Source organism: Danio aesculapii, chromosome 6 (assembly GCF_903798145.1).
Source record: "Danio aesculapii chromosome 6, fDanAes4.1, whole genome shotgun sequence".
NCBI classification, from domain to species: domain Eukaryota; kingdom Metazoa; phylum Chordata; class Actinopteri; order Cypriniformes; family Danionidae; genus Danio; species Danio aesculapii.
The window spans coordinates 43,369,104-43,441,110 of NC_079440.1; the positions used below are offsets into that span (position 1 = coordinate 43,369,104).

Sequence of the window (72,007 nt, forward strand, 5' to 3'; positions counted from 1 at the left end):
GTATAGCCAGGGTGTTTCAAATGTGCAGAAATGTCCAAGAGTGTTCAAAGTGTATGTTTGTGCAGATGTGCAATTTTCATAAACATGTGCAAAAACAGTATTTCAGTCCTGTGTGTCACTGATTGAGAGACCGTATCGCTTGCGGGAAGCTTGTGTTGGTCTTTAGTGAACAATGTTTGCAATGTTCGTTTACTGACATTTTAAAGACTGATTACAATTTAAACAGTTTAAGGTTTTCTGTTGTTGAAGCTGAAGAAAGCATCTTTGCACATAACATTTGTGTGTAGTTTTAATGCCTATTTTCTCTCCAGATCTCCATGTGGCTTCCTCAGGAGGCCCCCAGAGCCACGGTCCCCATCGGACAAACCAGCGGAGAGGTGCAAGTCCCCCTCTGGGCCTGGCCAAGTGGTTTGGTTCAGACATGCTGCAGCAGCCTCTCCCTTCCATGCCTTCCACTAAAGTGATCAGTGTTGACGAGCTCGAGTTCCGCCAGTGATGACAATCCTCTGACCAATCAGCAGGAGTGAAGCAACACAAACCTTCCCTTCCCCATGATCCTCTAGTCAGAGATATGTGAACTTTTTGATTTCTACCATTATGTACAGATGTCAGAGCCCCGTCTATTTTTTTTTTCTTTTTCTGTGCTCTGTCGGAATCCCTTGCAGTTTTGTTTATTCTTTAAGAAGGCCTGAAGTTGAGAGGGAAAATGTATTTTTCCTGCCGCTGTCACGAAGTAATGTAGTGATGTTTTGTTCTTTTGGAGATTTCAGATTTTGCAGTAAAGTAAATAATGTATAGGCCTGAATTGTACAGATTATGGGAATTGATTTTCTTCCATCTTGTACATAGAAGTAACTTCCTTTTTGATTTTCCTTCTGTGCTTGTGGGGAAGGTTCTCCTGCTGTTGGGGAACAGAAAACCTGCTCTTTGTCCAGTCACACAATGTCTGCACAATGTTTTCCATGTAAGGTTGATTATGAATGGGAGGCACTGCTGGTTTGTTGGTAAGATGTTCTCATTGGTAGCAGTTTAATACATCCCGGATCCAGAGATGCAGGCCCTTAACTTTTGCTGGAATATTGAAGCCAGAATGTTCTCAGAGGGGACACTCTTCCACCCCAAGAAGCAAATGCTAGTTGTGCCTTTGTTTCCTTTATTTTTTTTTTATTATTATTAAAGAGATAAAACCCTCCCATCCTCCTCTAGCCAGTCTTCTTAGTCACTGTATGAGAAGCACTGCTCTGAATCACATTTGTTTTAGGGTGGCAGGGGTTCGCAATTAAGTAATGTGCTATTAATTTAAGAAGCACAAATAGTTAATAAATATAAAAAAAAGAAATAAAAAATCATTCACATAATTGCATTTCTGACTCGTTAATTTCAAGGTTTTAATTTGTCTGAATGGAGTAAAAGCACTTCAGATTGCAGAGGAAGAAATTAATGGTTTATTGCAACCTTCATCTTCAGTTTCAACAAAATGCTCAGGATCCTCTGTTCTTGCTTTGGCCATTTTTTTTCCTAAATGTTCAATGTCATGATTTTTATGCTGCAATTTTGTTTCAGGGTGTCCTTGGTGCTTTAACTTGAGCGCATATGTGTGTTATCCATGCATGTCCAAGCTATATATGCTCTCTCCCTTTGCCATTTTTCTGTACCCAGTCTCATGGCCGCTTGGCATGGGTGTTGTTTTCCTATTCAGTGTAATATTGCTTTGTATTGTATAGGGCTTTTCACAAACCCAAGGATGACAGATATTGCATTAACCAAGAAAAAGACTACAAATTTTGAAAAGAATAGTCAAAAATATACAAAGCAAAAACGCTGACACAATGCTTTCTTTTATAATTAGGATAAAGGCTGAACAATATATCGTTTGAGCATCAATATTGCAGTGTGCATGCGCACAATATCCACATCACAGGATTGAGTAATTAAAGTGTAAAGGATAAAGATATTATTAGTTTCTAAATTACTTGTACAATGATGAACCTGTTATTTTACATTTGATTGTTCAATCAAGTCCCCGTCAGATCACACACATTTTATTGTCGGTTATGAAAGTCACTCACAATATTCTTCTCTCCCCCCCCCCCCCCCCCCCCCCACACCTCCCCTCCCTTTTCCTTCTGCTGTAGGTAACAAATGTGCCAGACTGCATGTTCCTTCATGATCAATCATCCTGTGTCGTCTACGATGAGCATTATTTCCCAAAGCAGTCACAAGTGTTGCTATAACCATATTTCTTATCTCAATTATTAAATTATTCTTATTTCAATCTCACACTGATCCTTGCAGACAACTAATAACTACATTTTAAGGGAATTCATTACGACATAGGTTTGTGATTCCTTTTTAATATTAGGATATTCTTTCATTGAAATGTAAATGTATATTTTTCTGCCAGGGTTGCTTAAACACTGCCTCGTCTGAACTTGCTGCGAGTGAAACAGAGAAAATGAAAGCAAATCAGCAGCAAGGAAAAATCAGATGCTCAAGACTTTAAAAATCTTTAAAACAATGACATATTTAAAAATGTGCAAATATGACAGAGGTTTGTGATGCAACAATTACAGTAAAGCATTCATTAAATCCTTATTTTCCTCAGAGCGAAACAAATCATCCACTCGCACAGTTGAGTAGTGGAGGGGCACAAACAAAAATATCATTTGTATATTTTTCTTGAAAAAAACTCTTTGAAACGAATTTTTGCTAATTTTTTCTTTCATTTTAATGTATTTTTTTTGTTTGTCAGTTATCTATAAACAAGGATGACGAATAACATTTGAGGTGAAGCACTTCAAAACAAGTCCGCTATATGCGGCATAACACAAATTGCCATGAGCTTGTGTTGATTTGTTAAATAAAACAATAATCTAGCCTAAATTAAAGTGAAATATTCATTATCAGAGAAGCCTATATTAAACTGTATTAATGGCACATTTGAATAAGCAGGAAATGCTTTTGCAATGTATTCACAGCACTGAACGTGTTCCCAGATTACCTCGGGAAAACTGCTGGAAGGATGAGAGAGCTCAAACTCGTGAGAATGGAGATGTCTGCATATTTGTGTCAGTCTGTCAGATAAAATTCCTTAAAGCACTTTAATATTTTATAAAAGGTAGTTAAAGTTTGCATAACCAATGATTGATGTTATCTACCTGTGGCCCACCCATAAGTAAATATGCAGCCTATATTTTGATTACCTGACCAGCGCATTAACGGCAGCACAGCGCTGATATAATCTTGAAATGATGTGCTCCTATTGCAGTGTCACCCACAAGATGGAACTCGTCGTGAAGAAAATTTTCTCTACCAACTGAAAAAGTTTGAAAACTAACTGATTAAAACTAAAGGGTTAAAGAGTTAGTTTAATTTTGTAAATTGAATTTTTTTCATAATTTAAATTGAACTTGCTTTAAATTCCCCATAAACTGGAAGCTGTGACTGATAATTTTGTTCGTATTGTGACATATTTCCTAGAAATACAATATTAAATGAGTAAAAAAGTGGGCGTGGCTTATTTTTGTTTGCTGCGAGCTGATTAGATGTAGCAAAGTAGGCGTTTCATTCAGAAAGATGAGAAAAAAAGTGTTTGGGGAGAGTTATTACAACCTAACAGACCATGCCTCCTCACCAGTCCTGTTTGTTGTCAAAACTGATAGTTGGAGTGGCATGAGTAAATATGTTAGCCATGGCCATTTGCTAAGATATATGTAATCTGACAATTTAACTGAAAACAAACAGGAAGTGCATTTTCAGATTTCAATTAAAGATTAGAACATTTAGTTTTTTCTTAATGACATGCACAGATGAATTGTTCACCACAAAACTAGCAATGCCAGTTAACAAAATCATATGGTTGGTGTTGATTTCTTGGGGACTTTAAAATGAAGCCATGTGTCCAAACTAGGGTTGCACGGTTTACCGGTACTATGGTAGTATCGTGATACTATAGCTCCTAAATACTGGCGGTGCCACTGTAGTTTGTAAACGGTAGTATCGTCTTTAACGGTCTATCTACAATAGATAAAAAAAAACAGATGGAAAAACCCAAAATAACAACAGGAAAGGAACAGGAAAAATAGTTTTTCTGACAATTTTCTTTATAATTTGAGTTATAAATTACAGTATCGCTATACTATTTGGTATCACGATACTTCAGCTGGTATCTTATCATAAGATGAATTAATGGTATCGCAACAACCCTAGTCCAAACAGGAAATTGATTAACTACAAGCTCTCTGAATCTAGGATTAAATTAAATGCATTCTTAAATTTCACATACAAAAATGTACACCATATTTAAATGTAATGTCTCTCTTAAAGGGATAGTTAACACATGAAATTTTTGTCATTTAGTCACCCTTGTTGTTTTTTTTGTTTTTTTTTAAATGTTTGGAAAGCGGTAGCCATTGATTTCCATAGTATTTATTTTTCCAATTGTGGGTGTCAAACGGTTTCCAAGGGCATATTTAGTGATTTGGGGGCCATAAGTAACTCCAGCTACGGGACCCAAGTCCTGAAAAGCACTCTTTCTACTTTTATTTAATTTTTATTTATTGCTGTTTTTTTATGTCACCCAGTCTTCTTTTCTACATGTTATCTTAATGCAAGCTCAAAATTTTTAATTATTAGTTTATTAAAATGAATTTACAACTAAAAATAATAGATATATATTGTTTATAAATTTGACTGCTGGACTGCTCCACGATCGGGGGTGGTGGATATTTTATAATAAAGTAACATTACATTATTATAATAATAATATTATTTTATTGTATATTAAATAATATTTAATGATGTAAAAATGTATTTGTTTTACTTTCACTATACAAAATATAATAGAAAATGATGTTATATATAATTTATAGGTATAATTTACACTTCTAGATATTTTTGCGGTGAGATGTCCTCAGATGTCCTGGGGTCCTAAGCAGCCGATTACCTTGCTTATTGGTTAAATCCACCCCTGTTGGTTTCTAACATTCTTCAAATCATTTTATTTCGTGTTCAACAAGAACGAATGTTCAAATGTTTTAAACCACTTTAGGGTAAATAAATTGAGTAAAAATGTATTTTTGGTGTTAACTGTCCTCATAAGTATTTGTGCATCTGACTGTCAAAGCAGCTAGACACACACACACACACACACACAGAGCCAGCTTACAATATCACCAATTACCTTCCTCTATTGTGTGTCTTTGTGCTTGATCTGTTCCCTAGCAGTTCAAGAGAGCAGCTGCCTGCCTGACTGACCATCCAGGCTACAGGGACCTACGAGAAGAGTTCTTTCCTTAGATTTTATTCACGTTTATCGTACATTATCCAAGTGCTTACAGTGTCAGAAAGACAAAAAGAGACGGTCTGCTGTCATGCATTGAGTGTCTGGCGTACATTTGGGGGAGGGGGCTCGCTGAAAAACAAGGATGTGAATTCACAGCGGCGCCGCAAACCAGGAAGACGAACAGCATGCGAGCAGAAAACTTCAATATCGCTGCGTGAATAGCATCTCCGCGTCCTTTATAAACTCAGAAACCTGATTAAACTGCGTAAAAAAACCTGAAGAAATTAAACGCGGACGACACCCCCCTCCCTTTAAGCAAAGGTCAAAGTTCACAGGAAGCTGGGGGGCTGCCATTTTCCCCCCTGCTAACATGTTAGATGCTAAAAAGGCAAGGAGTGGTGGTCGCTGCTGAGCGCTTGTGTTTATTAGGTGTTTGTCATCGGTTTGCGCTCGTCTGCCTCTTCTGTCGTATGCGTTAGGCTCGGTTGTTGAATGAAGGCGGCATGGAGAGGACAGAGCAGCCGTGGAATTCGTCCTACACGTACCAGGTGAGCAAACACAGCGCCGAGATGCTACACAACCTCAACGGCCAGAGAAAAGATGGAGGCAGGTTTTGTGATGTTATCTTGCGCGTCGGAGAGGAGAGCTTCCCCGCGCACAAGGCGGTGCTGGCGGCGTGCAGCGAGTATTTCGAGTCGGTGTTCAGCTGTCAGACGGAAGACGACGGCCAGGGCAAGGAGCTGGAGATGCACACGATCAGTCCTAAAGTTTTCCGAGACATCCTGGACTTCGCGTACACCTCCAAGATCGTGGTGCGCCTGGAGTGCTTCCCGGAGCTGATGACCGCGGCGAAGTTTCTGCTCATGCGGTCCGTCATCGAGATCTGCCAGGAGGTCATCAAACAGTCCAACGTGCAGATCCTCGTGCCCCCTTCCCGCGGAGGCGAGCACAGCCTGTTTAGGGCCGCGGAGCAGCTGTCATACCCCCTGCCCGTGGACATGTCAAACGGGAGCGTGTCCAACGGCGCTGTGTTTACCGACAACAATGACAGCGACGGTGCTGATCCGAGCAACATCTCTCAGCCGGCCGCTCCCGGGGCTCCAACGGCCGATCGCTTAGCGGTTTCCCCATTGGAGTTTTCCAGCGGCCATCTAAACATCGACGGCTTTAAACGAGGCAAACCCAGACCCAAAAAAGAGCCCATAGCGGAGCCGATCACTTACAACAATAGCACTGGTCAGAACGCAGAAGGGGGCCTTTTCTCCTGTGGGATGTGCGGGAAGATGTTTCCAGACGACGTCCAGTTGAGAAACCACGAGGCGCAGCACGGGACGTTCACCGGTGGCATGAGCACCGGAGTAGAGCTGGTCGCTGTTGACGGCCCGACGATGATCTCTCATCCTGGCCAACCGAGATTTCAGGGAAACGGACTACCTACGGACACCCGTAAACGCGAGAGGACGAGACGACACGTCGCGTGCGACTTGTGCGGGAAGGTCTTCCGAGACGTCTACCACCTCAACCGGCACAAGCTGTCGCACTCCGGCGAGAAACCCTACGCGTGTCCGGTGTGCGGGCTGCGGTTTAAACGCAAAGATAGGATGTCTTACCATGTGAGGTCTCACGACGGCTCCGTGGGTAAGCCCTATGTCTGTCAAAGCTGCGGGAAAGGGTTCTCCAGGTGAGGTTCAGTCTACTATGGTCAAAACAATGGTCAAAGTCACAGCATTCATTTATGTTTTTGGTGTTCTAACTAATGGTTTTCGTTGTTTTTGTAGGCCAGACCATCTGAATGGACATATAAAACAGGTGCACACCACAGAGAGACCTCACAAGTGTCAGGTGAGAGAGGTTGGCATTTATTTACACATTCTGAGTTTCATTCATTGAACACAAAAGGTGAATCATATTCCACACTCCTTTTCCAGGGACACAAGCTACCATACATCAAAATGACAAAAAACAACAATAAAAACTAAAACATAAGCAACACAAAATCATAAACATAAGCAAAACAAAAGCGATGGTTTGGTAAGTGCCTCGATTCTGGCACAACACCGTATTTGTTAAGAACACATGCATACCTAACCAAAAGACCCGTATCAAAAATTTACCTGTCTGAATATGCTTAAACGGTTATTGTATAATAAACCTAAAGTTTTCCCAGTCTTATTTTGCCACATAACACTTTTCAGTAAATCTAATCTTTATAATCACTTCATCCATTTTGCTTAATGTTGTTTTGATGCATTCCAGTTTGCTTAAGATCCATCTTATAGCATATATATCATGCTAGTTAATAATAGTTTATGGTTTATAGTTTGTGTGTGTGTAAATAAATATGCAATATTATGCAGTTAAGGGTGTACTCACACTCACAAGCATGGGACGATAACCGTTTTCATGGTATACCGTGGTTTGAAAAAAGTCAAGGTTTTAAAACAGACAAAATTTTCTGCTATACCATACCTAAGGTGTGTGTAAGATTTTTTATTTACTTTTTTTTTTGGACAACAGTATCTCCAGCAGAAAAGATCTCCAAAGATACCGTTTTAAATAGTAAAGAAATCTTTGTTTTTAAAACTAATGAAAACAGCAGAAGTCAATGATTTATTTGAATTATTTAGCCTGACATGTTTACTTCTTCAAAGTATTTTGAATGTTTCTCAAAACAACATATATTGTGTTCAAAGGGGAAAACAGTTTTTGTTTTTTACTCAGACATTTAAAAGAATATATTTTAGAGAAGTAATCTCAATACTGTAAAACCGTGATATTTTTATCCAAGGTTATCATACCGTCAGGCTCATGCCTACTCACACTAGGCACGGTTGCCTTGAACCATGCCCGGGCGCCTGATTTAAGGCCACTTTTGCAATGAAATGGTTTTGGAGCTTTAGATTTTTCTTATGTGAGCAAGTGTTGCCATGGTTTGCTTAAAAAATACCAATTTGTATTCAATGATATTCACAAATTTACATTTTTAAGTGTACTCTTCTAAATATACCTTCTGTTTGCAAAGACGTTCTCATTCAAATGATCTCTCAGAAAAGGCTTATAACCCATATCATGAAACTTCTCAGATTTGCAACGCATCCTTCGCAACACGAGATCGCCTGAGGTCGCACCTGGCATGCCATGAAGATAAGATACCCTGTCAAGTGTGTGGGAAATACCTCCGGGCTGCCTACATGACTGACCACTTGAAAAAACACAGTGAAGGACCTCATAACTACTGTGGAATATGCAACAAAGGTATTGGTTACATATGCATGGAAAGTAATTTATAATGCACACAGCAGAACTTGGTACAGCCAGTGATCCATCTTTTATTGACACAACATCATTCTTAGTAAGTAAGTTCAGACTGGACCTGGGTGGGGCCAAGTAGAAGCACTCACTCTGGTCCCCCGGGCTCTGCGATTGGTTGGGGAAATTCCAAATTTAACCTAAACAAACGATTACAATTGGCTTAAGATTGACAATCAAAATTCGGGACATTGCAACCTGCAGAACCAGGGAACAACAACAAAAAAGTAAGTGCAGGCTATGTGAAACGTATTGGCTTGTATATAAAAGGAGAAAAATGGACAAAAGGCTCAGGTTAGTCAAATCTGTACTGAAAAGGTTTTGTGGCTTGTACTTCAGACTTTTAAGCTATTGCATTTTTTGTTATTATTAAGGCTGAGTGTTGTTCTGTTTTATTTGTGTTCCCTACCTGTTGTTCCGATGGTCTCAGGTTTTTCTACTGCGTCCTACTTAAAGGTGCACGTAAAAACGCACCACAGCTCGTCCATGCTCCCTTCCTCTGCAGCACATCAGTTCCCTGAACCACGCACCAACAGACCACAGACTCACAACGGCGCCCCCTACCACTCAGGACGCCAGTGCGCAGTGGAAGGCAAGCAAGCCTCTCCCCACAGCGTCAAACTGTTGCTCGCTCACTTGCTGTCTTTTTCACTGCTGCTTATCAGATGCTGCATCTGCTTGCAAAAAAACTCACCCGCAAACCCAGATTGTAGTGCTGCGCATCAATCATTTATTGCAACGTTAGTTTGCAGGGAATCAGCGATATGTGTCTTGCTTAATTTGGCCTTTCTGATCTATATTGCACCATCTTTCAGGACTTCTCTTTCGGTGGATGAGAAAGGAATGAATTCTTGCTGAAAGTATGGGGGGTTATTCATGTTAGAGATTACACTACACTAGATTGTGCAAGTGTAGTGATACCCTTTATATGATTGGTAGTGTGTTGCATATGTAGAGAGTCCTTTATTGTTTTGCAAGCTTAGTTTTTTAGACTATTATGGCAGCTCCTAGATTTAATTCAAATTATTGAAGTTTCTTCTTAAAGGCTAAATTTAAATGTATTCAAAGTATAAAAAAGAAACTTAAAAACGATTTAAATGAACTGCATTTCCAGAAGTAGTTGCAGCCCTATCAATCAGCTTTGTCTGCCAGTCACTTACATTTCTGCTGACCAATTTAGCATGGCCACGAGTCCCATTCTGTGTGTTGCTTACTATCATCTCCATTAAGTTCTGGCATAATGACTGTTATCTGATCCTTCATTCATGCATGTCCACATATAAGTGCACATGAACATGCTGTGCATAGTTTTTGTGGATTTAATGGACCTTTTTCAAACAATTATTGCCATAAAATCCAGCAGCTTGTGATTGGGAATGTCCCCATTGCACATGATGGGGAACAATATGGTGTCAGCATTTTTTAAAGAGGACTAATGTCCTAGAATCTATCGATGATTCTTTAGTGAAGGATTAGTGATTGCTAGAATTGAGAATTTTTTTTCCTTCTATTTTATCAAGCACTTCATTGATTTTAACTGCTATGTGGATTCAGTAGGAGAGAGAGGAAGTCAATTTATTTTGATCGTATAATGCAATCCTTGGCAGTTAATATGCAAAACAATCAATGCAGAAATACTTCAGTAAGGCGTCATTAACTTTACATCAGTACAGAATTGTTATTACAGTATCATTGAGCTTCAACTGTATCATTGAGCTGCTGGCTTGGCATGTAATGAAAGAAAAAGATTCATTCATTTAAAATGTACTTGTCATTTTGGCTTTAAACAAGCAGTCTTCAATTTCTGATGGTTTCTGAACTGATGTGAAGCTAATGGTCCTCTGACTGTATTGACTGCGAATTATCCCCCTTGGCCTCTCTGTCTTTTGCTTTATCCACATCCCTTCTTGGGGCGGTTACTGGCGGTGTAGACCTTTGCACCAGTCGCCGACTCCTGGTTACCTTTCCTGAGACAGAGGGGTCTTTTCGGGGGCTATCTGGGCCAGTTCTACCCCAGCCTGTCCCTCCAGGCATGGGCCTTCAGCCTGAGCTGCTCATGGGCAAGCCAGGTCCGACTCCCTATTTCTGGGAGTGCCGCTCTTCTGGAGCACCAGGGTTTCCACTTCATGGACCTCTTCCAGGTCAGTACGGCTGTTTGGAGTGTGAGCCAAAGAATCAAGGATGTCTCAATGCTTGAGTTTAAGTGATAAGTGAGCTTAAGTGATAAGCCTGGTACAAGTATCTCCAAAGTTGATACAACATTTTTATTGACCTTATTCTACAATGTGGAAGTGCGTTTGATTGCTTTTGCGATTTGTTTTAAAATTTCCGATTTAGTTACCAATGGGAGAAATGACTAGGAATAATAAACGCCAGACAATGGTCAAACTTGCTCTGCAAACAAGCGTGTTCATGACTATACATAAAAAAAACTAGAATAATATAAAATGAAAATGTCCAGTTTGCAATATCAAAGAGCATAACAAGGAAATTTAACGTCTAAAAATGAAATAAAGGAGACCGGAAAAACAAAAAACAAGGAGCCAAAAAGATTCCATTGGTTGCATCTACTCGTGCATGAAGAATAAGGTCAATAAGATTTGTAAGTAAAATATTGATCTGATTGCAGTTGGTACTCCTTCTTATTAGTGGCCTCAACTGTGTTTTGCTTCTGCTGGTTGTCTGGTGGGTCTTCGGGCAGCTTGTTTTTCATCTATTTGCCAGCACCTACTTCTGAACCACTTTATCTAATAGTTCACACTTTGGAAGAACTGGACTGTTTAATATTTAAGGTCTGAAAGGTCTGTCTTTTAAACAATGGCAGTTTCAGTTGAATTAATTTTTTTCAAAATAGTTATAGTTAGTCTGTATTCTCATTTTACCACAAATAGGTTTTTCTCAGCCAATCAGAAGTTCTTAAGCCCTAAGGTTTGGCATGCTCTTCATTTACAGCTAATAAAAGTTGGAAATACCTGAATTACATGTAAATATGTATTATACATTTTTTTTTTCTTTTAATAACAAAGTAAATGTATAACTAATATAACAGCAGTAAAAAGCAGCAGTTAAGAAAGTGTTTTGTAATACAATGTAACCTGCTCACCTAATGTTTACGTTCCTAATATTTATATTATTTGTTAATTAATAACCACCTCATGTGAAACTCTGAATATGCGTCTCATTTCAGAGGCTGCTACTGCGGTCACAAATGCACACTTTCTGACTGAATGAATGAAATACGCAGTTTAACGCCAAGGCAACCCAGGGTGCTGAAATATAATTGGATAAAGTGGCAGTGGGCGTGTTAAAAGAACCAAAACAAAGACAGCCGTTCCGTCACGTAACACACATTTTCAAAGCAGAATAACTGACTAGCATAGTTATCATACTGATAAATAGCAGTTTTTCAGACCAAAAAATTTTCACTTAGCATGTTTCTTAAATATCTGCAAACATATGGTGTTTTTATGCTTTAGAACAGTGGAAAAACTTACAAACAGCACCTTAAAAAACTGATGATCTCATTGTTGCTTTCAATTGAAATTACATTTAATTGTATTCTATAAAACAGCTTTTCAGTGTTTATTTTACAGACCTTGACGGACTGAACAAAGATTTATGAGGCTTCCATGTCAAAGAAAGCCTCTGAGCCACACCTGACTATTACATAATCACACACAAACCAAATGTAGTTCGTTTACCAGACGTTTTTAGAAAATTTGCTTTGGCAAGTGGTTTGGAACTTCTGAAAAATGTATTTGGCCTAATTTTGTTCGAAATTGTCACCCCAGTTTATTCCTTAATTTTGTTGGACGTGTATCAGGGCCTTTATGCCACATTTTCTGACGCTCACTGTGTAGGTTGTATCATGGAGAGCTACTTTTCTAGTTCTGGGTAAATTGCATTAACATGCATGTGGAAAAAGGTGTACACAGATAATCGAAACCAAAGTCGGTACATTTCATGGTCGCTTATTGGTATGAAGAAAGTGTGTATGCTTTGGTGATGAAGTCACACAGCTTATAAATGAATAGTTCACCCAAAAATGAAAAATGAAATTATCACATCATCATCATGTTTTTTTTTTTTTGAGAAGCATTTTGTCCAAACAGTGGATATCGTACGAGTCCAGTGATCGTTTGAGTTTTTCAAATACTCTTTGTATACAAGTTTGAAAAGTCATGAGAGTGAGTAAATGATGACTGGTATTTTTGCATGAACGATCCCCAAGTTAATATTAACTATGCAGTTTGAAATTGTGTATGTTGTCTTCAAATGTTGTTTTTAAAATTTAAATCTTAAAAACAAAAGCAATTTGGCCTTTGGTGAAGTGATATTGCACTTGGTGGCCCGAATGACGTGATTCTTATGAATGAAAGGTTTGATTCGCTTAATGCGGCAATCGCTCAAGTTGGATTATCTGAACTTTAGCGGACATTCGCGCTGCGTTAACCAATCATGAGCATTTTTTTATTATTATGCAAGAAAGAACATTTACAAAGAAACAATATGAACAAAGAGGCATAAAGGGTTACATAAAATTCCAGCAAATTAAACTAGTTTAAATGATTTACACCAAGAAAGAGTTTTTCACTGCAATATAATTGTTGGAGTCTTTTAGGAAGTTCACATATAAATCAAAGTCCTTTCTGAAAATAAAAAAGTAAGGTGTTTTTTTTTTTTGTTGAAAATTTACATTTATTTATGTAAAACCTAGCCAGAAAAAGCAACAAATTAATAATAAACTTACAATGGGAAGGACCTAAGTTTAGCCAAAAGAATACAAGCAAACTTTGGAGTAACCAAAGAATACGATTTTTGGGGAAATACAAAAGTTTGGAAATAAGAATTTTTCAATGAAGTTAGAAAAGTCAACCTAAAACACTTTACAGAAAGTACAAAATATTGAGTACAAAATGAACATTTGAGGAAATATTGTTTTTAAATTTAGCTAGTTTGGTATTTATTGGGTAGCAATTATGAATGAGCTTTATTAGATAAAAATATTTTTTTTCTAAGAAGCCCAAACTGTTCCCAATCTATGTCACCAAATATATTATTCCAAAAACCTATGCAAGCTGGTAAAGAGATCTGAGAACTATTAATAACGAAGCAAATATCTTTGTTTGACATCGAACTGAGAAGAGTTTGGTCAACAAAAACGTTTGTGTTGTCAAAAATAAAAGAATCTAAAGAACCTTTATGGCCAGATTTGACTAAAGGTATAATCCCAATCATGAGCTTGCACTTCTAGGGGAGTGATTATGACGTAGTGCCTGTTGTTGGTGTCCCAAGGGGAAATCCTCTTGCGGAGACTGACAACAGCTCATCAAACTGGGCTCGGCAGAGCCTGAAGCACCACTGAAAGCCTCCATCATCCAGGTATAGTTACGGAGGAGTTGATGAACTCACAGAGCTGTGTGCGCCTCTGAAAGGATCTAGTGCACTAAGACACGTAGGCCGAACAAATCTACACTGTTTGTCAGCCATTTAGCAACAAAGTTAGTGAGCAGACAGACAGAAGCTCTGCCCATTACACGAATCCGCATGTATTGTGAATTTGATAAGTGAATGAAGCGAGTGAACTCTAAATGTTCACGTGGCTGCCGCGTCTGGTGTAAACACAGCCTTAGAGGCTTGACACACTCAATGGACAAACAAAGTTAATTAATAAGATATTATTTTTACTGTAAATTATTGTATGCAATAGGATGAAATATCCCTTTATTACAGTATTAATAGCAAATTCAAAAAATTAGTCCAATATAATGAAAAATAAATCCAAACAAATAGCCAAGCTGTTTTTGCTTTCACACAAGTAGAATTATTAGTTTTATTATTAGATGTCACTTAACGTGAGGTTCCTTCTCTCTTCCTGTATTTCTCTCTGCCCCCCTCCTTCCCCGATGTCCCCTTCCCCACTCTGTGTTTACCTCAGACGGGCAGGAGAATGCTGGGAAATGTCCTCATCAGGATTCTGACGGCTCAGATGCAGTTTTCGGTGACCTTTCCAACGGAATGGATCTCAAGGCTGAGCATAAAGTTGAGGGAGAAGAAATGGAGGTGACATCCTTCATCTTCAACGGCCAACCTGATGATGCAGTGACCTCACCAGAGGGCTCCAAAAACATCCCAAAAACAGACCAGGAAAAGAAGTTTGCCTGTGGCGAATGCGGTCAGGCTTTCCGCACAAAGTCTTACCTCAACAAGCACCATCACCGGGTTCATAAGAAACGTGCCGCGGCTGCCTCCAGTCTCGGAGACCTCGCCTCACCCTTTTCCCCCCAACAGAATATGTCACTTCTTGAATCCTTTGGCTTTCAGATCGTCCAGTCGGCCTTTGCCTCCTCACTTGTGGACTCTGAGATGGGCAGCAGTGGAATGGGTTTAGGGGAGAAATGACCCTTTTGAGATGCATAACCAAACTTTTGATAACTGCGAGTTTAGTCTGTTGTCTCATACTCCTTGACGCCATATGTAGACTACTTTTGTTCGATGTTTTTAATTAGTATGATGTTTGTTAATGTTTTGACTTTGATATCATGAGCTATGTTTCCATCCAAACATAAGTCTTATGTGCAGAACTGGAATATAGGCATAAAACATTAGCGAATAAAGCACTGTTTCCATCAAATGAGTCGAAGAGGACAAAAAAAACTTCACTTTCTGATAAACTGAATCCAAATATCAGAAAAAAAATAGATAAAAAAAATAATAATAATAAATAAAAAAAATATATATAATGACCTCGCCTTAGAAGCATTTATCATCACATGGTCTTTTATAACAAAATCACTTGATGTTTTTGATGCTCATACTGGAATGTCTGCAGTAAATGTGTTTCCATGATAGTTTGTGTAATTTTTTTGGGATAAAACGTTTATTGGACTCAGTTATGCGCATAAGTTTATGCACATTTTGAAAATGTATGCACATCTTAACATTTCCATCAAGAAATTTCAATGCAATATTTCAAAATCTGCATGAAAATGGGTGAATGGAAACATAGCTGTTTTGATTCCATTGTGGTGTGAAGCAGCTAATTAGTTTATTCCACATTTGACAAGTCCTCCACCTCTGACATGTATGTTTATTATCACGTGTGTCTGCTTCCAGATTCACGGGTTGAGGATGATGTTTGATTTAAAAGACAAACCAATGCCCTAAATATGTTCTGAATGTACCTCTAGGTTGTTTTTGTCCAGGCAGTGTCCATGTCCACACATTCAGTACCTCACAGAGATCCGTAACATTAATGAGCATTTCAGTTTTAATGCTAAATTGCAGAAAACAAAGCTGGAGTCATTACGACTGTTTTTGTAGTCCAATGACTACTGAAGCTGTAGACTACTTATGTAAACTAAGATCGCTTTATTTCACAATTCTTTCTTTTCTCTCACAGCTGTGCGTTTATATAGCACAATTCTGTTTTCCCCTCATTACACAGAGAAACAAATTTGAATTCTGAAAAAAAGTGCTAATTTTGAGGAGAATAAGTCTAGGTATCTGATTAATTCTCTCAGTTGCAAGTTAATAGACCTTTCTGGGATTATATTACAATTCCATTTGTTTTTCTTTTTCAAGATCAAAGAGGTGTTAAGTTGAAATGTCCAAAAATTAAACATGTAATTTTCTGAGGAGAAAGGAAAGCTTTCCTATTTGGCCATTGTGAGGTTTAAACTTAGAAGTTTCAGAAGAAATTATTCATTTAATGCAGTTCTTGCAGAAAAACTTATGAATTAATTCTATATATATATATATATATATATATATATATATATATATATATATATATATATATATATATATATATATATATATATATATATATATATATATAATTATTATTTTTATTTTTTTATTTTTATTTTTTTGATGTTTTGAAGATTAACAGATGTTAAATGCTGAAAAGCCCAAACATTCAAGATTTAAAGTTCTGAGGGGAAAAGAAAGTTTTCCAATTTGGCCATTGTGAGGTTTAAAATTAATAGTTTCTTCTGAGCATTCGGAGTTTAAACCTCACAATAGCCAAGTTGGAAATCTTTCCTTGCCCCTCAGAACTTTATATTTTGACTTTTCAACTTTAAACACCTTATAAAAAACAATAGAATTAATTAATTCTTGGAACTGCATGTTTCTAATTGGAATAATTAATTAATTAGATAAATTTTTAGATAAATTAGAAATTATTAATTTGAGAGGAAAGTTTTCTAACTTGGATATTGTGAGGTTTAAACTCATAATTTTCTGAAGAAATGTACATTTTTAAATTTAAATAAGATCTAAACTTGCAGTTCTTGCAGAAGAAAGTATGAATTAATTCTATTGTTATAATTCTTTTTTTTTTTTTCAAGATTAAAGATGTGTTAAAAGTTGAAAAGTCCAAAAATTCAAGATATAAATTTCTGAGGGGAAAGGAAAGTTTTTTAACTTGGCCTTTGTGAAGTTAAAACTTAAAATTTTTAGCCGAAAATATTAATTTTAAGATCTAAACTTGCAGATCCAAGAAAAAAGTATGAATTGTGAGGAAAAAAAATGAAATCACTTTGTTGTTTTTGTTACTCTGGAAAAAAAAAATCAAGCTTCCAAATATAACACAAAACCTACATCAACTACTTCAACATTTTAGTAATTTCCTGTATGAATTACTTTTGACAGATATTTAAATGAAATCCTTCAAAACTTCAGGCCAAATGACGGCTGTGATCTCAGTAATATTTTGTGCTTTGTTTGTCTTGGATAGTACTGAAATAGGTTGCTTTTGGTCACGAGATGTGTGTCTGTTTTTAACGTCCAACAGGGACCAACTTCAGGTTTCACTGTAAGATATAGCAAGAAGCAAAGAATATATTTTATTAACTTATTGATACCAGTGTCCAAGTCTCCTTACGAAAAGGTATATATATTGAGTTTTGTTGCAACGTCCTTTTTCCTTTTTGAATCATGCAGCCGACAAGAGGAGAGCGTGAGTGTGATGATGTGTGTTTGTGTGACACGAGTGTATGCTGCGATCTCTCTGATGTCCTTTATCTCTAGAATGTAATATAAACAGAGGGCTTTGTAATCTTTTTCTTTTCTTAAATATACCAGAGTTTTTCTAAGTGGTTCAATACATTCCTGCTTAACTTAAATTCTTGTCACTATACATGACGTATAACATTCATATATATATATATAAAGCAAATATGTATATATGTATGGCCAATTATGTTAGTTTATGTGAACGGGATGCTTGTAAATAGATATTTTTCTGGGCCTTGAATGAACGAATGGTCTTTTTTATGCTTTAAATACTTATTTTAAGTGGATAATGACACATCCACACTTCTGTTGTGTCTTGATTATTATTATGCAAGTAATTGAGTGTGTGTTTGGTGTTAGCCTGTTCCTCTGAATGCAGTGTTAATGCTGGTTATATTTCCCTTTACTTTACCATGCAGGTTATCTGTATAGTCTCCCATCAACTTATATGTATTTAGAAGGGCAGTTTGTCATCCATGATGGAAGCTATCAGTGAATTGTCTTTCTTTCAACACGTAAAATGTAAAGCAGGTTGATTTGAGCAGTTGAAAAGAGGCTTATGCTCACTTATTTGACCTATCATTGCTAATTTTACATGTTTAATTGAAATATTATGCTTTTAATAGTAACAATCATCATTTGTCAGGCATCATAGTAAGTGTGATCTGATGTGCAGCCCTTATTTATTTACAGATTTTAAATGGTTTGATTTTTTTCTATTATTATTATTATTAATGTTATTCTACGTTTGTCTAGTAAGGTGTTCTGGCTTATTACATCACTGGAAACGTTTTTTTTCCTAGCTTATATATTCAATTACTTGTATGTTGCAAAGTGCCTTCCCAGTACTGATTGTGAACAGCTATGGGTAGGAAAAATCTGTCATTTAAAGGACCTATCTTTAAAAAGAACCCATATACAAACAGAGTTGCATTGACACTTTTGTATAAAGACATGCACATAGAAGAGTGTACATTTGTACATGTTTGGTATTCTACCTTTTTTTTTGTTTGTTTGTTTTCTGACAAAATGTTGTTTCTCTGCAATTTATGTCACGGCGTTGATCAATTTTTGGACATTTGGATATAAGCATACTTTTCTATTGATGTTTGTTTTTGTACACTGTTTTTCGTGTCTCTGTCTATTTGGTACAGAGATGGGTATAAAATAAAATTGTATTTGAGAATTTTCTTTCTTGCGGTCATCGCTTCAGAATACAGAATCATGTTGTTCCAGGGTGTTTTGTGGTTATAACTTGACTTTGGCAACTTTGCCAGCTAAATAATAGTTTTCTTATTAATTCCTGCATTAATGATTATGACTGGTGAAACTGTTCCAGATACAACATTATAGAATATAGAATTTTGTTATAAGGCTAATAATTATTATAGGAATTGAACATGAGCGAGTGTTTTGACAACATTACCAATCTAAAAACATCTTTAATTTACCAAGAAGCATTATTAACTTATGGTTTGTGATGCACTTGCTGTTAATCAATCATAGCTGCCTTTTTTATTTATTATCCGAGGTGTTTTGCGATGTAATTATATATATATATATATATATATATATATATATATATATATATATATATAGATAGATGGATGGATGGATGGATGGATGGATGGATATATATATATATATATATATATATATATATATATATATATATATATATATATAGATGGATGGATAGCCACAGGACAACGGCACCAGTGCGCTCACGACACAACAGCTATTGGTGGAGTGGAGAGACAGTGATAGAGTCAATTCATGGATGGGCATGATTGGGAGGCCATGATGGGTAAGGGTCGATGATGGAAATTTGGCCAGGACACTGGGGTTATACCCCTACTTTTTTACGAGAAGTGTCATGGGATTTTTAATGACCACAGAGAGTCAGGACCTCGATTTAACGTCTCATCTGAAAGACGGCACTCACTGACAGTATAGTGTCCTCGTTCACTATACTGGGGCAGTAGGTCTCACACAGACCGCAGGTTGAGCACCCCCTGCTGGCCTCTTAACACCACTTCCAACAGCAACCTAGTTTTCCCATGTGGTCTCCCATCCAGATACTGACCAGGCTCAGCACTGCTTAGGTTCAGTGATTAACCGCTCTAGGGTGATTTGACTGTTTTTGCAGTCAAATGGTCACACATGTAATGGAACTCTGTGAATTGTATTATAGATTGTAGAACTCCTTATCTTACATTAACTTTTGTATTGATTAACTGGGCAGATCATTTGCTTAGAGTCATACTTGCAGAAAGACACATTTAGTTAGATTAAATATAGTGAAAATTAACTAGTTAGCGCAGCAGTGTAGACCAGGGTTGAAGTTCACTATACAGTAATCTTAAGCAATAAATAAACATACAAAAAAATGCATTTGAATTAAATATATTGCTTAAATGAATTTGATTTGATTCAACAAGAGCCAAAAGAACATCTAAAACACTTATGTTTAAATCTCTAAACATATTTTGAAGTAAACAGAAGTAAATACACCTGTGCCTGTTGTTTGGGTTGACAGCTATTAGCAAGTAGCTAATAGTTGTCAACCCAAACAACGGGCACAGGAGTACTTTGGCTCAATGTACATATGAATACCTCAGTTTGTTATATTTTGACATTTTCTTTGTATGTACTTCTAAATTCTTTGGCTCATTAATGCCCTCTTTTGAAATGATGGTGTCATTACAACAATTTTTTAGTATTGGATATAAATTATATTGATAGCAGGGACATTTAGCTACATTGGTAACAAATAACATGTGACATTAGATTTGTAAAGCATTTCCTATTCCAAAAAAATAGATGGAGTTATTCCATAGAAGAAAAAAATGGCTTTAAAATGTAGTAAGGCAGTTTAAAATTATACACTTCAACGTCTGGTATTTTTAGGTTCAGCTAAATAGGACAAATAGGCTTTTGTGTTTGTAAAAATGGGGCCATTATAATTGGTATGATTGTAATATTAACATAATTGTTATTGCTTAAATTTAGGATTCAAGCACAGAAAGACTGACATGTTAGGCCAGAGCTCTCACATTATGGGCCAAAAATCTCGAAATCCAAATTCGCATAATGCACATGGTTAGCTCACATTATTTTTCGTGAGTTCAAAAATTAATTCTTGTAAATAAATCAACAGAATAAATGTTTATATATTGCTTTATTAATAAAAAAAAATAGAATTTGTTTCAGTTCGATAATTGCATCGCTATCCCAGAACAATTCGTAACTTTTTGATTTAGTGGTTAATTTGCATGAAATCGTACAATCTCATTTGTACAATTTAGTACAATTTGCTTATTCCCCAATGACGTTTCATAAGACTGAACTCTTCGACTGAACCAATTCGTCCAAATTAGCCGCCAAACTCACAAAACGTAAAATAGTTACTTTTCCTTGTGAGAGAAAAAAGTAGATGAAGTTAATACCCATATCCGCTTCTCTAAAAACCATTAGTTTGCTGCGAGCTAAAATAAACATTTGCGTTTTATTCTGTTTCAGCTGGAAAACATCATGATACAAAAGTTGGTAAGAACATCAGGGTCATTCATACTTTAAATAAAACACATGAAAGTCTGATGGTGTCAACATGCACATCTTGATCATGCCTATCTATCTAAAAACACAGCAGCTAATGACATTGTATTAAAGACTATATTTGTATTGGGGATATATGTTCACTTCAGTTGTCAGCTTCCATAAAAAACACTGCCTCAACATGGTCAAACTAAGCGACTCTGCACACACTCAAGAAACACGTGGACATTTGCTGCTGTATTGTTCCAACTGAGTGTGCTGTGTAGTAGAACACGTATAATTTCTTATGTATTTATGATTATTGATAGGTTCAAAGGGCCTACATTATATTATGACCTGGAACTGGAATGAAACTGGAATGATATGTGTGTGTCATTGCTTTTTCTGTATGGAAAATGATTTGTTTCCTCAGGATCTACAAAGCCAGGTCAGACCTCCTGAGTGGAACTGGACCTTTGATGCTTCTTTGAATTTTACTGTGAACGAATGGATAGTTTTTAATGATTCTGTTATAAGAGAAGCTGTCTGTGTGTCCATCTACTATGTTTATTTTACTAACATGATAAGGAGCCTGCTAGAGAACAGGACAGCCTTGAAGTAGATAAGTATTCTTTGTGTATGTGTGTGTGTGTTCTTCATCGGTGGAGACATGAAGATGAGCTGAATTTCACTTCTGATCATCCTGACCACAGAGATATCCTCCTGATATCTCTGACCTTCATATGCTTGACGCCTAAAGTAATCATTGGAAGATATTGTTCGGAATTACGCACACACATGTGGAAACTTTCTAATCTCTATCTGTGTTTTAACCAATTGGGTTAAACCCTTATATGTATGATGCAGTTAGTGGCGCATATTACAGTATATTGTTGTTGTTTTGAGATTGTGAGCAGAGCAGCCTATGAACTCTGTGTGAGTGTTGAAGCTGGCTTCTGCAAATGAAACTGCTAACTACCTTCATAAACTTTCTTTAATTAAATTTCTGACTCAGGCTCTTCTTCGTTTGACAGACAAGTCGTTTTTGGGATTAAAACTGAGGGTTCCCCGACAGCTGAGACCATCAGAATTTATATTTTGTTTCAAAATTATAAATTTAACTGATTGCCTTCCATATTAGTTCAAATTAGCCTATAATGCAAGTTTCTTTGCTTGAAATATATAAGTAAATTACATTTTGTGAATGTTGCAATTTAATTGGCATTCAAAACACTCAAAAAATGACATTTGCTGTTTGTACTAATTTAAAACGAGCTGAAACAACACAATTATTTAGTTTTTTAGGGGACAACTTGGTTTTTTATGTTCAATCCACTTACATTTGTAAAAAAACTAATAAGAAATGAATTCCTTCATGTTGACCCAACACAAATGGATTGTGTGGAACCCAGCATTTTTACAGTGTAGTTAAAATGGGACAAAAGATGAAATAAAGTTTAACACATTGCTGAATGTGTATATGTATTTGCATAAGATAAACACTAAAACATGCATGATATTATGCACAAAAGGAAGCATGTTACAAACCAAAAAAAAGTAAATGGTTCAGATAAAAGCACACAAACACGCTCATAATGTGATGTGTACCTAGAGTCATCTGCACTTCTGTTGATGTGTTTTAATCATCTAACTGTTTGCACTACCATTGAAGTGTTCACTGCGTTACTTTGTACTTCTGTTGAAGCGTTTAATTATTTAAAGACTAAATTGTTGCATTAACAACCAGTAGCACAGTAACAAAACATATTCAAAAAGAAATCAACAAAGTCCTATTTTAAGCCATTGTTATCAGGGTTCAAATTACAAACCAATTGAAAATTTGTTCCACAACTCCACATGTAGTCATTTCTGAATCTGTTTGTTTTAACAATAATAAGAATATACACTACCTGACAAATAATAACTTGACTTCTAGTTGATCATTTGGTATCTGAAGTAGCTTATATGAAAGGCAAAGACCTCTTGATTAAGCTTATTTTACCAAAATAAAATATGATCATGCCTTGGTTTTTAATGATTTAATTTGGACAGTAAGATCTGACTTTGCTTAGACAGAAGTCTTGTCACTTAACAGAAATAATGTACAGTATAGAATATAAAATCATGGTGCAGTGGAAAATCAATGAATATTGTGACCCCTATGAGCTTGGAGGACGACATCCATACATCTCTGCAATGACTCAAATAACTTATTAATAAAGTCATCTGGGATGGCAAAGAAAGCGTTTTTGCAGGACTTCCAGAGTTCATCAAGATTCTTTGGATTCATCCTCAATGCTTCCTATTTGTTGACTGGACTGGCCAATCCTGGAGCATCTTGACCTTCTTTGCTTTCAGAAACTTTGATGTGGAGGCTGAAGTATGAGAAGGAGTGCTATCCTGCTGAAGAATTTCCCCTCTCCTGTGGTTTGTAATGTAATGGGCAGCATAAATGTCTTGTTCACTTCAGGCTGTTGATGTTGCTGTCCACTCTGCAGGTCTCTCGCAAACCCCTATACTGAATGTAGCCCCAAACCATGACCATGAGTCACCAAACTTGACTGATTTCTATGAGAATCTTGGGTCCATGCGCTCCAATAGGTCTTCTGCAGTATTTGTGATGATTGGGATGCAGTTCAACAGATGATTCATCAGAAAAAACCTTCTGCCACTTTTCCCAATGAGTGACTAGAAGTCAAGTTATTATTTGTTGCTCTTACAATTGGGATCGACGACAAGACTTTTGTCAGGCAGTGTAGTTGGAGATACAAGTATCCATTTGTTTCAAACATTATTAGTATAGCCACAATGTCTGTGTGTGTGTTTGTTTGTTTGTGTGTGTGTATAATGTCATATTACACATATTACAGGTATTTCAAGTACATGTTGAATTATGAGGACATTGCTGATGTCCCCATTTCTCAAAAAGTATATAAATGGCACAGAAGGAGTTTTATTTCTGCTTCAGATATTAAAACTGTACACAGTTTCCTTCGAGGGTTGGGCTCAGGGATAGGGTAGGGGTAGAGCAATACAAAATACAGTTTTTAAAGTATAAAATCTATGGAAACCTATGGAATGTCCCCACAATTCACACAAAAAACATGTGCTGTCTCTCTGTGTGTGTTGTGAGTCTAGCATTAACCTTTTATAGGGCACTCATTAAAATACCCAAACGCTGGAGTTTCACAAGGGTTATTACAAGAACTTTGAACTGTTATAACTTAAAAAAAGATATATTTTTCAGTGTGTATATATATATATATATATATATATATATATATATATATATATATATATATAAATAATGTAATCAACGTCTGAAGTTACCTGATAAAAGGTTAAAGGTTCTATTATATTTTATAAGTTCAATAAAAGATAATGATCTGGAAGTAAAGGTTAATCTAGAACATCTGTATGCCCCTTCAAGACAGAGCACACTTTAAGTATATTTGTCAATTTGTGCAACTAATCTTTGCAGAATTAAGCGACAATAGATTTAGCTCTGTTAATCTGCTCCAAACACCAGCCAGAACTACGTGTTTTCTGTAAACTAAAGCTCTCTGTAACCATAGAAAAGCATCAGGGGTTTAGTTGCTGAGTCACACTGACCTTTAGCAGAAATATTCAGCTGAAATCTAATAACTGCACACCCTCAAAGACAACTTACCTAAGTGTTGTTTAAACTCATCTCCTGTATCAGACTTGCTAACAAAACTGCAGATTTGGTTTTTCTTCCCTGATGGCAGTAATGATAAAGCAAACCTCTTTTTTCTTTTGTCGGTACAACATCTTATTAGTATTTACAAATTTATGTGGCTTGAATAAGATGAAGTTAACATAGGCTCATTCTGAAAACATAGCCCTATATATATTACTGGAGATCACGAATTATGTAGCCAGAGCTACGTACGGCTGCTTTTCGTCTTTAAAATGAACGCTATGGGACGATTTGATGCCGTTTCTCTTTCTCGCTTACCAGCTGACCGATTACCTCCGTATGAATGGCTTTTTTTATGCTGTCACAAGTTTGTCTTGTAGCTCGACATGTACGTTGGCAGATTTGAGTCACAGAGCTGACCACGACAATGGGCTTCGAGTCTGGTGAAGAATGGTCCCAGAAAGTAGGTAAGACATAAACAAAGGCTAAAAAAAAAAAAAAAGGAAATTACAGGGTGAGAATTTGATAAAATCTGAAAACATGGTAAAAATCAGGAGCTTTTTTTCTGGATTGCTTTTTAAAACACTATTGGTTGGATTTAGGCAGGGCTTAATTTGTGCCGGAAGAAGCCGGATCCGGGTCCCGGCACCTCATTTTGCCGATCCCCCTCCTCACACTCCCCCTCTCTGCTCTTCACTTTCTTTCGCAACTCCCATCCCTGTACAATTTCGTCCACGACACCTCCCCCCGGCTCTTCACTTTTGTCCGCGACACAACCCCCCCACCCCCACCCCTCACCACTCTTCACTTTCGTCTGTGACACCTCTCCTTCTCTGGTAACATACTGGATCCCTTACTCCGATCTGTTCCAGGACCTTGCATTTTACAAATTAAGCACTGGGTTTAGGGAAGGGGAGGGTGGAGGGATCGGTCGGTTGGTCAGTCAGTAAGTTAATCAGTCGACAGCGACCTCTGGTGGATTTACATGAGAACAACAGGCACGAATAGCACTTGTCAGGGAAACGTGAGATCTGAAAAAGAGTACACAGCGGCCTTTGGTAGATTCACGAAAAAAAAAAAACCCGCAAAAAAAAAAAAAATGTACCTCCAGGGGCTTATTTCACTCTCTCCAGAAATGTATATAGGGGTATGTAAACAGAATGAGCCTGGGTTAAAAAAAGTTGTCCCAAAAAACTCAAGAATTGGGTTGCTTTGGCTCATTTTATATAAGTGATTTGAACAAAAAGCAAAGGTCATTTTTTGAGTGTGAGTTCTACACTATGGTGAGAATAAAAGTAATGCATGATTAATGGATGAATCAAATGTGTAAAGCAAACTGGTCTAGCTATGCAGAAAATATTATTTAGTCAACAAGTCAAAAGGAGCACAACAGGAGGACGTGGTTCATCCAAATTCCCATACAGGGCCGGTTCTACACTTGAATTTGAAATAATTTAACATAAAAACATACAGACACCCCTAACATCTCATCCATCAACACTTGAAAACAGTACAACAGTCACCAAACTATACTATACTATCTATATACTTTATCAGTGGCTACAGCAATAGTTGACCATCAGATGATGAGTATGGGATTTAAAAAAAAAAAGACTCAGTGTTGGTATTGTTTTTAGATGTTGTGGTATCTTAATCCAGGCTTTTGTGAATACATAAAAGAAAGATCTCAGTCCATAACAGTTTTTAAAAGCCGGAAACGGCAAACATCCATTTGTTACAGATCTGGTGGAACAATCAGTCCTTGTATTAAGTTTTGTTACCAAAGCACAAAGGGCTGCAGATATAGCACTATTTAAAATTTGATAGTACAGTTTATTCCCTGTGTTCATAATGTCATTTCAAAATGATAAAGCATTAGAGAGTGATAAAGCAAAGCAGTGATGTGTCCTTGCAGAAAGTCTATTGTGGATCTTATAGGCCCTATTGTACAGTCTAGCTATTGGCTCCAAGATATCATGTGTTGCGGGTGACCAAACAGGCAAACAGTATGACATGGTGGACAAGATTATGGGATGAAGATAAGTTTCAGAAACAGAAAAAGACAAATAGCTTTTGTTTCAGCTTTTATAGACATTTTGAACAACTATGTAGTTGGGAAGTATGCACTTGCAGACTCAGCAAAGATGTAAACTGTGGGATGAAGATTAACAATTAATGTCAAATTCAGATTTAGCCCCAATTATGACTGGCTGACAGGTTTTGAGAAATTGCAGACAAACGCCTGAAATCACAGGCAAATTGGTGCTCATTCACGTAACAATCACACTACGTTAACTATCAAAGACGCGATCTGAAACAATTGCAGATGAGTCGCTGACACCCGTGAGATATTTGGCATGCTAAATATCTGGAGCTTTCAGCGATTTAAAATCAGGCCGTGTGAAATGTGTTATGATCAAAAATAACAGCGATTACTTACAGCCAATGAGAGGGCAGCATTAACTACTATGGGTATCTACAGGCTAGCGGGAGGTTGAGAAGCATGAAGACCGCTTATTTTCAATCTATTTGGATCCAAGAAATCAAGGAAAAACTAGAGGAAATTTGGCAGCAGCACCCGTGTCTTTTTGAGAGAAATTGCTAATTGTCTTTTAAAAGCAAGGTGAGCAAAATAAGTACATTTTCTACCCCACTAAAGGCTTCTTATTATGTAGTTAATCTCGCTTGTGTTTGGTATTGAGACGTAGTTTGTGGCCCGAGACGTTGTCGACGATTCACCTAAAGTCATGCAGTGTGAAACCCCCTGTCGCCGATCCACCTTGCAGTGTAAACACAGCAGTGACAGAATCCTATCCCCCATGCAGTGTGAAAACATCTGTGACATGACTACTTTGAAAATTTCCTCCTGCGGTTAGCCACAGAGTGCTGTAAAAGTCTCCTTGGAATTTAAATAAATGTGTTGGGCTTCACAGAAACCCACCAGGTGGAGCATCGAAAAAAAACTCAACAAACAACAAACTGTAAAGTCTGATTTATACTTCTGCGTCAAGCGCATGCGTATGCTACGGCGCAGCCTACACATGGATGCATAGCCCAGTGGCCGTCGGCGACGCTGGTGCCACCCCTCAAAAAATGTAACTACGTCACAATGACGCGTAGCGCAAGCTCTGTTATTGGTCAGCTTGGTACCGCTGACGAGTGTAGGCGGAGGTGAGAGCCACGCAAGCCTGATGCAGCGAGTGTTTACAAGTGTGGAGTCACGTGAAGGAGCTCCGGATGGGACTGTTGTTTTGTGTTTACCTTATGATTAAAGTTGTTGCACGTCTGCCGATTCCCGCCTCAAAATCAGCAAGTTTGAGCTACAGAAACAGCGCGCAGAAGTATAAATGGACGGCTACGTGCATTGCATGCGCCATGGGTCACACCAATCACTTGACACAGAAGTATAAACCAGGCTTAAGACATCAAGCGTTTAACCCAGAGGCATCATAACCGCCTGGTTGACCTTTTGTCCATAGGTTGTGATTAAAACACAAAACACTAAATTCACTTTGTGTGTTGTCAGGATTAGTTTAGCCAAAAATTGTTCAAATAAATTCTTAAAGTGGAAGTTAAAGGGTTTAAATGATATACTATATATATTGCCATATTACTATATGATATATATATATATATATATATATATATATATATATATATATATATATATTTAGTTGATGAGAATATTTAGCAGTCTATAAGGCAGTAGAGTGGAGGATTTCCCCAAGTTTATACTGAGCTTGTGAAGCTTCTGGATCCATTCGTTTGTGTCCACGGTAGTTGAGCTTGTAAAACTCTTTTGTGATCATGGGTAGGGTCTTTCCCTTGGTTTCGGGTAGAACCATGTGAATATATGCAGCAGTCAGGAGGCATACAGTCCCAAAAGGCACGAAGCAGTACTGTCCTAAACCGCTCTGCAAAAACAAATGCAGAGAAGATTCAGTAGAAGAAAATAAAATACCCCAAAATCCACCAAGCATCATTAGTTTAATAATTAGATGTTAAAGTGCCCCATTATGCTTTAAAAAACATTACTTTACATGTAGTGTTTAATATAGCAATTGAAAATGTAAAAGGTATGTAAAGTTTTAAAGATCTAAGTACACAACAACTGGAGTCATTGTCTCGCAAAAGCAAGAATCACTTCTGAGCTGCCTGAAACAAGTCTTCTATAATAAGATATCACAAAAAGAACTCAAATTTTAGTAATATGTATTGTCTAAAACAGTGTTTCTCAACCACGTTCCTAGAGGACCACCAACACTACATGTTTTGGATGTCTCTGTTGTCTGTCACACCCATTACAGGCTTCAGTCTCTGCTAATGAGCGAATGATCTTAATCAGATTTGTTTAGTTAAGGAGACTGAAACATGTGCAGATCTGGTGGTCCTCCAGGAACGTGGTTGAGAAACACTGGTCTTAAAGACATAACTCATTTATCTATGAAACAAATCAAGATTCTTGTAGCTTGATTAATAGATTGTAATTGTAGTACAGTAGTACAACTGTCGTGGGTTTGCATTCAGGGAGCACATCGGTAAATTGAGTGCTTTGAATAGACTGCAAATCGCTTCTACCAAATCTATACATGTTAATTTTGTTAATTGGAAAAAGTAAGAATAGTGACTATAAGACGGTTAGAGACACTCTAAACAAAGAGCCTGCATTTTGACTGTTGACAGCAGCCATTTGTAACTTCATGACACATGGTGCTATCATTATAAGTGTAGCAGATGTAGGGCAAACTAAAACTCATTCATTCATTCATTTTCCTTAGGCTTAGTCCCTTATTTATCAGGGGTCGCCACAGCGGAATGAACTGCCAACTATTCTAAAACTCAGTGGTTAGCACTGTAGTCTCACAACAAGAAGGTTGCTGGTTCGAGTGCTGGCTGGACCAGTTGGCATTTCTGTGTAGAGTTTGCATGTTCTCCCTGTGTTGGCGTGGGTTTCTTCTGGGTGCTCTGGTTTCCCCCACAGTCCAAGGATATGTGCTATCGGTGAACTGAATAAGCTACATTGGCCATAGTGTATGAGTGTGAATAAGTGTGTATTGATGTTTCCCAGTACTGAGTAGCAGTTGGAAGGGCATCCGCTGTGTAAAACATATGCAGGATAAGTTGGTGGTTCATTTCACTGTGGCAACCCCTGATGAATAAAGGGACTAAGCCGAAGGAAAATGAATGAATGAAGGCTTATGATGGTGGTTCAGGTTAATCAGCTACTTCTTCCAGTGTATCACTGTTAAACCAGACTGATAGGGTGTATACAATTGTTGTGAAAGCCCCTGGAGCTAAAATTCAAGTGTATCAATTGTCATGTATTGAGTGTGGTAGACCAATCAGAGCCAAGCAGACTCTTAGAAAGGCGGGGTTTAGCAAGGTCGGATCCTTGAATGAACACGTTCAGACACTGAGGGAAAAAAGAGCTGATCCTGCAGTGTTTATTATGAGAGAATTATTAACCTTGGATAGATGTTAACATATTGTTGGAGACCTCCAAAACAAAATCAGCAAACACAATAGAGGCATTTGTTTTGAGAGATGCTGTTGTATTTTGTTTTACTGTTTCACTTTTCTTTTTAAATTATAGTTCAAGTGTAGCAGGTTTTGTTGTGCTCTTACCACAAGGAAAGGAAACATCATGCCGATGATGAAGAGGTTAAGCCACATTAGAAATCCAGCCGTCATGCAGGCTGCAGGTCGTGCTGTTTGGTTGAAAATCTCAGTCGGGAGAATAACAGTCACCCCAGCTACCATATGAAGAAAATGAGCACATTGTTGACAATTTTGGCAAAGCCCACTGTGACATGACACTGTGGAACTGGTTAGATTAACATCATACTGTATGTCAGGATGTTGTGATTTACCTGGACCCATGCCAAAGCTGAGAATGTAAGTGAAGATGCAGGTCATGCTCAAATAAGGCATCCAGGTAACAATATTCTATTGGGAAGAGGGAACAAAAATGAAGTACAACAGCTGTTTGTTTTAATATGACATTTATCCTTCCCTATCATTTTTATTATTATTTTTTTTTAACTGACTGAAGTAAAAGCTTAAAATTAGTTAGAGAAAAAATATTTAAAAAAAACTCAAATCAACACTTTTCATTCATTTTATTTTTGGCTTTATTAATCCGGGGTCGCCACAGCGGAATAAACCGCCAATTTATCCAGCATATGTTTTACGCAGCGGATGCCCTTCCAGCTGCAACCCATCACTGGGTAACATCCATACACACTCATTCACACTCTATGGACAGTGTATGAGTACATTTAGCCTTCCCAATTCACCTATAGCACATGTCTTTGGACTTGTGGGGGAAACCAGTGCACCCGCAGGAAACCCACGCGAGCACTGGGAGAACATGCAAACTCCACACAGCCAACTGACCCAGCCGAGGCTCGAACCAGCGACCTTCTTACTGTGAGGTGAACGTGCTACTTTAAAAAAAGTTTTAGTTTCCATTAAACTGTCAATGTCAACGTCTGTTTTCATCACTGAAAATGATTAAAAAAAAATATTCTTCAGCACCCAATCAGCATATTATGTTGATTCTTAATGGATTTTATGACACTGAAAGTACCTTGGTAATGGGATGTGGTGGAACAGAAGATTCACATCATGGATGTGCATCCAACAAATCTGCAGCAACTGTGTGATGCTATCATGTCAATATGGGGAAAAAAATCTGAGGAATAGTTCCAGTACCATGTTATATCTATGCCATTAAGGATTAAGGCAGTTCTGAGGGCAAAAGTGGGTCCACCGCGGTACTAGTAAGGTGTACCTAAAAAAGCGGCCAGTGAGTGTATATAGATGTACATACAGTATACTTGTTTATCACTTGTTATTTAAGGTCTGAAATCATGGAATATTTTAAACTGACCAATTGTCATTGTATGCAAGTATTTAAGTATTTTTTACTTGAAATTTGAAAGGTGAATTATCAGTCATTTATAAAATAAATCACAAATTAACATTTTACACAAAACATATTACAAATCCATTGACTTGAGGTTGTATCTTACATATTTTTAAGAGCAGTATAATATTACATTGTATACTGTTTGACATGATCTTTTTAAGAATATTAAAATGATAAATAAAACTAAAATGTATTAAAAAATGTAATAATACTTCAAAATATAACATATCTGCTGTATTTTTCATCAAATGATTGCAGCCACTGTGATCATAAGAGACTTCTTTCACAAACATTAAAAAATCTACTGAATGACAGTACAAACTATATCCAAAGTAGCCAGTCATCAGTTAACTGACAATGATGTCTGTTCAGTCCCACACTCAAGAGGACTAAAGTTGGACATTAAGTGTCTACTTTGAGGTTAGACATTACCTAGAGAGTACACTGTACAAAGGCAAATTATAGTGTCTCAACATGCACACTTTTACATAACCTTCCACGTGCCACGTTCTGGCAGGTAAGGAAAAATGGGTTCAAGCAACACTGAATAATACCAAAGACTATAGAATACACGAGACGGGTCACTCGTATAGTTTTGAGTGGGGAAAAGTGTAACGGTCAATATGGCGAATGAAGCCCCGCCTACTAGTACAGGAGCCAATCATCGATCATCATAGATATATACATTAGATGTCGCCTGCCCTGTTGTTGTCTATTGGAAGGAATGCTTCAATAGAGCCGCCATTTTAGTACAGGGTAGCGCTCCTTTGAAATGAATGCGGGACCAAGCTGCAGTGGAGGACTGTTGCCATCCAAAGCCAGAGATATACACATATACACATATATCTATGATCGAGAGTTTTCCCTGAGGTCAGTATGCAATTTTATTTTTTTAATTACCAAAATTATAATTTTACATCACTTTTCTACAATGATGGATCAGTGATCGCACAGGCATTTCTGACAAAAAGCTTGTGTTTGTGTGTATGGAAATGTACTACCCTCCCTTCCTGTTAAATTTGATCAAATCCGTGTCCTGAAACACACCCCCTCTCCCACTTTCACTTCTCATACTGACGGAGGGAGCGATTCGTTTGTGAATGAATCTCTGTTATGAACGACTCGTTCACTGAGCCGAAAATAATACAAGTTTCTGGCACCTCAGCATCTCGTTGTAATATTTCATTTACATTGTTTGCTGATTTTATTCAACAAAACTAGCGTAAGCCGGGTATTTAGTGCGAGTTGGTGCTATTTTGCCAAATGGTGAATGCAGTAAGTGACTGTATTATCATCAATAGCGTTACCTGTTTAGCACAAATGTTCATAACATACACAAACGTAAAATAAATAAATCTTACCTATGAAATGTTCTGCCTTTGTGCTTTGTTTTCTTTGTTAGCTCGTTACTTCACCAGTAGACAGCGCTAAACTCCAGCATCTTCACGTAGTAACACTGTCTTGACTAGTGCGGTTAAATGACTTATGTCGTGGGAGCACTGTACAAATGTGGCGGCGCTATTGACGCATGCTCAGGGTCCCTATGCGATATCTAGTGTATATATCTATGATAGATCATTATAGACTGACGTTTCTTTGGGGGAAAAGCTGGGAACAGACATTTGCTTTTAAAACAGTTTGGTGGTCAACAAATGCACTGAATCTTAGTGAATACTTGCTTCACAGACAGAAATATTTCCAAATAAAGCTTGAAATCTGTGCTTTTAAATGAATTGCACTTGAAAACAAAAGTTTTTTGGTTTTGTAATCTGTATGAAACAAACAAGCAAGGTACAGTCTGTCCTGTTAAACGCACATCACATGACAGCAACTACTCAAACGGCCACAAACTAGTCAACAAATAATCACTGTCATTTCTGAAGGAGATTCACCATCAAGACCAAGTTGTCGATTACTTCAGAAGACCAGCGTGATCAGATGAAGCATTATTCAGAGGATTATAATGTGTAACACGGCCGTAAATGAGGATGGTGTCGTGATCTCGTAGCTTTTGAGTGCACATGCACATTTTGTTTGATTTGGACGTTTAGAAACGAAACTTAGAAGATAATTATTGTTTAGTTTATTTCAAATATGTAATGAAATCGTAAGATTGGCAAACAATTTTGAGAATTTAATGTTTCCATATGTCGCCCGAGCACACTGCCCGAGAGGCGTTTCAAAGATGGCCGCTGAGTGAAAAGACTTGCCTTAAAGGGACTTTGATAATACACACCTCGAGTGAAAGAGCCACAGTGAAGACTATGGCCCATCCTGTCATCAGAACATAACCGCCCATCAACATCAGCTTCCTACCCAGTCTTTCTATTAGCAGGTTCTGAACACACACACATACAGATATAACGTTTATGTGTAGCCATGTTATTCCAAACAGTAATTATTTTGGTAGCACTTTACAAAAACAGTGCATAAATAACAATGTTCTAATATACTGTATATGTAAATGATATGTTAATTAATAATAAATTATTGATCAGTTATGATAAGCCTGTACTTTAATTACTTGTTGATGTTTGTTAATTAATGTATTAATTAACACCTTGGTTTTGAGTGAGTTAAAAGTGCACCTACATTGACCTACATGACCCTGTTAATGTATCATATGACTTTACTTGGAGGGGTACATTATAATTACCGCATTCTTAACACATGAACTTCTGTGTTTAAACATAATGATCACACATGTCCGTCAAGTGCATGTTTACATTGAAAAACAATAGAGAAGTGTTTATAATGAACAATTTAAACACTAAATTTTGTAAGTTAAGAGTGAGTTAATGATAAAGCACCCCTCCAAGTAAAGTCATGGCATAATACATTAATAGGTGATGAGTTCATATTGAAAAAAGTTACACTTTTTACTACTATTCTTAGCAAGCTAATTAACACATTAATTAACAAACATACACTGGGTGTTTTTTTGGTAACATTTAGTTGCATATTAGTACATCATTACATGTCTAATAGGCATCTAAACTAAGACAGCTTTGCTAAAACAAAGTTAAACTTGGGCTGTCAGTGAAAATCTAATAGATATCTAAGAATAGCCCAAAACTAGACTAGTCATCAAATAGACAGACTTTATATGTGTGGTCATTCGTTTCTTTTTATTTGATGACTAGTCTAGTTTTGGACTATTCTTAGACCTCTATTAGATTTTCACTGAAAATCCTAAATTTAGCCTTGTTTCAGCCAAGACGACTATGTTTAGACGTCTATTAGATATCTATATCTTTTAGATTTAAAAACAAAAAATGCTTGCTGTGTATTAGTTTTTAGTGTTTAGTATAGTATAGTGTTTATACTGTTATTGTAAAGTGTTACCATTGTTTTATAGCTACATTAACTAGGGTACTTCAAATAAATGATCTCAGAAAAATATTTGACTGATCAGGCTAATATTTTGGATTAAATAATACACTGACACTGTACAAGTGGGTTAAAAGACTGGCTGCGTTAATCTGGGATGGTTACATGATTGATAACAGATGAATGTAAGACTCACACACAAAATGCAAGCAGTGAATTCACACATCCCGGTGCCGATGGTCACATATTGGATCTGTCCTGCAGATATGCCCGCTTCTTGGAAGACATATGATGCATAGAAGTAGATCTAAGGAATATGAAAGAAAAAAAAGGTTTAGAAAAAAAACCCCAAATCAAAACACATCAGGGTTAAGGCCTGAAATCCTTCTGAGGCGTTTTGAGTTATGTAAGAAGTGTTGGGTACAAAAAAGATTTACCTAAGCTTTATGCAAGGCAAGTCAATCATTTGCCGTTTTAGCTTCTCAGTGGAAAAAGATTTGGTATGATTTGTTTTGGTGGACTGTATGACAGATAGATGAGAGAGATACATTTCTCTACAAATCTGGTGTTTTTGTCTGTTTTGTCAACTTTTAACCAGTTATTTGAGGACAGTAGCAGCTGTATTTAGTACTTCAGTGGTTAAATGTTTAATACGTTTCAAACATGCAAATGCAAATTCAGAAATTGTAATCTGAACATTTTTATCCCTAATAATCTGACGAATTAACTCACTGACTTTGTGTTTATTATTATTTGCAGTGCATTTCTGTGTTTGCATGTGTTGTGAGAATTTATGTGCGAATCTGTTGTCAAATTGAAGATGTTTTCTCAATTTGTTAGTGTTTTTCTGCATGTGTTGCAGTGCATTTGAGCTCTCTCAGCCAACATACATTTCACAGCCTGTAATGACACCTGTTCATAGTTACTCATAAATTATTTAAATATGATCATATAATCATATGCTACTAATAACACTAACATATTACAAATAATTTAATCATACAACTCAAATGTTTTTGTTTTAAAAACATTTAATTTGCAGAAACTCTTTATTAGTGTTGACAGCAACTGAGAGCAACTTTCACTTTTCCAATCATTAATGTCAATGTTTTGTCCTCCTTTTACAGAATTTGGAGACTTTTCTCTTGCTTTTTAAAACCCATTTACCACTACAGAAGTTTACCAAAAACATGATGATTTGCTTATGCAAGATTATCAGTTTGAATATCATTACTCCAGTCATAAAAATACGAACTACTTGTCATTTACAAGACATTTTTCACCAAAAAAATTCTCCACTTTGTACTCCACTCCAGTTTCTTTCTTCTGTTGAACAGAAAGGAATATATACTGAAGAGTGTTTGAAATAAGTAGCTATTGACCTCTTTTTGTATTTTTTGTTCCTACTATGGATGTCAATAACTGTTTTTCCCCCAACATTTTTACTGAAGGAAAAAATTAATACAAGTTTAGAACCACTTGAGTGAGTAAATAGGGAAGAAAGTTTCATTTTTGGCTACACTATCTCTTTAAATCTTTATATTTTGTCATTCTCTTTCAAACGACTAGTTTTTACGCATTTGTCAGAAAGATATTTATATATTAAAGATATTTATTTATTAATGTAATTTTTACAGTTACTTGCATAGAAGTTATTTACTTGTATCTAAAATGATTTCATTGGATTTAAAATCACTTTTATAAAAGGATTTTACAGTGTACGCCAAAATGGGACATCTTGCCTTTGACCCCATATATTATTGTATTATATGTATAGTCAGATAAAAAATGAACCTTTCCACCAAGCTATTTTGTGTTTAAAAGACATCTAATCTAAACCAAAATGAGGCTTTCTGAGTTCGGATGTCTATTAGATGTCTATTAAACAAAAAAATCTTACATGGGTTTGCAGATAGTTTGTCATTGGGCTTTGACTTTGTTTTTAAAACTATATAATATACAGAAACTCTTTATTAGTGTTTACACCAACTGAGAGAGTGATTTTTATTATCATAAATCCAGTCTTCATCAGTCACATAATTCTCTAGATATAATTCTGATAAGCTGATTTGTTGCTCAAAAACATTTAGAAATATGGAAACAGCTGTAACAGTTGTGCTGATTATTACTATTATTATTATTATATAAAATCTCAATATGTAGAAACCATGAAACATTATATTTAGGATTCTTTGATGAACCAAAAGTTTAAAAGACAACATATTTAAGCATTCTTTAATTTTCTTTTCGGCTTAGTCCTTTTAATAATCCGGGGTCGCCACAATGGAATGAACCACCACATATTTAAGCATGTAAACTATAAATATTCCAGCAAATATTAACGTAAAGCCTGCAACATAAGCTTTTATTCTCGTGAACTGCTGGATGTGCTTTCTTTGGTTAATATTCAGCTTATGAAGCAATGCACCGGAGATTCAATTTCCCACAGATAAAGCTGTAAGAGCACAGGACTGGACAGATGCAGGGTCTCACCGAGTCATTACCGCACAGCTGCATGGCGCTGCTCAAGACGGCCACCGAGATCAGCTGCCAGCGGACGCTGCGGTCAGTCAACAGATCCCACGGCTGCTTGGCACGATCGCTTTTGATTTCATTCTGTTCCTGCAGGAGCTCATCCAGCTCCTCTCTCTGCACCTCACAGCCTCGCAGACGCTTCAATGCTATGAAACAAATAGGATCAATGCATGTAGAATCATTAAGATATTTTGAAAATAGCAGACTGAGATATTTAAATGTTGTCATAGATTGTCATGTCTTATAAACTTTATTAGTTTCTTGGTTGTACTCTTCTTTCGATTCAATTGAAGGACTCACTTTTATTGGATGGCAAATTTGCTTTAGAAGTACACGTGAAAGTACATTGGTCAAACAACAAAATGAATGTTCGAACATCAAAACATGCATGACTATATCATTATACCATGAATCTAATCAGTTTGAGAAGACTCTACAATGTCATGCAATGTAACAATAGTTATTATACAGAAAAAGTATAGCAAGAATGACTTAAAGCAAGATCGTTTAAAGATCACATACAGCCCCAAAATACTTGTTATTTTTAGAGATTTTTCAACCAAAAATGAAAATTCTCCGTTGGTTCCAAAACATGTTTGAATTTCTCTCTTCTGTTGAACACAAAGGAAGATATATTGAAGAATATTTGAAAAAAGTAGCCATTGACTTCCATAGTATTTTTGTTATTACTATGGATGTCAATGACTGTTTTTTCCTCAACATTTTCACTGAAGAAAGAAATTCATTAAACTTTAGAACTACTTGAGCGTGAGTAAATGGTGAAGAAAGTTTCATTTTTGGCTGAACTATCTTTATAAATCTTTAAATTTTGCTATTATCCATCAAACCATTCAGTTTGTCAGAAAGAGATCACAATAATATATACATTTTTTAATTATTTCACCCAGACAGTTACTTTCATTGTAGTTATTTACTTACTTTTCATGTTTTCATTGCTTTTTAAATCACTTTCATAAAAGTAATTTATTACATACACCAAAATGGGACATCTCGTCTTTGATCCCCATAAATTATTGTGCTTTATACATAGTCAGGTAAAAAGTGTACCTTCCCACCAAGCAATTTTATTTTTAAAAGATGTCTAAGCTAGGCAAAAATTAAGCTTAATTTGGACTGTCAATGAAAATTTAAAAGACATCTAAGAATAGTCTAAAAATGTACTATCCATCAAACAGATCAGACAGACTTCACAGGCCAGCCTGTACGATGACTAGTCTATTTTTACACTACTGTTAGGCATCTATTAGCGATGTCTGAATTTAGCTTTGTTTTAGAAAAATGTCTATATTTGTATTTCTAAATATAAAATATAAATGGATTTCTAAATTTTCTGTCTACATCTGGATGTCTAATAAACACAAAAAAATCTAGCATGGGTTTGCAGCTAGTTTGTCATTGGGCAGCACTCTTGAAAAGGCAACTTTGAACCTCATCACCCCCTAAAAGGGATCTATTATGCAAAATCACTTTATTAAGGGGTTTAAACCTAGTTGTGTGGCAACAGCCTGTTAATAAAAGCAGCTTCTAATGGTAAAAATGTATTTTAAGGTTTTATTTTTTATAATCACACTTCATAAAAACAGCCTATAGAAACACATTGATTGACATTATCCCTTTATACCTGTCATTAGAAGGGGAAAGCTCGCCTCATTAATGATGATCTCTCCCTCATTAGCATAGGAAGTTAGCATTGTTTTTGAATCTGCCCCTATGCCTACACATTTGTAGCTCCGCCATCTTCTGAAAGGAGCACGATCTCATTTCAATTTAAAGTGACAGTCACCAAAATGGCACAATTATGATCTAAGTCTAATAGGGGCAGTTTCAAAGAGTTATAAAACGTTATTTGTAGGGTATTTTACATATTGTAAAAGAGGCATGAATCCCATTTAAAACCTGTAAATCTTACAATTGCAATATTTACGCTAAAAGTACCACTTTGAACTGTTAGGGGTAAATGAAGTATAAAGACGCTCCAGTGGCGGTTGCTTTATGCATTTCTGAGGGTTCAACTGGGTTGTCTTACTTTTTATTGCAAAACATATTCTAATATACAGTATACTTGCACCAATGCTTTAAACTCGAGCTCTCATACCTGATAGACAGGCCTCCTTGTCTTTACAGTCAAAAAGGAGGTAACGGGGACTCTCTGGAAACCAGGGCAAGGTAAGGAGCTGGATGAAGCCTGGAATGGCATTACTTGCCAATAAGTACTGCCAATATGGCTCACTACCCAACAACTCTCTGAAAAGTACACACAAAATCATGATAAAGTTGTATATACTTCAGTATACAAAATTAAAATTCCTACCTGTATCCCAAATCACATTCTCTCTGGAATAGGTAATCATTTCACAACCACTAAAAACTACATTCTAAATGATTGTAATGATTTTATGAAATTGAATGCAATCTGGGTGCACTTCATTAACCATGTTGTCATCATTTTATGGCCTAGGTTTTATTATAATTCTTGTAATTTTGTTCTATATTGTAGTATAAGTATGTAATCGATCATAAACACAGCAATAGTATATTTTAAGTGTACTAATATAGCAAGTATTCTAAAATCAATGTAGTATCTTTGTAAGTGTATTACTTCAACACCGAGCACTAAAAATGTCTCGCTTTTAAATGTATAGATGAATACTATTAAGTGTATACTTAACTAGTAACCTGTGCATAAACAACTAGTTAACATATATGCTCCCCGGCCACTTTATTAGGTACACCTTAATAGTACTGGATTGGACCCCCTTTTGCCTTCAGAACTGCCTTAATCCTTCATTGCATAGATTCAACAAGATATTAAAAATATTCCTTAGAGATTTTGGTCCATATGAATATGATAGCATCACACAGCTGCTGCAGATTTGTTGGCTGCACATCCATGATGCGAATGTCCAGTTCCTTAAAGATGCTCTACTGGATTGAGATCTGGTGGCTGTGGAGGCCATTTTAGTACAGTGCAGAACTCAATGTCATGTTCTATCAGCTCGAACCAGTCTGGTCATTTTCCTCTGACATCTGGCATCAACACAGCATTTGCGGCCAAAGAACTGCCACTCACTGGATATTTGCTCTTTTTCAGACTGTTCATTGTAAACCCTAGAGATGGTTGTGCTTGAAAATCTCAAAAGATCATCAGTTTCTGAAATTCTCAGACCAGCCTGTCTGGAACCAACAACCATGCCACATTCAAAGTCACTTAAATCGCCTTTCTTGCCAATTCTGATACTTGGTCTGAACTGTAGCAGATCGTCTTGAACATTTCTACGTCTAAAGAGCAGTTGGACAGGTGTATCTAATAAAGTGGCCGGTGAGTAAGTTTCTCATTTGTAAGTATAAGTGAACTTTTAGGTATACTGATAACTTTTAACTATTTAAATAGTAAGTTTTTTTTAATTTTTTAATATTTTATTTGACTTGGTACTCTCGAACAAGTTTAAAAGACAAGTTTGTAACACTATGTCAAAAAATATTTAAAAAGCTACTCAATCAAAAGAGTAAAAACAAACCAATAATACTTTAGAAAGTTTGTAAGTATATAGAAATCAAAAGACTGAACACATGCATTTGCCAGATATTGTACACTGAGACTTTATGTCAGTACAAGTTAAGTATACTTCAGTATGTTTCAGAGATGTACGTGCTAATTTGACTATTTTTTTTGTTTAAAAAGTACTCTGTCAATGATTTTTGTAAATTACACGGTATTTAACTGTAAAATGAACCAAATTTTACTGTAGGACAGTTCCACAGTATGTTACTATATATTTTACAGTAAATACAGTAAATACAATACTGTAAATACATATACAGTAAGATAAATGGTGCTGTAAATACACATACAGTATAATACAGTAAGTTACTGGTGAACTGCTGCCAGTAAGTTACCATAGATTCTACAGGAAATTGTTAACAGTGTAGTAATACAAATAACACCCTGAATGCACCTAACAAAGTACTATTAAATAATAAAACAGAACAGAACTTCATATACATCATACCTCAGACTGACCACCTGTCCTAAAACCAGTCCAAATGAAGTGAATACAGCAGAGGATAGAGACACGGCTCCTCGTAAGTGCTTTGGGGCACTTTCACCAAAATACATGGGCTGTACATTCATACTGATCCCTGAACAGAAAGAGGAAGAAACATTATCAATATCTCAATCTCAAAATATTTGGGGCTCATTAATGATACTTTTATGGGCAAAACAGATATCAACACAATACCTGCATTTATTCCAACTAAAAATCTGGATATAATAATCATCTCAAATGACTTTGCGGTTCGGCTCAGCAGTGCAAGCAGTGAACTTGATAATAGAAAGACATTGTTAAGCAGCAAAGTCTTCTTCCTTGGAAACAAGAACATAACAGGGTGAATTATTATTAGCATGAAGCATTGAGGTTTTGTGAATACTGTAGATTAACAACAAGCTGCCAAAAATGACCATACCTCCCTAAACGTACAGACATTGGACCTGCTATTAGGGCTCCAGTAAGGCCACCCAATGAAAAAATGGAGACTATAAAGGTCCATATGAGTGTGACTTCATAAACCCCCAGTTGTATTCCCCACCGCTCCTGAAATGTCTCATTCACAAAGTTTTGAATAAACTGCAGGAGGGACCACACAACAAAAAATAGGTAATTAACACACACACACTTGTCATGCTTTCTTTATGATAACTTACTAAACTAAAATAAACAAAATAAAAAGTTTACACAAGGTCAAAGTTTATTGATATTGCATACTTTTGGGGACCACAATGTGATGAATCAATATATATAAACACACACACTGAAACATTTACAATATATTGTTATCCCTTACAATAGTCGGTGCATTCATTATGGCCAAGTTGTATCCATATTGTAATGTTCCCCCAATCGCTGCAGATGTCACCATTAATACCAAAGTGTATGAATGACCCTGATGAGACAAATACATGATAACATGCATATTTAATCAGCATTTAATCTCCAAATACATCATAAGATGTTATGCCCTAACTTTATTATACTGCACAAATTAAATGTATTTCATATGAATTACTAATAGTTCATTGAAATGTCAATAAAGGGAGAGCTACATTTACTTTACAAAAAACTTGCAACTTGTTTATTTGAAGGGATAGTTCACCCCAAAAATTCTGCCATCATTTACTTGTCTACCACTTGTTCCAAACCTGTTTGAATTTATAGTCAAAATAATGTTTTGATGAATGTTGAAAAGCGGTAACCACTGACATCCACACACTGTAAAACAGTCAACTTAAGTTAATTCTACTCATTTGAAAAGAGTTTTAAACTCAGTGTTGAGGGAAATTTGTTAATTAAATACCACAATTCTTCAACTTAAATGGAGTAAATTCACAGTACTTATTTAGATTAGTTTTTTTTACTCAAATGGTTTGTTGAAATTGGTTTCCTAAAATGGTTTTAGTTGCCTTAACTTATTGAGTTTTACAGTACTCAGTTGGTATGAGTGCTCTTCATTTATTGGGTTTTGCAGTGTAGAAATAGTGTAGAAATACTAATACTAAAATACTATGGAAGTCAGGTTTCCAACGTTCTTCAATGCGTATTATTCTGTGTTCAACAGAACAAATAAACACAAACTGGTTTGGAACAAGTCAAATGTGAGTAAACTATGACAGAATTTTGTCTCTTTAAAAACAAAAATCAGTCTAATGAAAAACTTCAGTAACAGGACGTTTGTAACATTTTACCTTCTTCTCCTTTGTGTTCATGTTGTCCTTTCGTAAGTGCTAATGATAATTCCAGAGATTGAAATCCAAAAAATAGAGAAAGAAGCATTTAGTTCATTCTGTTCTCGCCATTACATGAGACATCGTTGTTCTGCGGAAGGTGAGTAAAAATGAAAGACAATAATAAACAACTTCATTACAGTTTAACCAACTAACCTCTTGACTAATAAAATAAAACAATGTTGTAATAGATTTTCAGATTGTCTTGAGAGCTCCTGATGAATTAAACGCACCTGCTTGTGTCCATTTAAGTGTCCAAGTCCATTTAAATGCTATGAGATCATATAAACTAGTTTAACTCCACCTATCGGAAGATAGATATAACTATACAGTAGGTAGTCTACTGTAAAATAGTACAAAGAGTATTTATGCAACATTATTGTCCTCTGAAAATAAAAACAGTTTTAAGCTAGTTTTAGATTCAGTCGGCACTAGGCACTAGTTAATTTATTTAATATTATGAAAAGTAACAATTTGAGGTGATATTGAACTTATCTGTTCATTCCACTAGAGGGCAACATAACATTAAAATAATTTTGCACTCATGAAGTTTGCACTCTGTTAAAAACGTTTCAGAAGGACTAAATTCAATTTTGGTCGACTTATAAAATTAATTATTACAAATCAGCTTTGAGTTTATATTAACTGACCCAATGACTGGATAAAAACTTTGCCTTTATAAAAATTAGCAGGCCAAAGATAAGAAGAAGAAGAAGAAGAAGAAGAAGAAGAAGAAGAAAATAAAAAGTCTGAACTATGGTAAACACAATACAACCATGGTTTTGCCATAATGGAATTCATGGTAGAAATGCAAAACAAATGATAGTCAATCGGAAAAACAAACAAACAAACAAATAAATAAACAAATTGTCATACAGTTTTGTACAAAAAAATGGACACAGTTTTGATATAATATCATATAGATAATTTTCATAAGGATAAATATATTCTTGTCTGTATGTGTTACAAAAAGTGGTCAATCAAATTGCTGAGATGGAATTTTTTAGAACAGAAACAGCTAAGTTAGAACACAAAGATTTGTTTTACTAAGTTAATGTAACAGACCTGCTTTTGTGACTGTCCCAGTAGCCTGTTTATACTATTACAGTTACAGTGTGTGTTTTCTTTACTCATTTTGGCCTTCAGTGTAATCCAGTCTTAAATGAAAGAAATACCCGTGGTAGTGGAGTGGAAAAATCATGCCACATCACACATGTAAAGGTAAACTTACAACAAAAGCAGAAAAACATAAGAGCTAGCCAGGTCAATGTGACCAATCTATTTCTAATGAAATTAAGGACTCTGGTGAAAAACAAAAACCCAACAACAATCAGCCAACAAAGAACCATCACAGAATTTTGCTGGTTTTAACAGAAACAGTACTGGTCCTGTGGGTACTGGTAATGTTTGCCTTCCGCTGGTGAGATAATAAAACCAACAAATCTTAATGGAACATGTTTTTAAAACCCAGTAGAAAATGTGTTGGTTAATAGTTGCTTTGTAGTGTAATAAGAACTGTAGGACATCTGTGATGGATATCCATTTAAAATGTGACATCAGATAGCCTATTACTCATTTTTTTAAACAAATTATGATGACCATGGTTTAGAGGTTGTCATTTCTAATCCAATGGGACATTTTGTTTATTTGTTTTATTGTTAAAAGCTAACTGAAATTAAATGCTTCAATTAATCAATGTAAATAAATCAGATTTAGTTTAAATGTACATACGGTCATACAACAGACAGAGGACAAATCAAGGCAAAGGCAGATTCTGCTTGACTAGTATTCATCATGGAAAGTCATGGTGTTATAAATGTGATTATGTTATTATTGCAATAACGTATAATTTTTAAATAGTTTACTGCATTAAATAATATTATTTAAAGTAATGTTTTATATTTACTTTTAAATCTAATGAAATAATTTTGGAAATTACCCATGGAAACTAATATAGTTTGGTAAATTTACCTTCGACCTATATGGTTCTCAATGATATTTGTCTTTTGGCCTTTTATATGAAAACGTTTTGGCACCCCTGGTCTAAATGTTAAACAAAAAAGCCTGAAGGGTGGTGTATGGGACTAGTGTAGAAAAAAAATCTATATCTCATATTGGTTTAAATATTACCAGAAATAAATATGTTCTGTTAAGTTTCTACTTATATATAATTTTGTTTATGATTGTTAGACTATTCAAAAAATATATTTATTTAGTTTACTTCCAAATATATAAATAAATAAAGAAAATGTGTTAAAACCCCAACTGTCCTCCAGCCCGGCAGTGCACTCCTCTTTTAACTCGCGCGCGCGCATGCACAGGAGAAGGATGTTCAGGGTGTGGAGAGTCTTGCGCTCTGAGTAATCTATAAAGCAGTTCTCTACTTAACTATATTTCACCCCTGTTTTACCATCTTCGACATTATAGTGAATTAGAAATAAATAGTTAGAGTTTCATATGACGTCAACAGTTAGACGACGTTGCTCAAGTTTGACGTCAAGTTCAATACCTGGATTGACGCATGGCGTCTTGTGTCGAGTAGGCGACATGAAACTATGAAGAAAGACGCTCAGAGTTTTAATATGGAAGTCAGATTTCTGACCAGTGCAACGGACGGTCAATAATAACTACTACTGGCCAATCTCACGAAAACGCGCGTGCCTTCATCTTTATTGGCAAACATAAATGTTTTAATATAAAAGACGACGCTGAGAATCCTTCATCAACAACTCACCCAAACGCCTTATAATGATGTATCGTGCTTTTTGGGATACAATATTTCTTCTCACCGGTGAGTACAAGTGTTTTTTGCTGTGCCCTTTTGATACGTTTTAATAAAATAAAATGTAAGACTTAAGTTAACTAGAGATGCATAGACGATTTTGTAGTGTTTTTTTTTCAAGCAAATTAAATTTGTTTTAATGATTTGTCTAAATTGAATTTAATCTTACATTTAGAATAGTGTTGATTCAGAGTTTCAGACTCTAAATGTAAAGATATGAGCTGTGAATGAAGCTTTTAATGATGTGCATGTGATTTTCCAGTGATGATAAATTTAGATTTTATAATGTATATTGCTCTATGATTTGACTCTAATCTTTAATAATCTCTAGTTTAAGCTTTTTTTTCCTGAAAAATGATTCAGTCTCATCATCAATAATGAAGAACTTGTGTATCCAATGTAGAATAACTTTGCTTAAATTTGACAGATGTCTTGTCGGTCTGTGTAATGCATGCTAGAAGCAGTGGTTTGTCCTTTTTTTTTGTCCAGCAGCTTCTTTGGCTCAATAGTCTTGCACCCGTCATTAACGAGGTTAACTGAGCTTAGTTTAAATATAGAGCCATTCTCTCCTTTATGCCTTTGTCGCTACAGTGAAGGCACGTTCTTAACGCAGCAAGCAGTATTAATGTGAGAAAGTCAAGTTTCATGAAGTATTTTTTAACCAGCAGGACATCCTGTGTGCTGTCGCTTATTGTGATTTCAAATATCCAAATATTTATATTCGGATCATCATGACTAGGCATTTCTAAACCTGCCTGATGCCCCATAAAGTACTTTCTTTCCCCTTTCTAAATAACATTCAATGGGAACTTGAGCTCTACTGCAACAAAAGACGAGGTCCCATTTTCTCAGAATGCGATTTTGTTACAACAATGCTTAAGGAATGGCAGCTGGTAAAGTAAACCATTAGAAGGTGTAAGCTAGCAATAATAGGGTTGTCTTACATTTAAAGGGCTAGTTCACCCAAAAACTTTTTTGCTCACTTGTTCCATTAATCACTTTATTATTTATTTATTTATTTATTTATTTATTTATTTATTTATTTATTTATTTATTTATTTATTTATTCACGTTTCCAAAACATGGCTGACTGACTTCTGTGGAACATTATGCGAAATGTTCTTTTGCCCAGCGCTATCAGCTTTCTTCAAAATATCATCATTTTTGTAAAGGGAGAGTTCTCCCAAAACTTAATGTTGTCATCGTTTAATCATCTTTCACTTGTCACAAACCTCTTTGAGTTTTTTATTTTCTGTTGAATACAAAAGAAGTCCTTTTGAAAAATGTTAGAAAACCGAGACCATTGACTTCCATAGTATGTTTTTTTACTACGGAAGACAATGGTTACAAGTTTCTAACATTTGTTCAACAGAAAAGGGAAGCACATAAAGGTTTTTTAAGAATCACTCGAGGGTGAGAAAGTGGTGAGTAAAGTCTCATTTTTGGGTGATTTGTCCCTTTTTCATTCGCTCAGGAAGTTCTTCTCTCTGGGCATTTTATTTATTATTTTATTTTCTGTTTACTTGCTAAAACTGTGTCCAGAGTAAGAGAGCTCCAACAAGTCTTTCATTTGGTAAATGTATCAATATATTCTGTGCACTCCTTTCAACTCGGCGCCTTTGTTTAAAATATTAAAGTTTTCTTGTAACTAGAAAAGCTTTTTCTGAGAAGTTTCCATTGCAATAAAAAACAATATTCCCTCATTTAACAAGGATTTTCATAAAAGCCCCATGCACATAGAATATAAAAGTGCCTTAAGGTCCCAGAGTCCCATCAAACCATTTTAGCGGCACCACAGTAAACATTAGAGAGTAATCAGAACACTTTGGAAATGGTATAAAACAGACGAAGATGGCTCGCATGTGATTTATGCATGAACTTTGCTTAAATAACAGATTTTTACCTCTGTCTTAAAATAAATACATTTTAATTGAACACAGAATGAATAGCATGTGACAAAATTGATTGAGAGGCCTATCTCTCATTTATATCTATCATTTATAGATCTAATTAAAACCAAATGTTTGTGTTTCATCCTCATATACTGTTCCTTTACCATCACGAAACCTTTTAAATATATTTTACAACTTAACCAATTGGTTTTAGCAGTTTCGCATTAGCATGTTGTTAAGCTATTGACAATAGTAAACGTGCATTAGTAATTTCATTGTTGAATTAAAGAAGTTATAATCAGCATTTTCTTGACATCTGTAATTTACTTTTCATTGATCTCATTGCAGTGTTATTGAAAGCACCAATAATGGTGTTAAAACGTCCCACAAAGAAACTTTACAGTAGAAACTGTGCAATAAATTTTGGGATTTGTGATGTATCTGCCATTTGGCGTAAATGTAAGCATGAACTGAAAGGGCCGTGACAAGATTTCTCCGGCGGTATCCTACCTGTGCATGCGGAGAGATCCGCATCACAATCCACTTTAATTTATCTTAACCCAGTCTTTCTCTGTAGCAGTTCTCAAAATAGTCTAAAGGTCAGAAGTCAGAAACTCCCACTGTTGTTCCATGGCATTTTAATTAATCTCTGAGTCTGAAGCTAGTTGACTTTGAGTAGCTATTTCTCATTTGAGCTAAATGCCTCTCAAGCCTTTTTCTCTCTAGTGTGTGATGCTGTTGCTTCGTGGTTTTGTCATTGCTGTAACCATTATGAATGTGGCATTTTTTGACTTTGTTGGATCTTCGTTTTCACGCTTGGGTAAGTGGTTGAGTTATTTCAGCGTTTTAAAGACCTCGTCGTAATCTGCTTGCTTGGTTATCGTCAACATTTCTAGTTTCTGTTGAATATATGCATGTTGTGTTTGATTTGTAGGCTCCCTTTTTACGTATGGGCAGGTGCAAGAGAATTCTACCTCAACGACGACCATTGCAACCACCACAACAACTACTACCACAACTACCACTACTACCACCACCAGCACCACGACCACCACTACTACCACACGAGTCAGAAGTATGTAACGCCTCTTTTCTTCATGCTTGGGTTAATTTAGGTTTCATAGGTATGAAATGCCATGTGTGTTTATGTAACCTGTAATGTATTATGCAACACAAAATGGCCGTCTTATGAAAGCGAGCTAGTTTCCTGCATTTCAGAAGCGAAATATTTAAATTAACTTTTTGTTTTTAGCCCAGTTAAACATAAAACTGTATTTTGATGTATTTGGAAACATTAGCCATGTTTATAGGAAACACTTATTAAAGAAACGCTTCACTTTATTTATATATATATATATATATATATATATATATATATATATATATATATATATATATATATATATATATATATATATATATATATAGGCTCTTTTTACAACTTCCTTAGAGTTAAAAAGTTGAGTTTTACCATTTTAGAATCCATTCAGTCGATCTTCGGGTCTGGCAAGAGCTATTTTAGCTTAGTATAAAATATTGAATTGGGTTAGACCATTAGCATCTCACTCAAAAATAAAAAAAGTTGCTGTTTTCAGAAGTCGATATGGCTAGGAACTATACTCTAATTCTAGCGTCATAATAATAATAATTCCTTACATTTATATAGCGCTTTTCTAGACACTCAAAGCGCTTTGCACATTGGGGGAATCTCCTCATCCCCCACCAGTGTGCAGCATCCACCTGGATGACGCGACAGCAGCCATATTGCACCAGACCACACACCACACACCAGGTGATTTGTGGAGAGGAGACAGAGTGATGAAGCCAATTATGATATGGGGATGGTTAGGAGGCCATGATAGGCAGAGGCCAGTGGGCAAATTTGGTATAGTAATCAAGGAACTGATTACAGGAACTGTGCCTGAAAGTCGGCTAAGTTCCATGTATTTACACAAATACAATTTTCAGGATCTGCACCAAGTAAATATGTTCTGAATCATCTCGCGCACATGTATCCATGGTTGCAACTTGCAAAGCATAATCCTTGTTCAAGCAGGTGAACATGTTGGTTCTATTAACAGAAGTTAGCCAATTTTTAGGTGTTGCGTAACTAGTGTTGTCAAGGAACTGAATTTTACAAACGTCCGTTTCCTGCTAACATTTGAGCGTACTTAAACTGATGATTTGCCATTGTGTTCACATGCTCAGAAATGACTGTGATTGGCCTTGAAGCTCATCAGTTCATTGCTGTAACACAGATACAGGGATATTGAATTGATTTAAAGTTATGAATATCAGTCGATTCATCAGTGGATCGCTCGTATGGATCGCTCATAAACAGACAAGCTGATCTTCATGACTTTAAACCGCTCCAGTGTCTGTATCTGTGTTTGCAATCGGTAAACAGCAGGGAACCGATTACCTTCACAGCCAATCACAGTCATTTCTGTTGAGCACGTCAACACATTGGCAAATCAGCAGTGTTTAAAGCCTCATTCACCCCACAAGGGTAAAGTCTAGATTGGATACGCGGCCGGCCGGAGGTGTGAAATGAACATTAATATACCAGCATTTTTTATGACACTGTAGAACAATAATTAATATTTTTACAGTACTGTGACTGTCGGGGTGAGGGTAGGCGTTAATACAATACAATAAATAGGAAATTTCATAAATAATATAAATAATTCTTCTTCTGGCCGCATCCATATCCGATCTAGCAACAACCCCTTACAAGTGATCATTCATTTTAACTGCAAGCGAATGACTTTCGGCGACCTCCATCTACGCGAGCAACAGTGACTGTTGGTGACCAGGTGGGCGTGTCGAGTGAAGTGACAGTTGAGAATCCTTCAAATTTATGCAAATGAACTTTCTTGAGCAACAGCCAATAGAAGCACCAGTAGAGCTCATGTGATCCTCTCTCAGCTCGCTCAGAGGCCGGTTGTATTATCCGTGCCGTAGACTTACACAGACCTGCGTTTGCAGAGCGACAGGCAGCTACAAAGACGCTGCTAGTGTGAATGAGGCATAAGAACATGCTCAACAGTGCTTAAATGTTAGCGGGAATTGGACGTCTTTAAAATTTCAGTACCAATTGGTACCAAAATTCAATATCGTGATAACACTATGCGTAACATAAATGCACCTGCTGCAGCCATGGTATGCCATTAAAGTTACTTGATTATTTTGCCAGAATGAGAGTTTAGTTCCTAGTGTGCTGGACCTCTCCAACCAAAATCCAATCAACAGTCAAGTCAATAAAAATAACCAAGTCTTCACCTTTTGGTTATTTATTAATATTTATAAATATTTTATTATACTCTGATGTTGGCTGCTGTACTTAACAATACTGAAAAAGAAATCAGTGGCTACTTCTGTTTCATCAAAACCCTAAGTGCTATAATGACACCTTGGTTTGGCAGACTATTTCTCACAATGGAATCCCACATGGTAATGGTGGACTAGTTCATTTATTGTACAGCAGACAGTTTTCATCCACTGTAAATACCCTTTGTAGACGAAGCTCATGATGATTAGAAAAAGGGATTCTGCCAGTTTAAAAACAAGCCCCTCAGATCATATTGGTAGCCCTGGATAAATCTTACTCTTTCTTGTCTTATACAATGTCTTTACTCTCTTTAGATTAAGTGTGTGGCCTTAGGGTGGATAAAGTCTGAGAAACCGGATGGTCTTGAAATAATAGAATCTGAAGGGCTGTGATCTTCCAGATAATAACAAATCCTCTATTTCTGATTGGTAACCTGGCTGAGAACTTGGGATCTATGATGATCTAAGAGGCAACAGCATTAATGGTCATTAGACCTTTCATTAGACCTTAATTCAAATTCAATTAATTCAATGCATATCATTGCATTACAATCAAAATCAAAACAGTTAAGGAGTTGTGTATAGGGCAGACATTATATATAAACATAGTTGACCTGCAGTTATATAGTGTCCTTCCAAAAAAGGTGTAGTCTGTGTACATGTCCAATGAAGTGTACCGTGCATGTATTGTCCTCGAAGTCCTTGGATGGTTGGCATCATGTCTTCACAGGTCTTGAATCTAAACAAGTGGTGCTGCGCAATCTCTAGAGGCCACGCAAAATCAATGAACTCATGCATGGATCTTTAGCAGTAACCCAGTTTTTTGTTTTTGTTCTTAAAGAATTTATAGCAGCTGCAGTCCACTCTCACTTCGATGACTGTCCCGACTCCCACAGCCACTTCTGTTTTCATGGCACATGTCGTTTTCTCATCCTGGAGGAAACACCTGCATGTGTGTAAGTTCAGAGGTTGTCTTTTTTATGCTGAATTCAAAGAATTAGTTGTTTTAAGTGCATTGGGCTGATTGTATTTTACCTGAGATCTCTTCAATGTTAACAGTACTAATGTTCAAACTGCAATTTTACTTTTAGATTTGATGAGGTTTTGTGAGTCCACCATGCTTGCTTCCAAACTATGTAGAAATAAGGTTTATGTAAGGAGATATGCATGTCTAAATTCATCATATTGTTAAAATTCTTGGCAAAAAGTGCCCACATTAGTTATTACTTCTGGCAAGATTGTAAAGAGCACATCCGGTGAACATTTTATTATTTACTAGGAGTTTTTTAGTAGAGCTTTTATTTGAGCTTTCTTTCCGCTGGGCAGAGTTTAAAACAAATCCTCCATTAAAGCTTTATAACTTATAGGTCATGATCCAAACCAACCAACTAAACATCTTTAAGGAGTTTCAGAATTACAGTACATAAGGTATTTCATATGGACAGTCAAATAAAAAACAAATGGGGGAAAATATAAAGCAATTATTTTAAAGCTGTACCTATAGAAACAATATACAGTTGAAGTCAGAATTATTAGCTCCCCTGTTTATTTTTCCCCCAATTTCTGTTTAATGGAGAGAAGATTTTTCTAAATATTTCTAAACATAATAGTTTTAATAACTCATTTCTAATAACTGATTTATTTTATCTTTGCCATGATAACATTTAATAATATTTGACTAGATATTTTTCAAGACACTCTTATACAGCTTAAAGTGACATTTAAAGGCTTAACTAACTAGGTTAACTAGGCAGGATAGGGTAATTAGGCAAGTTATTATATAATGACTATCGAAAAAAATATATATATAGCTTAAAGGGGTAATAATATTGACCTTAAAATGTTTTTTTTATTTTATTTAAAAACTGCTTTTATTCTAGCCGAAATAAAGCAAAGACTTTCTCCAGAAGAAAAAATATTATCAGACATATTGTGAAAATTTCCTTGCTCTGTTAAACATCATTTGGGAAATATATAAAAAACAAACTGACTTCAACTGTATTTCAAGTTTATTACATAATATGCATACGTATAAAAATATTTTATAATTAAATGCACATATATTGTAAGCGTATAGGAGACTGTAGTATGTTACTTGTAGTTCTCTTATGAAGCGTTTTCTGTACAGCATTATGGATAAAGTAGTGTTACAGTAGCTGAATTGGTGATTGGTCTTTAAAATGTATCTTTCATTATACAGTTGCGCGATATTGGAAAAATCTAACATTGTGGTATTTTGTTGTTCTGCGACTAAACAAGTTCTTATGCCTGAACGCTTTGAAAAGCCTCATAGTCACAAACCAAAAAAAAACGCATGCAAATGATAAATTATAATCCAGACACAACCTTGCATATCAGGGCTGCACGATATTCGAAAAAACGTATTTGGATAGAGTTCATAATTTTCTGTATATTGGGGTGATTTTGTAAGAGAGTGCATCTACATAAAATATAATAGACCAATCACAAACATTCAGAAATGCAGTAGAGCAAAGATACTGTACAAATAAAATATATGGCGCTTTAGGATTTTATGGAAGTCTAGCAGTATTCAGAAAGATACACAAATTTAATAATCAAATGTAAAATAACACACTATAGTCTTCATCATGTATACAGTTGAAGTCAGAATTATTAGCCCCCCGTGTTTATTTTTTCCCCAGTTTCTGTTTAACGGAGAGAATATTTCTTCAACACATTTCTACACATAATAGTTTTAATAACTCATTTATTTTATCTTTGCCATGATGACAGTAAATAATATTTTACTAGATATTTTTCAAGACATTTCTATGCAGCTTAAAGTGACATTTAAAGGCTTAACTAGGTTAATTTAGGCTGGCTAGACGATCAAAAAAATAAATAAATAAATAAATAAAAAAGCTTAAAGGGGCTAATAATTTTGACCTTAAAATGGTTATTAAAAAATAAAAAGCTTATTTACTTTATTCAACCCGAAATAAAACAAATAAGACTTCCTCCAGAAGAAAAAATATTATCAGACATACTGTGAAAATTTCCTTGCTCTGTTAAACAACATTTGGGAAATATTAAAAAAAGAAAAAAAAAATCAAAGGAGGGCTAATAATTCTGACTTTAACTGTATATACCAAAAATACAATTCTACTTTCTTCAAAGTTTGAAACATTATTTCTTATGCCTGAATATTTTAAACAGACTTAAATAATAAAAACATTTTGACATGACAAAAATGAGAAATGTTTTGGTAACTTTATGGTTAACTCCACAAATCATGAGTGTTTTCAGATGTGGCTACTGGTCAATTATAATACTAGTTTGACATCGCATATCCTGCTATGTGACTATTGCGCATGCATATATTGCGATATCGATGCTGAAATGACATATTGTGCCCTGTTGCATATCCTGCGACGTGACTATTGCGAATGACAATATAAATCACTAATATACTGTGCAGCCCTATTTGATTGTTTACATTTTTTTTCCGTAGAGAAATATTGACAAAATGAATGGAGATTTTACTTCTGGAACTTGACTATTATGTTCCATAGATGAAGAGTCACAACTATGATGAAGCAGTGTAGTATGTGCTGTTTTATTTAGTGCGTCACCTCTGTATATGTAATCAAATATTGTGCATCTTAATGACTGAGGGAAAAAGAGATTTCAGTTATACTAATCCCATGATGGAACTTGAGGTTAGATTTACGACAAAACCTGATTTGGATTCAATTGTTTGCGCCTTTATTGCACGTACAACATATTTTTATGTAATAACAGGATTAGAATCGGAAATGCAAGAAGAAGAAAAAAAATGGATTTGAGCTACTGGTGTAAAGAAGGCTAAACGGACTGACATGCATTTTGATTGCTGACTCAATTGGATAACTTGTTGCCGACAGCATGTTCCTTGAGCTGTCCTTGTGTAGACAAGCATGTTTTGTCCTTTGCTAAATTGCTTTTCCATATACATTTGGCACAATAGCAGGATTCAAGGCAGTGTCCGAATTTCTCTTCTTCCACATCCACATGTAGCAATTCAGAATAAAACGTCAAATGAATTATAACCAGTTTAAGTGTGATTGGTTTCATAAAGATGATTCACAAGCTTTTATGAACAAGATTCCTCATTTTGTGAGTAAACACATTACTAAATGCATTCTTTTATTGCATACTGGGGTTTAATTCAATTCAACTCATGTTTATTTCTATAACACTTTTACAATGTAGATTGTGTCAAAGCAGCTTAACATAGAAGTTCTAGTAAATTGAAACTGTCAGTCCAGTTTTCAGAGTTGAAGTTCAGTTTTTGTCAGTTCAGTGTGGTTTAAATTTCACTGCTGAAAGTTCAAGCACTGAAGAGCAAATCAGTATTATCCATTTTCCTTTTCAGTAATAAAATGCGTTCTGATGTATTTTTTTTTTGTAGATGCCATCCTGGCTTTGTGGGCATGCGGTGTGAACATGCAGATCTCCTGGCAGTGGTGGCATCAAATCACCGGCAGCAGACCGTAGCCACCATGCTGGTGTTGTGTGTGGTGGGCAGTGTCATGCTCATGCTGATCTGCACTTTACTGAAGTGAGTATTCATTTAGAACACATTTCAGTTGTACTTAACTTTTTAATCTTGCGAAATCTTGCGCAAAATGGTTAATTTTTCAGAAATGGGTGAGGTATTTCATTAAAATGATGTAAAATATGTAAAGGTCATGTAAAATGCAAAAATATTTATACTCTGGAAAGTTTAAGTTTAGTTGAATAATTCAATAATTGATGCAGAATCCCATTAAAATGATCTAATAATTGGTTAATCTGAAGTATTTAATGTAAAATATACTTTTTGATCCACAAATATAAACAATTTTGCATCTAAAGTTTCTTATTAACAACTTGACAGAAAAAAAACAATTAAATTTCATACAAGTTTTTATTAGATTTTAGATGATTCGATATTTGTTTTGTTGACAAATAGATAACGACCGATTCACACGGGGCTTCAGCGTCAATGCTTGACGGAGAGCGTGTCTGAAGTTAAGGCTAACGCGATAGTAATAGCAGTGTCAGCCAATGAAATTAGTCCACATCCGGCTACTGTCTGAGCTGGGCTATTTGCATAAAGCGATCTGATTGGCTGACGCTTGAAAAGTTGAGAAATTCCCAACTACTGCTGCTGAAGCGGTGCTGGCAGATTTTTATTTATTTATTTTTTATTGAACAGCAAATGGTCAGTAATTATTACAGTATAATGAAACATTGTGAACTATTGAAGGAACTTAGAGGAAGCCAGGGGGATAAAGCAGTAAAGAAAAAAAAAATAGAAATAAATAAAATAAAAATTAATAACCGGCACAATATTCATAAAATAATAATTAAAAAACATTTTAATAATTAAAATGTTAAACAAGGGATGAAAATGTTAAACAAGGGAAGAAGTTAAACAAGAAATACATATAAAATAAAACTTAAAATAAAAATCCAATATTGAGAGTGTAAGTAATTCAAAATGAGGTACTGATGTTGCAGGGGAATTTTAAATAGGGCATGACAAGATAATGTTTTCCTGAACCAGAAAGTGTTTCATAATTTTGTTGTGATTCTTTTATGAATACCTTAAAAAGCAGATTATTATTGAAGAATTTGCATTTATGGATGTGACATTTAGCAAGTAAAAGTAAAAGATTTATGAAGTAGAAAGCTTTCTCAGTATTATTGTCTGTATCAATCAAACCAAATTACACATTTTTCCAAAACAAAGAAAAATTGGAATATATAAACTCAACTTTACAAAAGTTATGCCAAAATATTGTGTAGGTACAGTACCAAAATAAATGTACCGTTGTTTCACTTTGTAAATTACAGAAAGTGCACAGTGTGTCAATATCCGATTGAAATCTTTTTAAATAGCTACTCACTGGGTAGAATCTGTGTATTCATTTAAAGGACACTTCTCTGATTTTGTTCACAGAAAGGTATTTGTGTGGTATTTTCTCCAGTTTGAAATATTTGTAAAACTTCTCCTGTGAGCATTAACATATGATTTTGAGACAACTTCTTTCTGAAGCAGTGCACAGATTGATTTGCTAGTTGAATTTGGAACAAGGCAAGCTTTTACCCACTGTTGTTTCAAATGGATCTCAAAGAGGCGGTGCCGACAGATCCACAATTCAGTTCGGCAACACTTGACGTCACCCATTCAAAGTGGATGGGAAGCGTTGCCGCTGAAGCCTTCTGTGAATGGACTGTATAGCAGTGGTTTAAAGGACAGTGGCTATGTATAACGATAAACAATTAATTATTAGTATTTAGGTAGTTAGTATTTTGGATTTTCTCTGTGAGTCTTTTACTATTTAATCAAATTATATATTTTTTTTATTCATGCCTAACATGATTCTTATTTTTGTATATATGGTATTTAAGTTATTAATTTATTTATTTGTTGGTATAAATATTAAACTAAATTATATATTAATGAATGTATTATATAACTCAATATAGCAAAAATACCTGAAATACATTATTATTACTTTTAAAATGTTTCAACACATTCTAATAAAACACAGTTTATTATGAAGTTGTCTTACGATTTGTTTTGATGCTGCTTTTATTTTACATTGTATGAAAATAAAAATACACTGTGAATAAAACGGTGTAGTTTTTGAACAGACATTACTTTAGTCTTTATTGTCACACAACCCTTCCTAAATCATTCTCACACCCAATAGAGTGCTCAGCATACAGTATATAGGTACACCCCTCACAAATCTCTCATTTAAATGAACATTTTCTATTGGATGCTTTAGAATATTATGTGTGCATATACATTAGTTTAGTCAACACTGAAGCTAAATCTGGAGCTTATCTAACAAAATAACTTACAAAAATGGTTAAATTAGCAGCCCAAATTTAAATGTTAAAATGTATGTACAATTTTCAAAATTGGCAAAAATCAAGAGCAACAAAAAATATAAACAATTTTGTCGAAATGTTGTCGTCTGTCATTTTTTGCAATATTTTGCATGAATTTAAATGTTCTGTGACTTAATATTTATTTTAATAAATATATTTGTTTAATAAATCTGTTTTGTTCAAACGCACCAATATATATTACCCATGTTCACTGAGAAATAAATAAAATATTAATTTCCAAAATGGGGTGTACTCAATTATGCCGAGCACTGTATGTAAAGCAAATGATCATTTCTGGTTTATTCTGTTTTTGCTGAATTAAAAGTACATTAAAATTATTCTGGGAAAGTTTTTAAGGTAAAAGAGGTCATTTGTAACCTTCACACGTTTGTCTGTGCAGTTGTTGGTGGAGACGGGGTGGTTGTGGGCGAGGTAACACCCTCTCCTGTTGGACGGAGAAACCTAGGAGTATTTTGACGAGTCGGACATCCTGCTGTAACTCAGAAACAGGTATTGCGGTGCTACATTTGCATTTTTACACCATTTTTATGCTGAGCTGTATGGTCGTGTGTTAAATGTCCTGCCGTGTGTAATTATGATCATCAGGAGGGGGTGTTTGCATTGCTGAGACCAGCATATGCCTGACGCCTTTAACTTTTAATGACCTATGATTTGGGTTTAAGCTGTTAGTTTAGCCATCTGTTGTCACATTCTACTAAGACCGTCAATGAAAAGGAGACTAATGGGGGTGTAGGAAGTTTTAGTGTATTAAAATGGGGAAACCAAGGGTTGATTTTATATGTATTAGAGCTTGTAGTCATATATCTAATTTAACTCCTAATTAAGATTAAAAATAACAATAATAAATATATATATATATTCTAGAAAATGTGCTCATACTGTATATTTTGATCAGTCAAAAGATTACTAGGACACTAAGCATTCTTTACTGCTATTTTAAAAAGTGTAAAATTAAAATATGTACACTACTGTGCAGAATATTGAGGTTAGTAAGATTGTTTTTGGTTGTTTTTTATAAAGGTGAAATTATCTGTAAAAAACTGTTACAAATTGAATATATTACAATTTAAAGTTAGATTTAGATGTGGTAAATAGCAGCTTTTAAATTAAAACTGACTTCGTAATAAATATATTATTAAAAGCACTGAATTTTAATTAATGTAATGGCAAAGCTGAATTGTCAGCATTTATAACTTCTATTATCCTTCAGAAATCAAATTTTAAACAGATATTTGAATTAGGGTTGGGTCGATAGACTATGTCATCTCCCATGGCCGATAGACATCACGATGCTGAGCTGGCATCGAGATCCTCCGCCCTGCCCCCATCGCAGCAGCAACCTGCTCACGAAAAAACCACACTGCCCAATTTACACTAATACTTAGACTTAAAATGGCATTTTAGACCAAAAATGATCCACATTCACACTGGCTTTTCATCTAGTATTTCTGAAAAGCCCTCCATCCACACTGAAAACTGACACATCACGTGACCACACTCTGTCATGCTCTGCAGTATATGCGCGAGTCTGAGCTCCAGCAGTCAGAGGATGCTTTGAGCACAAAACCCCAGAGAGCAGTGCATATCGGACAGTTTATCAAGGATGTACCACTGGATCGCGTCTTAATATAGTTGTTAAACGTGATCTTTAATTAATCTTGTCTATCTAACGACTCTTCGGTCTTTTGAATCTATCAGGTAACGTGTCACGGCGTCAGTACACTTCTTCAATCTTTCGCCTAAATGCTTGTACTTAACGTTAGTAATTTTAGGGAAAACCTCGGATACTGTTGGCTGATTCCTGTTGGTTGTGCACCTTTTTTACCAACCAAGTTTATCGACGCCATTATAACGACACTGATCACTCTGCCTATTCATGCCAGAGTCCTGCGGATAAAGTGATTGACAGGTGGTAATTTGTGTGCAACTTATCTTTATTTATTTATGATTTGGTTATGGGTAAAACAAAGACCATGCGGGTCAGGTAGTTGAAACGGAGGCTACAAATAATTAATTCGTTATGAATTAATTAATTATTCATAAATAATTAATTTACTGCTGCCTACGACGACGATGCCATTGTCCATCGCGATGTTTCACATTAGACGTTGTATGATGCCAAATTGGTCGACATCTCCCTACCTTAATTTGAATTAGGGTTAAACACATGTTAAATATGTAGTATAATCTGCTGGGCTTTTACAGTACATACAGAATAATTATGAAATACAGTTAAGTAAACTAAGAAATCATTTTAATATGCTGATGTAGTGCTCAAAATTATTATTATTATTATTATTATTATTATTATTATTATTATTATCATCATCAACAATATCAATATTGAAAGCAGTTGTGCTGCTTAATAATTTTGTGGGAACCTTTATGTTTTCTTCATGATACTATAAATTGTAAATTAAAAGAACAGTTTATTTTAAGAAGAAATCTTGTGTAACAGGGTAAAATTATTTCTTCTTTGATCACTTAATGCATTCTTGTAAAAAAATTAATTATAATAAAAGCTAAATTTATTCACAAAAAATTATATTTAAACAAACAACTCAAAAATAGTATAAAATTTGTACCGACCTTAATTTTTTAGCTGTAAATAAATGATTAAATGAATCAATAAATAAAAACACCTTTGAAATAAAAAATACATGAAAAATATGATCTCAAGACTTTACTTAAGCGTTTGGATAAAAAGATTTGTTTTAAAGAGAGAATTTTAAAGGCTCATTTATCAGGTGTTTCTAAATCTTTGACTGATAAGCATATAAGTTCCATGTCTCCATGTGTAATCCCTTCGAGGAAATGAATTTCCCCAGTCTAAATGATGCAATTAGAGGTGGAATTGGTGGAATTCTGTCCATACAAACACCCTCAGTTTTCAGTGGCAGTCTGCTCACAAGTGCAGCTTGTTGACAGAGAACCACAACGCTCTAATTAGATTTGTCGACAGGATGTTGTCAAATACTTTGTCAGTATCGTCAGGCATTTCTAATTGTTCGATAGAATGGTGACTGTGTTTCCACAGTAATGTGCCATAACATTTGCATGTATCAGGTTGAAGTAAAACACTGTGCCATGTTTGTCTTACATGCGTGTGTTTTGTCAATTCTCTCTTGCACTTCCATCTTGTTGTCTTCTCACCTCATCAGAAAATGTTCCTTACGCACAAGGTACTAATATATGAAACAACCCATGATAGAGTTTTGTCTTTATCTGGCACAATAAACATCAGATTACACATTGATTCCCGAACAATCATCACTTGCCATCTTTAATGACTTGCATGATGTCATTGAACATTGTTTAATGGCCAATTACAATTTTTTTCCGATGCCAATTTTTTCCTTTAAAACTAGAAAACAAACAAACAAACAAAATCAAATGATTAAAGATTACATGAACAAGATGTTTATGTGCTTTATCACAGACTGAACAATCTTCAGTTATTTAAAATAAAAGCAAACTACTGCACTTTGGTTCTGATATCTGATTTGCCAATTGGCAATTCTCTTAACAAGAACATAAAAAATAGTGACTTCCAAAGTGACATGTTTTATATATTAGAAGTCTTGGAAATCTATAATTCCACCTATTTTGCTTCCTCAAGTTTTATACGGAGAAGCTTCTGTGCTGCTATTGGTCGGCATAGAAGCTGTTAAGAGAAAATAAAATGAAGCATTTTAATCTTTCTGTCATCGATTCCAAAGTCCCTTGTAAGGCAAGTCATTTCACTCGATGGCCATCTTGAAAACACCTCTAGGGCAGTCTGTTTGAATGGGGAAACATCAAATTCTCCAAAATTGCTTGCCAAGCTTACGATTAAATTTCTTATTAGAAATCACCAATAAAATAAAACAACAACCAGGTTTGGGGAAAGTTACTTTTGAAAGTAATGCATTACAATATTGAGTTACTACTCAAAAAAGTAACTAGTTGCGTTATAGGGACTGATCACACTGAACACACTTTTCCGTTTTAAAATTGCGAGGCGCACCGCAATGACTTATGTTGACAAGAAAAAAAGAAGCGCGGTGCAATTTTATGTCGCTAGGCAATGACTGAATCAGCTGGGTATTGTGCGAGAGTGTTTCTGTTGGTACGGGTATAATTTTAATATTTAATAATATTGTGAAATTCAAGATTTGTGAAGTCATACAGCAGCATACACCGGATAACTCAATGCAACCACAAGGCTCAACTAAAAAAAAAGCTTTTTCCACTCAGAGTTGACTTTTTTTTTTTTTTATTGCAAGCGCGCAGCTCACAATGGCAAAACCGCGAAGCGCAGCAGGCAGTTAAAACACAAAGCGCGGAGGGCGCATAAGCAGCGCGCAAAACACTCGCAGCCATTAGTAAACTATTCATAATAGACACCTCTCAACGCAAAAAGTGCATTCAGTGTGATCGGCCGCTTAGTTACTTTTTATGGCAATTAATGCGTTACGCTACTTTTGCTTTACTTTTTCTGACCTGGCTGAGGCTTGATCTCTCTTTATTAAATAGTGTTTCTTCTTTCTTTTTTTTTAAATAGAGGACCCCTACAATTAACAACAGCACACTGTATAACCTTCATTTACCTTTTAAAAAAAAAAACACATAAATGTATAGAGGACAATGTTATTTTCGGAGAGCTTCCTGACCCCAGAGCTCTACATGCTGTATTTACAGATTATGACAGTTTAAAGCAATGTGTTTGATGCTTTTGTACTTATTGTCTTATTAGTGAAGTAAAATTACTGTCCATTCAGATAATCCTCTTTTCCTTCTCTTCCATGTGTTCAAAATAATGAGAATATTTCTTGTGCAAAAATGTAAAGCTCAGCCATTCAGCATAACTACATTCATTTTAATTCAGCTATTTATTTTTTTAAATCAAATTAACTAAACTAAAAAGTAACTCGCATTAAATTTTTTAAAAAGTAACTTAAATATTATTACTTAACTTGTAAATGTAGTGTGTTACTTGGTACTCGTTACTTAGAAAAGTAATATTACTATGCACTATGTCCCCAACACTGACAACTGTCTCTTTAGTTTTATTTTTAAACGTTCGAATCTGCAGAAACTCACGTCTCCTCCGAGCCCCTCCTCTGGAGAATCGTAAGTCTAAATCGATCACCAATTGGCTCCTGTAATAGTAGGTGGGGCTTCATTTGCCTTATTGACCGTTACACTTTTCCTTATTCAAAACTATATGAGTGAAACGTCTTGTATATTCTACACTGTAAAAAAAAAATCTGTTAATAAGCAGCATCCATATTTTGTGTTTTCCATGTATTTATGGTTGTGAATTGCGTTATGGGAGCTTGGTCTCTGCTCTGTCCACTTTTGATGTTGAAAGTTCAACTCTAAAAGTGACTTTTATTGACATTTTAGTAGTTTGAAATAACATATAGAGAAATAAATCTAGAAATAGCAAAAAAAAAAATGTACTGGCAGCTTATTTCAAGGTTTTTGTATCGTAATATACAACACCAACCCAGACAATATATCACTTTAAACTATTACAAATGTCAATAAAAGTAATTTTTCCAACTTTTTAAGATTAAAAGTTGATCAAGGTCTCAAAACGCGATTCAAAAGCATAAATAAACGGAAAAAAAAGAAACATAAATCACAAAATACTTAAACCTGCTAGTTTACAGATAATTTTTACAGTGTATAGTCTATTCTCAGTGTGTGCCATTGTCATTTACAAATCGTGCCGTATGTAAAAATTATCTTGGACTGATAATCTGTAGTCTGAACCCAGCATTAGAGCAAACCCTTCCATTTCCCTTCCTCTCGTGTGGGAAAAAATGTTTCTGCATGGTTTACAATGACTTTCTTTTTTCATTTCTGTGTTTTCCTATGCAGTGGTTTGACGCAGGTTTTCTGGAGCTCACTCAGGTGCCCTCGTAAAAAAAAAAAAGACACCAAAATCTTTCATCTTGCTCCTGGACTTTACAATGACTGCGTTTCCTAAGCTACAGACTTGCAGAGCTGGTAAGCGCAACGCGTGTTCAATATGGGCAGTGGGAGAACTCAAGCAAACATGGGACTTTTATATTCAGAGAGACTGAGTAGTTCCAAAAAGAAGATTGTTGGAACAGTAACGGCTAATGATGGAACTCAAAAGCTCGGAAAGGAAAAATCAGAACAAAATGGAACTCGACTACAGGAGATACTCGGCCATTTTGGGGAAATAATATGGATCAGTGGCTTTAAAGAACGTAAATGAGAGTGAAAAACATTGAGAGAGGTTTTAACAAAATCATTCTTACTAACAGAGCTTATCTTAAAGCTATATAGTGTATGTATTAGACAACATTCTCCCAGTCTTTTTTAAATACTGATAATATATCAAAACACACTTATAATCTGCCATTAATGGGATGTGAAACTCACTTAATAATTGTTTTTATCAAGGATATAATATCACATTCTTTTCTCTATCACGTTACGGATTAAGAACGGGAGATTTCTTTTGTTACCATTTAAGTCAGTTAAGCAGTTAGTAGTATTACAAAATCTTTTGCCAATTTATTTTAACCTAATCTCTTTATTATGCTGATTTAGAGAAGAAAAACAAGTGTAACAGCTAACATGAGAGACCAGAGCTTTGGGGGACAAATCCTACTTCTGACACATTATACTTTAACACTTTTTATCTGAATGGAGTTTCAGTTTTATGTGCGTTTTAAAATCTAAATATTGGTGAACAATTCACAATTATGACATGTAACTTGACAAGTTATGCATAGATTCACGAATCCCACGCAAGATTTTCTTCACGTAATGTGCTTTCAAATATTTCTCAACATCTCTGAGGTAAATAGTTTGGAAATGGATCCTCTGTATGTACACCATTTTTGTAGCGTCACTTGATATCTGCATGTTCACAGTGAATGCATGCGTGTTTGAGCACATAATTACACACAATGCACTTTTGCAGTGTAGATTTCCATCACACTGTTAATACGACCACCTTCAAATCTGCACTTTAGATCATTTTACATTATAGGCGTCACTCACTCACAATTGTATGCATACAGAGGCGCAGATCCATGATGCAAGCAATCATAATTAATGATATTCAGTTTGATGCACGTTATATTATGCAAGATATTTAGAAGCTTTTACACTGAAGTGTTTTAAACCGTGTGTTTATTTTGGGTTCTTTTCTAATCTTATCTGTCCCTAAGCTTTTGCCAATGATCTCATGTTATAAAAAAAATGTTTGACTGACCCCTTTGTAAGGTATTTGCTCTTTTAGGGTCAGAGATATTTATATCGATATGTTAAAATGAGGTGCTGGTACATATATAAAGTAACCACTGTGGGTTTCAATTATTAAAAACCCTTCTCAAGCTAGTGGCTGATCTAGCACTAAAAAATGATAAATAATGATGATAATAATACTAATAATTTGATCAGATTAATGATATGACTGTGTTCTTGGTATCAGATCATGAAGGAAATGTCGAAGTTTAATATCATTATGTGAAGATTCATTACAAAATGTGATCTAATGCCCTTAAAAGTTGAAGAGGATTCATCTGGGCAGCTTTTTTGAGTTATCAAGTCTTTGAATGATTTTGATCAGCCTGAAAAAACTGGTTCAAATGGTTTATATTCCAGTTGGCTGACCCTGATATGTGACTTAAAGGGAACATTCACTCAAAATGCTCATTTGCAGGTAATTTATTCACTCTTTGAACAATCAAAAATATAATGTAGGATGTTAAAAATGTTTTACAGTCTTTGGTGATTATGGCTACTAGCGCTTTGGAAGTACAAAACTCATAAAGCATAGCTCTCAAACTCAATTCCTGGAGAGCCGCAGTTCTGCACAGTTTTGCTCCAACCCTATCAAACACAGCTGATCCATCTAATCGAGGTGTTCAAAAGAGTCATGAACGCCTTCATTTGTTGGATCAGCTGTGTTTATGACTCTTTTGAACACCTCGATTAGTTGGATCAGCTGTGTTTGATCAGGGTTGGAGCAAAACTGTGTAGAGTTGCGGCTCTCCAGGAATTGAGTTTGGGATCTATGACATAAAGGGAAAGCCAAATAAATTCCTGTGGCTTCTAAAGATACACTGATGTCTTATGAAGCGAGTCTGTCATCTGTAGAACAAACTCAAAACGATTTGTGTGTTGTATTGGTTGTCGAAATGTTAATTGTGATAATAATATTAATGATCAGTTCATGTCTTTACACATGTGATTTAAGTGGTTGTGAATTTAAGGTAAAAAATGTGGAAATGATTGTTGTTTCCGCTTCATAAGACTTCAATGGCAGTGAAATTTATTTAGTTTTGCCTGTATGTTTATTTGGACTCTTAAAAATGATGTTTCACTTGGACTTCATGAATCACCAAAGATCAAGGCTTCAGCTAAAAGTGTTTAATATCCTACTGAGGAGAATGAACGGCCTGAGGGTGAGTAAATTAACTGCAAAATTTCATTTCTGAGTGAACTTTCCCTTTAATTATGAACTTTTGATTTCGTATATAATTACAAAATGTGATTGATTGTACATGGATTGAGTATTCTTTATGTAAAAAAAGAAAAGAAATTGTGGATACTTATGTTTGACTTCAGATTAATCCAATTATTACTTTTGTTAAAATGATAAATCAAACATTGGGTATTTTGGACTAAACGCTTTTTCGTTGTGTAATCTCCAGATGTGAAATTGCACTCATCCGTGATGATGATGATGATGATGTCATAACGGATGTTGTTAATTGGCCTTTGCACCAGAAATGATGCTCAGTGTTGCATCTTTTGCTTTGTTCCAACTGAATCGCATCTAAATCTGGTTAGCTGCTTATTGACTGATATTTATGTATATGATATACTGTACACACCATGTGTTTTTCACACAGTCGTCTTGTTTTCATGTATGGCGGGGGGTAGGGGACTTTGTAAATAGCGTTTGGGAATATTATTTGGCTTGTACTGTATATGGAGTATGAGGTGTTTTCTTGACAGCATGAAGGTAAGCGGTAGATGATTTGAGTGTGACTGTCACATGCTTGGCTGTTTGACGTTTTCTTCAGTGTTTTTGACCTCTTTGTCTAAGTTTGCATATTTTTCCAAATAACACAAAGTGCTGCAATCTCTGGACTCGACCTCATTCTTTCGATTGGGATAATTTCTCGTTTCATCAGATGTTTTATGAAGCACATTCTTTCCTCCTTGGCACTCTGTCCATTTATATCCTCAAACATCTGAATATTTTAAAAGGGTCAAATGGAGTTGCAAACCTCGGGCACAGCTTAACAAAAAGCCAGAGTGCTCTTTTTGCTGAGGGAAAAGTTCAGCTCTTTTATTTACCTGCCTGCCTATTTATTTATTTGTTTGTTTGGCTAAACCTTTTGTGAGAAGAGGGGAAAGGCCCTAGAGATCGTGGCCAAGAGGAGTCAAACTTGCGCATGAGTGAGCGTATGAGGGGAAAGTGCCTCCCTGATGGACATTGCATGACTTCTTTTATTTCCTTCTCATTTGACTTTTGTGCTCTCTTCCCCTTTCTGATTCAGTCCTCTCCATTCTATTTATATTTTTTATTCATAAAATTGTTTTCCCTATATCACTATATAGAAGCTTAAATATACATGGAAACGTTTCACTGCAGAAACCCTTTGATCGATTAATAAATGCATCTTTTAAGTACTCTACTTATCACTGAAAGGTTCCTTGGGCAACCCAAAATGTTTAGTTTAGTTCCAACCTTAATTAAACGCACCTGATCAAACATTATTGAGTCCTTCAGGCTTGTTTTAAACCTACAGGTATGTTGGAGTTGGGTTGAGACTAAACTGTGCAGTGATGCGGCCCTCCAGGAATTTAGTTTAACACACCTGTTCTAGTGCCTCGACATGGACACCCATTTGAAATCTTTATTTAAAGCAATGTTTCACCCCAAAAATTAAATCACCTTATAATTTTCTCACACTCAAGCCATCTTCAAGTATATATGAAGAGTTTTAGAAATACAATTTTGTTCTAAAATGAGCATTTTTCTCAGCCTCCTATGTTTATGTTCAGTTATTTCCCTTTAAAGGCAATGAAAACAATCTATTATTTGGCGTAAAAGGGAAATTACTGAACCCACATACAGGAGCCTTAGAAAAATGCTTATTTCAGAATATTTTTAGATGGAACTTAGAGGTTTTTGCATCTGAACTCCTCATATGGAGCTCTGGACCACCTCTTTTTAGCCCAACTACACCACAGGACAACCTCAGAACATTTTGCAATTCTGAGTGTGCTTCACACTGGTGAGTGGACTTGACAAACCACCTGTAGAAAACACTCTCTTTCATCTTACTGACACTTTGAACCACTTGCACCAGGCACTTTCTTACAATCACTCCATGGGCCCTATCATGCACCATGCGCAAGGCGTGTATGGCATGATCTGTTGCTATTTTCAGAACAGCACAACTGTAATTTTCCCGTTTTGAGCCGCGTTGTTTAAATGGCAATTACATTTGTGCTACTTTGTAGACTCATGGGTGTGCTGGTCTAGAAAGGAGGTGTGTAAAGGCGCTATTTTGAGGAACTGAAATGGACTGCACCGTTGACCACCTAAAAGCTGGTCTAAAGTCCAGCACAGAGTGCGTTAGTTATGCGCCTGTGCGGGCCCAAACGCTTACACATTGCTTAATACACACAGGATGTAAAGCAATACACAAATACCTTTACATATGAAAAAAAAGTTTTAAAATGTTACAAAAATTATTATTTTCTACATAAATATAAAAACCACTACCTCCATGCCTCATCTCAGAGGGCTTTTTTCAGTTTATTCCTGACAATTTACATTTGTATAATAATGTTATTATTATTAGCAGTATTATTTATTACATGCATATTTATATTTGTTTTTTAAAAAAGTTCGATTTGTCCACCTGTTGGGTTTTGGAGACAAATGCGTCACTATAAAAGGCATATAAATAGGACATCTGTTTGGATATATCCAGTGGTGTAAAGTAACTAACTACAAATACTCAAATTACTGTAATTGAATAGTTTTTTCAGGAATTGCAATTTACTAAGTAGATTTAAAAATGTGTACTTTCCCTTAAGTACATTTTTAGTGCTGTATCTGTTCTTTTACTTCAGTACTTTCCTTCAACCTGCAGTCACTATATTTTTTCATGTCTATGGGGATTAGAAAAATCAGTCCTGTGATTCCTGTCCAATCAGACTGCACTTATTCATAATGCATCATAATGAACTACCTCAAGACATGGGCGCTTTATAATTGCAGCAAACCGTTTGGAAGCATTAAAAGTGTACACACATTGACCCAGAGACTGTTAGATGCATGTCATTGATGAGAAGATGACAGATGTTTACTGTATGATGACCGAAATGGCCTTAATCACCCAGCAGGCACAAGATGTCAACATGGTGTCAGATTGACGTTGTACCCCAGCTTTGTGGGGATGTTGCATTTTGTTTTGAAATGAAAACTGGGTTGACGTCAGAACCCAATGTCAAAGTCTAACTTCCAACCTAAAACCAACCAAATATCAACAGCTAGTGATGTTACAGCTTGACGTCGTGTGGACATTACCACTATGACGTCTATCAGATGTTGGGTTTTGGTTGCCATGCCTGACAAATAAATGTCAGTATTTGACGTCAATTTAACATTAGTTTATGTTTGCCTCGACGATGGATTTTGGTCACTTTCTAACAACCTAAAGTTGACCAAATATCAACATCATATGATGTCATTATTGGACATCAAAATAATGTTGTCCTTTGGCGCTGGATAGACCGTGAATTTTGGTCACCCGACATCACAACCTAAATCTAACCTAATATTAACGTCTTATGACGTTGTGTGCCTGCTGGACAATAACTGAATGCGCTACAGAATGTTACGTTTACACACACATCCTTTTTCTCTTCTTAAAATAGCAAAAGTGGATTCGGACATGCCCTTAATGCTTTTGCGCCATGCGCTTTAGATTTTGTGTGTAGATCATTAAAATAGAGCCTCATATCTCTAAAAAAACATTGTGCATTTATGAAGCTAAGTGGGCTTGACAATCCACCTGTAGAGAAAACACTCTTCTCTCTATTTAAAAACTCCCCTCTCCTTACTCTAGCACTTCTTTGAGCACAAACATTTCTTCTTGTTGAATCGCTAAATGCCTCAATTGAAAGTTGCTTTGGACAAAAGTGTCTGCTAAATAACTATATGTAAATGGAAAAATCACTTTTATGACAAGTCTGGGTAGTTTTAAGTAGGTAAGGTTTTTTTTGTTGAAGTCTAGCACTTCCATGCTGTATAATGGTGTTATTAGTGGCTTTTATTTTGAAGGTTCCAAAAGCACATAAATCTGTTATCAACACAACCCATACACCGCCAGAAGGTTAATGTATGTCTAGGGAAATGGATTGATGTGTATTTGTAACAGAATTATTAATAATTTTCAAATTATAAACTCCAATCACTGACTTCTGGCCATTGCAGTGCTTGAACTTGCACGTACAGTAACGCCTTCCTGATTACATCTGGATTCAAATGTACTTCATAACAGTTAGAAAAGTGTGTTATAGTATAAAGATTAGTAGTATTTGTTGTCTTTTTCACATGACATTTTTTGCACCACTTCACTTCCATTCATGAATTCTCTTCTTAGGGTTCATGGACTAGTAGTGTTCATTGGATGCACACTTCAGAATCTAAGCAGACATAGTAGGTCATCTAGGAACTTCTCGATTACTCTTTTGTTATGTATTGTTACACCTACATATTGTTTTTCACACATTGTTTAGCAAGGAAGTATGCAATTTCAGACACTTCTGACTGTCTAGATCAAACAATAGGCTACAAGAGGTCATTATTTTCCCATGGAGAATAGTGCTGAAGCTGTGTTGAGCTCTAATCGTCCAAAACCTGATCCAATTTGATATGTGTGCTGGATTTTTGAGCTTCTGCTGCTAGACTTATGTGTGACCAACTTACTGGATGTGATGCTGCAAAACAAAGACAAAATTTGCATTTATACACTCCGAAATAAAGGTATAAGGGCTGTCACTGGGCTGGTACCTATTCTGCAGACACACATTTGTACATAAAGGGTTGATATTGATACCTCAACAGGTACCAAAGTGTACCTCTAGGTTCCAATATTAAGAACAAATGTGTATGAAAAGGTACCACTGCAGTGAAAGCTCTCGTTTCTTTATTTCTGAGAGTGTAAGAAGCATTCAAAACTTATTCTCATTTCTAGCCATTGTTTTCTTGTGCATAGATGCCATCACAGTGCACTTCAATTTCTTATCAGATCCCGAGACCAATAAAATGCTCTCTAGTATTTGATTTGTTTGGCCCATATAGGCGGACATATGCAAATTGGTGAAAGCTATTGAATATATTTGAATTATACACAATGTTTTACTGTGGAGAAACAGTTAGGCAGACTCTGCATTGCTATTCTAGACTGCTATTATAGATCTTAAAACTGATGTACTTTAACTCCTCAACTCTGACTGGAAGATGATGTTATATAAATGAAACTCTATTGGCTTGTTTTCCAAAAGTAGTCTTCATGATTAAGGTGAAATTGTCACACACGATGTAATGTAAATGATTTTTCCTGATTGTTCAAGCTACTTATTTAAAATGAGCAAAAACAACTACATTTTGGATGATTTTTT

The 72,007-nt window shown here is 35.6% G+C and overlaps 4 protein-coding genes across 6 annotated transcripts in view; 3 read left to right on the forward strand and 1 right to left on the reverse strand.

Annotated features, from left to right (window-relative positions):
- The window catches only part of eif4enif1 (eukaryotic translation initiation factor 4E nuclear import factor 1), a 19,848-nt gene extending 18,490 nt beyond the window's left edge, over positions 1-1,358 (forward strand). For both annotated transcript variants that reach the window (XM_056460290.1, XM_056460291.1), the window contains exon 19: positions 312-1,358. In XM_056460290.1, coding sequence (XP_056316265.1) covers positions 312-496 — 185 coding nt within the window. In that variant the 3' untranslated portion in view covers positions 497-1,358. The remainder of the gene's footprint in view (positions 1-311) is intronic.
- A 4,095-nt stretch (positions 1,359-5,453) lies between these two features.
- patz1 (POZ/BTB and AT hook containing zinc finger 1) lies at positions 5,454-16,251 on the forward strand. 2 transcript variants are annotated; one of them, XM_056460304.1, is made up of 6 exons: positions 5,454-6,965; positions 7,063-7,126; positions 8,368-8,539; positions 9,024-9,185; positions 10,525-10,734; positions 14,532-16,251. In XM_056460304.1, the coding sequence occupies exons 1-6, from the start codon at positions 5,788-5,790 to the stop codon at positions 14,993-14,995; spliced, it is 2,250 nt and encodes a 749-aa protein (XP_056316279.1). In that variant the 5' UTR covers positions 5,454-5,787; the 3' UTR covers positions 14,996-16,251. The 2 variants fall into 2 exon arrangements, with proteins under 2 accessions (XP_056316279.1, XP_056316278.1); XM_056460303.1 differs by lacking the exons at positions 9,024-9,185; positions 10,525-10,734.
- A 12,242-nt stretch (positions 16,252-28,493) lies between these two features.
- slc2a11a (solute carrier family 2 member 11a) lies at positions 28,494-45,833 on the reverse strand. The gene is given in 14 exon segments (XM_056460738.1): positions 28,494-28,726; positions 30,438-30,565; positions 30,683-30,758; positions 33,980-34,081; positions 35,270-35,380; positions 37,567-37,754; positions 39,725-39,873; positions 41,640-41,769; positions 41,871-41,995; positions 42,097-42,257; positions 42,475-42,573; positions 43,373-43,442; positions 43,444-43,502; positions 45,822-45,833. Coding segments are annotated over 14 exon segments (1,629 nt in total). The 3' UTR covers positions 28,494-28,507.
- Positions 45,759-58,878, forward strand: tgfa (transforming growth factor, alpha). Its single transcript, XM_056459122.1, has 5 exons — positions 45,759-46,202; positions 49,020-49,160; positions 52,257-52,371; positions 55,827-55,976; positions 58,704-58,878. Exons 1-5 carry the CDS (start codon positions 46,160-46,162, stop codon positions 58,876-58,878), a joined length of 624 nt encoding a protein of 207 aa, XP_056315097.1. The 5' UTR covers positions 45,759-46,159.
- The last annotated feature ends 13,129 nt before the right edge of the window (positions 58,879-72,007 follow it).

Coding starts and splice junctions, on each gene's coding strand:
- tgfa (XM_056459122.1), top strand. CDS start 46,160: ATGATGTATCGTGCTTTTTGGGATACAATATTTCTTCTCACCG. Junction 52,372..55,826: donor GAGGAAACACCTGCATGTGT/GTAAGTTCAGAG, acceptor TTTTTTTTGTAG/ATGCCATCCTGGCTTTGTGG. Junction 55,977..58,703: donor CTGATCTGCACTTTACTGAA/GTGAGTATTCAT, acceptor TTGTCTGTGCAG/TTGTTGGTGGAGACGGGGTG.
- patz1 (XM_056460304.1), top strand. CDS start 5,788: ATGGAGAGGACAGAGCAGCCGTGGAATTCGTCCTACACGTACCAGGTG. Junction 6,966..7,062: donor TGCGGGAAAGGGTTCTCCAG/GTGAGGTTCAGT, acceptor TTGTTTTTGTAG/GCCAGACCATCTGAATGGAC. Junction 10,735..14,531: donor ACTTCATGGACCTCTTCCAG/GTCAGTACGGCT, acceptor TGTTTACCTCAG/ACGGGCAGGAGAATGCTGGG.